This window comes from Cibotium barometz, chromosome 54 (genome assembly GCF_041138505.1).
Source record: "Cibotium barometz isolate CiBa-2024 chromosome 54, ASM4113850v1, whole genome shotgun sequence".
Lineage (NCBI taxonomy): Eukaryota > Viridiplantae > Streptophyta > Polypodiopsida > Cyatheales > Cibotiaceae > Cibotium > Cibotium barometz.
In genome coordinates, this window is record NC_141099.1 from 39,268,504 (window position 1) to 39,340,592 (window position 72,089).

The 72,089-nt window shown below is 41.1% G+C and overlaps 2 protein-coding genes across 2 annotated transcripts; both read right to left on the reverse strand.

The window, feature by feature from the left end:
• Nucleotides 1-12,925: 12,925 nt before the first annotated feature.
• LOC147608138 (coatomer subunit epsilon-1-like) lies at nucleotides 12,926-36,315 on the reverse strand. The gene is made up of 7 exons (XM_086789736.1): nucleotides 36,074-36,315; nucleotides 35,259-35,348; nucleotides 14,261-14,412; nucleotides 13,900-14,035; nucleotides 13,608-13,763; nucleotides 13,440-13,519; nucleotides 12,926-13,309 (listed from the first exon to the last, which is right to left on the reverse strand). Exons 1-7 carry the CDS (start codon nucleotides 36,236-36,238, stop codon nucleotides 13,216-13,218), a joined length of 873 nt encoding a protein of 290 aa, XP_086645862.1. The 5' UTR covers nucleotides 36,239-36,315; the 3' UTR covers nucleotides 12,926-13,215.
• LOC147608139 (uncharacterized) lies at nucleotides 27,258-29,891 on the reverse strand. The gene is made up of 4 exons (XM_086789860.1): nucleotides 29,498-29,891; nucleotides 28,440-29,448; nucleotides 27,994-28,309; nucleotides 27,258-27,886 (listed from the first exon to the last, which is right to left on the reverse strand). Exons 1-4 carry the CDS (start codon nucleotides 29,889-29,891, stop codon nucleotides 27,428-27,430), a joined length of 2,178 nt encoding a protein of 725 aa, XP_086645986.1. The 3' UTR covers nucleotides 27,258-27,427.
• Nucleotides 36,316-72,089: the final 35,774 nt, after the last annotated feature.

Consider the following 72,089-nt stretch of genomic DNA (forward strand, 5'->3'; position numbering starts at 1 on the left):
ATGATGCTGACATCGATCAGAAGGCTCTAGGACACGGAAGCGACGCCGTGATTAAGAACTCGACTGTGCTTGGGATTGAGGCGGCCTTCAATTTTGGTCCTCTTGCAGTCTTTCCATTTCTTCCCACCACAGCCTTTCTTCTCTTCCCCTCTCCGCCTGCATCTCGACTTGCCTCTCCTGGATTCCACCCATTCATCCACCTCAGCTTGCAGCCTGTCATAATCATTAAGAGGACAGCCATATGTGCTTCGAATTGTCTTTGCCACTCCTCGTCTCGCTGACGTACTCTCTCTGCAACTTCCCTTGTAAATTCGTCTGCCCTCCTGATCTCTTCTTCTGCAAGATCATGGATAGCCAAAATAATTCTTTGTGTACATCTTTGGTCCTGAACTGCTTTACATACAAGGGAGCATATTTGTTCAGAATTATTCCATGTACATAGAGAAAAGCTTTGTTAGGGACAGTATAGATTATGCAAGTCTACGTTACAAACATCACTTAACAAACATTACTTACATCAGGAATATCAAAAATTTTCTTTATTAAAAGGTAGGCGTTTAGGACCGTCCTCCATCCACAGCTGACATCTCTGGGCTGGACTGGCACCCTTATCCTACAATATGTCATGTTTTGTACAAGGTTCGGCTCCATTAAGAGATGTTCCAATGCATATACAAATTTTTGAGCGATCCTCGAATGCGGCGTATCCTTACAATTCTCCCCCTTCATCCTCGTACAAGGCCATCTGAAAGCTCCCGTGCTCCTCATGACAGGGACACCCGTTCGCAAAGTTGGTTAAGACTAGAACACCCCAGTGAATGATGCCCCTCAAGCAGAACCTCACACACAACTAGAATCGGAGGCACAACCACAACCAGAGGACCAACCACCACTGCAGCATAGCCACAACCCTTCGTCTCGCTGAAGTTGAATTTATTGCAGAAGAAGAAGATACAGGAAGGATAGAGAGAGAATTAAATCTAATTGAAGTAGAGAATATCAGAGAATTGAGAGTTTTGGAGACTGCTGTGCCGAATTAGAGCGGCATTTTCATTTCGGGGGCCAAAGACTTGTCAGGCGTTTGGATGGATACGATTTACATGTTTTGATAAATGACGCAATGGAAATCACAGATAACATTGTCAATATTTTACTATGGTATGTATAGTATATATAATACATTATGTATATATTATGATGCATGACTGAGCTGTAAGTACCAATGGACTAATTCTTTGTTCTTTTCATTGTTGCCTTTAGGTATTGTATATTACTACTACACCAGAAGAGGTCCAAAACTGTACATATACTGTGGATCCTCTCATTTTCGCGGCATTACTAAATGATAGCTCATTATTTTTGAGTCTTATGTCTTCCTGGTTTGAACCAATGAACCTCGATTTGGCAAGACTTATTTTCACGCCTTACCTTGAAGAGTGAGTCTCATGTTAAGTTTTAAATTGACATCAAATATTTGGTAATCTATATGTGTTTTCTTTAATAATACCTATGTCCTCGTTGTTTTTTTTAGCTGACAATGGAGTTTGCTTTTGTACGACATTGAGCAAAACACGTGTTATTTTGCAAACTCTGTTCAACAATATTATGGCCGCGTGTTAGAGAGTAAGTCCCTATTGACATTTCTCTCTTCCACAAGCATGTAGATTTATTTAAGTAGGATAAGTTGATGCTTGTTTTTTCGACCGCTCAGATGTGCAGGAACAAGCATCTGGTCGTATCTGTACCACAATCGACAAAGGGTATCAAAATCCCTCGGCATTATTATCAGCCTATGGGTATGAGCGGCGAGAAAGTAAGCATCTTCAAAAAACTCCATGATCTAGTCCTCAATGATTTCTTGAAGACATAATAATGCAGATGCTTGCCACTGCATGCCAATACTCCATTGCTCACAAATTTCACGCATAATCCTCTGGAAAGGGAGCCTAGATATCACAAGCTACATGTGTCGCTCAATGCGACGAAGCTCCTGCAAAACTACCCTGTGAGCTTGATACCTCCTTGTTCTACCTTGCGCCTGCACAGTGACTCGGTAGGTCTTTCAAGCCTCGGAGCAGTTGCCTTGGTATAACACAAATAGGATTCCAAAGCACATTGTATCGCTTGGTTTTGACCCCATAACCAACATTATCACAGTGGGGTCGGTACCAAGCGATATAAAGCAGACAAGATTCCGAAGGCCTTTGAATCGCTTGGTACTGACCCCATGATGAAAAACATTATGACAATGGGATCGCCACCAAGCGATATAAAACAAACAGGACTCCAGAGAGCTTCGAATCGCTTGGTACTGACCCCACGAAAAACATTATGACAATGGTGTCAGAACCAAGAGATATGAAACAAACAAGAGTCTAGAGGGCTTAGAATCACTTGGTACTGACCCCATGACCAACGTTATCATAGTGGAGTCGGTACCAAGCGAGATAAAACAGCCAGGATTCCGAAGGCCTTTGAATCGCTTGGTACAGACCCCATGAAAAACATTATGACAATGGGATCACCACCAAGCGATATAAAACAAACAGGACTCCAGAGGGCTTCGAATCGCTTGGTACTGACCCCATGAAAAACATTATGACAATGGGGTCGAAACCAAGCGATATGAAACAAACAAGAGTCCAGAGGGCTTATAAAGCAAAAAAGATTTCGGAGGCCTTTGAATCGCTTGGTACTAACCCCATGAAAAACATTATGACAATGGGGTCGCCACCAAGCGATATAAAATAAACAGGACTCCAGAGGGCTCCGAATCACTTTGTAGTACTGACCCCAAAACATTATGACAATGGGATCGGAACCAAGAGATATGCACAGACAAAAACCCACAGCAATATGCAATATCTCTCGACACTATTATCAACATTCACAAACAGACAGCAAAACGTTAATAGAGGGTCTGAAAGAACTCTGAAATACCTGCAATGAATGTAGAGGCCAATGGGGTTTGGCTCAATTTGGGGGGCATAGAGGAGGCTGATGTAGTCGAAGGATGTAGTCGAAGACTCGAAGGACAATGGATGTAGCAGCATGGCGTTTGGCTCTTTCTATTTTGTCAGAGACTCAGAGGTGAAAAAAATAAACACATGCAAGAAAGGAGAGGAGTGAGCACATAGTACATACCATATTGACGCGTCATTAATGCACCCGACCTTTTAAATATCCACACGAGTGGTATGAGTCTATAACGTCCCAAATCTCCCTTGGGAGCAATGTTTGGGAAAATTATTTTTGAGAAACGTACCCAAATTCCCATTGGACTCTTCTCAAACAGCAAATCAAGCAATTTGGAACATACATTTTTAGAACTTTACACTATTTCATAAATTTTCTTTGCAAGCTAAAATCCTTCTAGGTTTAAGTCAAATAGGAAATCCTCAAAGCTAACCGGCTCTATGATAAGCTGAGACCCCCATTTGCGTTAAGTAAGATACGTTGTCGTCCCTTTCTGCATCGCCAATGCCATCGCCCCTTCGTCTTGGAAAACTTAAGCTTTCAATTTTTCTGCAGGTATGCCCATCTCTCCCTCCCTCCCTCCCTCCCTCCCTCTTTCTCTCTCTCTCTCTCTCTCTCTCAAAAACACTCAAAAGGAACAAACGCACACACACACACACACACACACACACACACACACACACACACACACACACACACACATGATGAGGTGGGAGGGCAAGCCGGTTTGAGCCCCCCTCCACTAAAGGAAAAACCTTCATATTTTTTCTGTAAATATGAAGGCCAAGTAAGTTTATAGGCTTTCACGTTGAAGGTTAGGGCAGGCCATCAATTTTTAGGCATGGAAGACATACTATTTCAACTTACAGAATACAACTAAAATACAAAATATGCCGCTTGTATGTTTTTTATTTAATATATAAAGGCTTCATCTCAAAAAAAAACTTATTGACCCCTTTAAGTCTCTTTAACTTTAGGGGTCAATACCAAGCGGTGATGGGCTCGTGAATTCCGCGTGAGCCCTCTACCGCTTGTTGGTACTGACCCCTCTTTTTTTGGTGCTAGTACCATGTCACTTGCATGTGTATATCCAAATCTCCTTATCACCCACCACCACAGGTCCTACTGACCCCATGTATAATAAGCATGCATGTTCTAATTGACTGAAATGTTTTTTTTAGGCATGTCTTCGAAAGAGTTGGACATTGTCTAATGAATCAGATGACGAGGCTAGGGAGTCTTGTGCAAAAAAGCTGTTTATGTTCTTGTACAATGCACAATCCCACGAGCGTTTGCATGAGTTGTCTTCAATGTTCAACAAGGAACTTTCTCTTGAGAACGTCATTAATTCTTGTAGGATTATTCTCGGTGACTGTGAGCAAGAGTATGAAGACACTGTTTCTACCAATATCGTTATGTCCGATGGTGAACGATATGTTCATCCATCTAATTTTGCAACAGAAAAAGTCATGAAGAGGAGGCTTAGCCATGTCTTGAAAAGGTTCCGAGCTGTGCACAACAATAGAGTAGAGGAGAAATGCCCAATACACTCAAAGAAGTGTCGCCTGCTCCAATTTAGTTATGGTTTTCTTTGTTTTCTGCATCTTCTTACTGAGGCCCGAGACAGTGACTTTGACAAGCACTCAAGTGCCAATCGAGGATGATGGGGTTGAGAAAGAGGTGGCTATAAACCCAACAGAGGAGAGGACAGAGACCGAAAAGGAAATCTTTGAGGCTAGTGCATCCCTTATTCCCTTCGATGTAGCACCTATTTCATTGGAAGACAGTTAATCTAATGAGAATGAACAGGGGGACTTATCACTACCTTCCTTGCCCAGCTTTACTATGGCAGCCCAATCTGATTATGTATTATTAACAGACATTATGCAATATTTCAATATTCGTGAAAAGACTATTGCTTGGCTGCCTTAGCAAATTTTAGTGAAGCAGACATGGGCTGGATAGAGGAAGGAATTGACAATTATCTACTAGCTAATTCTGCAATCCAGGACTCCAAGTACCTGCCTGGCAAGGAGATATTAAAGAAGATGTTCGATGAAGCTAGGACATATAAAACCCAATTGCCTTCCGAGGAGGAGGCTGCCGACCGTCTTGATTTGGTAGATATGGGTAAATCTTTGACACCTACTGTGCATGAAGACAGTAAGTCCATGATCCCTTTGTGGACAAGATCCATGCTTGAGGGTGATGAAAATCAAGTAATAGAGTCGAATATTTTTCAAACTATAAGAATTCAATTTACGTGGACTTTGTCGATTGTGTCAATTAAACATATAACATTGGTACCAGGTTTTTGTATATGATGATTTCTTGAAGAGAGCAGGAGGCTCAAGATCATCCGGAGCTTCCGCTTTAAAGTCAACAGATCATCGAAAGAATGTTGCTCTCGCTTAATATATAAGACATTTGAATCATCAAAAGGTACGTGCAATTTACGACACTTGCTTAAAATTGACAACAGCAAGTAGTGACATGAGTCATGATGATTATAATTTTAATACGCAGATCATTATATTTCACAAGGAATTCTCAAAAGACAATGCAAAATTTCCTTTATTCGCATTCAAAGTACTATCCAGGTTTTGTGGTGGACACGAAGTGCCTTTAAATGATGAGATGGTACTTGTCGAGAAACAGTTTGCACTGCGGGTGTTTGGTCAGGGGTATGGTTGCCAAGCACTAAGATGCCCCTACTACCTGTCATATACAACGCATGCTATAGCGGGAATTACAGACCCAGACACATTGCATCCATATGGAAAAAGATATCTAAAAAAGGACAAGAAAAAGCTGATCGGAACTGTTACCTCCAACGATGCAGATGCCAAAAATAGATCTCTCAGATAAAGAGGAAGACGGAGAAGGAAGACCACTGAAGAAGATCAAGCCCACCTCATCTAGACCATCTTCTCCCAACCCTGACTCTTCAGCGACGTCACAACTGATGGTGCTCTCTCGCAGTTGACTGATTCCAAGCGCATTGTCGCTTTTCTTTATTAATCAATTGTATTGCACGTGTCAATGATGTGAGGACTTGAATGTGTCTTTTTGTTTTTCTTTGTGAATCAATTTCTTGTAAGTCCTATGATGTAACTCTAAAAGACTATTGGCTCGATTCTTGCCTCCACCATGTCTAGTGTGCTTAAAGTAACATGTTCTTGCCATGTAATGTGACTTCTCCATGCCTTGAGTTGACCATATTGACAATGAACCGTATGTCTGCGAAATATGGTGTATGATTATATAGTATATGCTGCAATCAATGACAAAATAGAAATTAGTTGGTCTCACAATATTAAGATTGCAGCAGTTTTTAAAGTTCTTACCATGTAATAAGTTACATGTTGATCACTCCATCTTGCAATGAATGCCTTCCTCCAAGTCTCTAATATGTTTTCAAATAATTTTATCTCACTATTGCTCCAGCTCTTTTTCTCCATGAATGCAAAGGTCTTGTCAAGTGAAATCCACACATCTACCTTCCGATTTTGGATTGAACCTTCATTTTCAAAATGTCCTTGATTGCATTATGTAGATCTTTCCATCGATTAAACATATTTTGGTTGTTTTTATCTCGATAGTCTTTGAGGCAGTATAACAAAAATCTTTTAGCTTTCACACCACCTATTGATGGTTTTTTTGGTACTTTGCTGCCCCCTTGTGACCACTTGTCATCCTCCTCAATTTTAACATACCCCCCATGCAAGCCAATGTCTGATAGCACTTTTTCTATTGCTTTGATTGCTTTTAAAGATTCTTTTTTAGGCTTTAACGTCCATGCAAAGCATATGTACAAACACACCAGCTTCTCTACAATTCTACATAGTGGATGCAATGTGCATATGTGCACTTTGGATAGAGGAATATCAAGCACTGCTTTGAAATCTTTATCTTTTAAATGCCTATCACGAGCTTTGTTTCATAGTACACGATCTAAAGTCTTGGCACTTAACATGCAATATAGACATGGACTCTTTGCATTTGCACCTTTGCTTATGTTATACATGCATTTTAGAGTCTTCAAATCACCTGCCATGTGCCATTCCACTATAGTCACCGAACCTAGGCACATGAAGGACCCTTCCATTTCTTTGCTCACTAATCAGTGATGGAATTGTAGTTTGATGAAATACCCACCAATGCAAAATTTCAAAGTCTTCTTTATCCACCTGTGTCATTAGGAAGAAGCTCATGTTTAATACAAGTTTCGTATTTAAATTATTTCAACGTAATACACAATCATATTCAATGATAAAGAAGATACCTCAAAAGATCCAAGTGACAATATGTTATTCTCCGATTGAATATTGAAATATCTTGCATCATCTTTTGTAATTGATGTGTCTAAGGACCTGTTCATTACAGTGATAGTAACTCTCTCTATTTTTCTGTTCTTTAAAATCTCACACTCATCCAGTTTCAAAACAAAAATTTTATAACTCCTTCACATTCTTCTTGACTAATCTCAAAGAACTGAACTCCGTACCTTTGCAAAGCTTCAAGATCAAAGAAAATATTGTTGTGCTGGTTAAAGAGTACCTCTCTGTCTTTAGCAACGAATGTTGCTTCAATATGTACTGGGTAAACCAAGCTTCTCAAACACATATGAGTTCACATGTTGGCGTGCAGAATTTACTTGCATTGGTTTTGAAAGTAACGAACCTTTATGCTTCTTACTTTGACATTTCTCTGCTAGTGTCTTAAACAGTATACTATACTTTCTGAGAGATGCTAGTCTCATCCAGCATTGCTTGCACCTGAGTTGCATTGAGCTGGTTCTTGATCACATAAAAGAAGACACATGCTTCTCATTGATTTTTTGAAACTTCTTTTGATACAGCATCTCTTCCACTATTCCTTTTGGTACCAAATGACTGTAATGCACTCTAGCTTCGGAATGTACCTTGGACTCTTAATGAAGTAAAGATCTAAAAATAGAATAACATCAAATTTGATTATTTATGTCTAGTTTCAAACAAAGAATCTAATCTAAAAAGCGAAATACATATGAAACAAGAGTTAGTTTCAGCAGGAAAACCCCCACTGTCGAGATGATGATTAAAGCTTTCCTCGAATCTATTAAATGCATAACTGCCTCAAATCTACAAAATCTTGGTTCTGACAAGTTTTACGTGCATCCAACAAAGAATGACGCCTCATGATGAAACCTCATTGAAAGAATATGTATATTTTAACATATTTAAACTTACTATTATAATAGTAAAAAAATGAGTCGAATTGTAAATTTAGATATGTTTTAAACCTTTTTTATTTTCTCTCTCTAAGAAGCCAAGTTGGCACTTCTTACAGGGCCCGAAATTGAGTCCACATTTCTCCTAATGGCATTAATTATAAGGAAACATTCAGGCTGATTGTGAGAATGACAACCGTGAGAGGGCTATCATTGTTATGGCTGCAACAACGAAGGGTTGGTCTTTACATCAGATGGATGTAAAGAATGTGTTCTTACATGATAAGAAATTTACATAATGCAGCCATGCCTAGTTATGAGCCCAATGCACATCCAGATTTTATGTGCAGGTTATGCAAAGCCTTATACGACTTGAAGTAGGAACCCAGAGCATGGTCAAACAAAATCGAGACATATTGTGTTCCCATTGAATTGTAGATATCCAATGCATATATTTCACTTTATGTGAAACCAGATAGAGAGATCATAATATTAGTCATTTATCTAGATGACTTGATTATCACTAGTAACAGTAATGCTAACATACATGATATTAGGATGCTTTTCAAGAGTAAAAGTTCGAGACAAAATATTTGGGTGAGCTGTAGTATTTTATTAGTATAGAGGTGATGAGATCGCCTAATGGCATTTTGTTATTACACAGGTAGTACGGCTTGAATATGTTGTCCAAGAATGTTATGACAAGCTATAAGCCTATTTCAGTGCCATTAGAGCATAACACTAAGCTTTCCACATGTACAAGTAAGCTTTTAGAGGAAGCGCATAGTGGGTAGCTTGATATATATAACTATTATTAGGCCAAATTTAAGCTATGTTGTTGAATTTGTGAGTCAATTTATGCAAGCCCCCAAGAAGCTACACTTGGATGTGGCTAGACAGATTATCAGATACATAAAGTCCATTGTTGAGTATGGACGTTTCTATAAGGTTGGCAAAGAGATACAACTACATAGATATATAAATTTTGATTGGGCTAGTAGTGTCTCAAACAAGAGATCTACTAGAAACTTTATGTTTTCATTTGGGAGTGTTTATGTGAGTTGAAGCAATAAGAAACAGCTCTGATAGTTGCTTTGTCGAGTAAACAGGCAAAGTACAGGGATGCTACTATGACAACTTGTGAGCAAACTTGATTTCAAAAGCTACTTGGTGATACAGGTGAGTCCATGGATAAGACCATTGTCATTTATTATAATATGAGTAGCATACAACTGGCCAATAACCCAACCTATTATGCTAGGATGAAGCACATTGAGGTGTATTATCATTTTTGTCAAAGAGAACGTTCTAGCAAGTGATATGGAGTTGGTATATGTTAACACAAAGGATCAGGTGGCTAACAACTTCACGAAGGCATTGGTGGGCACAGAGAAGCTCCGCAAGTTTGGGAGCTTACTTGAGGTGTAGTGTGTTTTATATTTGCTTCACTTTCTTTCATGGTATCACAGAAAAACGTTGACCTGTGAGAAGAAAGCTGCATTTTCTGTTTTGGAGTAGAGGCTTTGACAGTTTGCTGCGTTTTCTGAGATTTCATCATAGAAGGTGCTACGTTTTCTTTCGAGAGTAGAGGCTTCCTCAAGAGTGCTGTGTTTTCTTCATCTGACACTTGGGACTGTTGTATTTCTAAATTTTTAGCAAAGACTGTTGATTTTTCTGATTGCTAAAGCCCTCTTCTAGGTACTGAGGACACGGAACTACATCTTGGAGAGATCTTCTTCCTCTCCTTTCAGTTTCCCACCCTCCCTCCCTTTCTTCTTGTTGTGCACAGCCTAAGAGGAGGACTTGCTGATTTTTTTCTAGCCCCTTTCTTCAAAGAAGGTTTCATGTTAGAGGACATGGCTTCACGAGATTTCTCTAGTGCTGCTTCTTCTCTTGTTGATTCTCCAGCACCATCACAGCCTAGATCTCCTGCTCCACAGGTGGTTCCTATTCCAAATCTTTCCTCTCTGAGTTTCTCTCATACAGGTCTTGCTCCCACCCCTACCCACATACCATCCTACAATCCTCCCCAAGTCAGTGACTCCATGAAGCTTACCGCAACCAACTATCATAGTTAGTCTTTCTACACTCACTTGTTACTGGAAGGAGCCGGTGTGTGGATGGCTATCTTCACACCTCACTTGGTGGACCCTGCTTTAAGAAGCATATTGGATGCTCAGGCTCATCTTATCATCATCCATTGCATGACTCCATCCATATAGGCACAGTTTGTCTCCTCTCAGAGTAATGCTCATCAAATATGGACAGAGATCCAGAGGAGGTATGGGAGAGTTTCCACAGTGAAGATTGCCAAATTGGAGTCAGATCTGGAGAAGCTTACCATCACTGAGTCAGATAACCTGATTGAGAAGATTGGAGAGTTTTCCCGTATATCAAGCTGCAACTTGAGGAGTACGGGAGCACCATCAACAATCCTTTCCATAAACTTCTTGGTAAGTTGCCTGCTTCCTTTGATTCTTTCAAGGATAATATTTATTTATGTGATCTTCTCCCCCATTTTGAGGAAGTAGTGAGTTATCTCCAACGACAAGTGCATGCTTCGCGAGAAAAAGGCAAGTCGAAGTCTGCTTTTGTTCCTCTGACAAGGGCAAAGACAAAAGTGGAAAAGGGAACTCCAACAACAACAACAACAACAACAACAAAAACAAAGGCAAAGGCAAGGGTAAACAGGATTCTAAGGAATCCAAGAACAAAAGCAATGAATGTGATTAATGATAGCAGGACAGGTCATACTGAGGCTCGCTTCTTTGCTCGTTGTGATTATTCCTTGCTCGCTTCTTTGCTCGTTGTGATTATTCTCGAGCAGCAAAATCCAAGCATAAAGCCTAGGATACTTCTAAAGCATCTGACAAGGACAACACCAAAGATAAAGGCAAAGTTTCAGAGGAGGCATCTGCCAAAGTTGCATACATGGCAGTCACAGATTCATCCACTTCAAAGGATTCATTCCTCATGATCACAGATATGACATTCCTGAAGAGGTTAGTGTCACACCTGAAGCGGTGGATAAGGTTGGTGATAGTGGTGCTTCTGCCCACATGACCAATCAGGTCCATATCTTGGATGACTACCAAACTCTCTCTTCTTCAGTTCTACTTGGCGACAACTCTTCACTTTCTGTCACCGATGTTGGTAATGGTTCTTTGGTTCCTCTGCCACCTTACGTGATGTTCTGCATGTACCACGAATTTCCAAAAAGCTGTTTTCAGTATACAAAGCTTCTCAGAAGGGACTTGGTGTGTACTTTGATGATGAGGTCATCGAAGCAATCGACAGGAAGACTCTCTCGGTTGTTGCCAATGGAGTCCATGATGGGGGTCTCTACAAGATCACCAATTTTTCTTCCCAAATCCCTCACTGATTCCCATATTCATCCCATGTTGGATTTGGTTTCTAAGGCAGATGCTTCTTTGTGGCATTCTCGCTTCGGTCATGTACCCATTGCTGCCTTACAGAGGTTGTCGGCGGACTACCTCAGCTCAGGTCTCTCTCCCACATCTGCTCATCCTGCACAATGGACAAGCATCATCAAGATGCATTTCCAAAGGAGGCCACTCATCGAGCAACCCGAAGACTGGAGCTTATACATGCAGATCTTGTAGGACCTATGGAGATTAAGTCTCTTGGCGGGCTCAATATTTTCTTCTTCTTGTGGATGATTTCACTCCCAAATTTTGGGTATGCTTTCTGGCTCGCAAGTTAGATGCTTTTGCCAGTTTCAGGACTTGGCTCGCAATGGTGGAAAATCAACCTGGGGGTAGAGTTTCATTCCTCGGGGCTGATAATGGTGGCGAGTTTGTACCATTTGATGACTTCCTTGCTTCGAAGGGCATTCACCCGACAAACTACAGTTCCTTACACTCCTCAGCAGAATGGAGTTGTGGAACGAAAGAACCGAATCGTCAAAGAGATGGCTCATGCTTTGTTGCATCATGCAAGTCTCCCTCGTAAGACCCATTAGTAGCCAAAATGCAACTACACTCGTATGTGGCGGACTCGTCAACAAGCGGCCCGAATAAGACCTGCAAATGCGTGTTGCATGGCATCTTAACTTACTAGCCAAAAAGTTCAACGGGCAGTCAAAAAGAATCAGGCGCAGGGATGGCGTTTCATCTCCAGTCACTTCATTGGCCATGGAGTCCTTCACGGTGCATTGCATTAAAATTTTGCATTGTTACCGTAAAGTGGAGCACAACAGAACTTCACATGCAATGGATGCTTCATCCTGTCCTTTGTACATCTCTTCTGTAGTGGGCTTTGTTTTTCTGTCACATGCCATTTGACCTGGAGTTATGAGGTCTTTTGAAACGATGTCAAACTTCTCTCATACCACATGTGCGCACACACAGTCTCTTGCATAGGAAGCGGCATTGAACAAACCAAGCAAAGTGTGTGCACACACACTACACAGATGGCAAATGGACAGGCAGGGTTAATGAATACATACTCAGAGCACCAGGAATTTATGCACTCTAACAAAATCAAACAGCTTCTGCAAAGTGCTTGTCTACAAACTATTGCACAGCACACCAGTTGAAGCTAATGCACAGACCCCCTCCTCCTCAAACCTGCTAGATTAGGGTTGCCCCAGCATAAAAATTGTATTATGGCACTGCACTGCAGATAATAAGAACTACAGAGAAAAAGCTGATGAGAAGCAATGGAGTCTGCTTTGAAGTAGAAACAAAGTGGAAATAAGTATGAACACAAGGAGTTTATCCTCATAGTCTCCATTGATTTAGCTACTATCACACCTTAATGCATGGCCAAGGTTCATTCACCCGACATGCAAGCAAGCATCACAAATGGTGACTTCAGGTTAGCTGCTTAGTACCAGATTATTCATGTGTAATGACTAACACCACCACCAAAACCACCTGCCATAGCACATCAGAAGGCCTCTTCATGCTAAACAAAAAATTAATGGCTAAATAAGCTCATTACCACAGTCAAGCTTCAACTTTGTTTTGCAAGAAGTACAAAAGTTGTGATCGTGAAGTCAGCCGTCACATCACTGCCTGCAGAGCTCTATCAAATGCAGCCTCAGCAGTATTTGTCCACCTCACAAGCACATGATCCGGGTGAGACATCTTCAGCTGACTGCAGAGCAAATAAAGCTCCATGTTAAGGGCGGAAATATAACACTTAGCCTCTACTCAAGCATTCTGCTACCGAACTGCAAACCAGGCATTGCAAAACAAGGACAGCAAAGCAATCACAAGATGTCCACCTCAGATACCGATTTGCTGACTTGGACAAATGAAGACTACAAACAATCAGGTTTGCTAGCGTATCTGGATCCTTGGCATCCTGTTGACATCAAACATAAATGAGGACATAAGTTAGGCATCCTACCCATCAAAGAGACTGACATTAACATTGAAAACAGTCGTACCACCTTGTTTAGTGCTTCCAGCAAAGCTGTCTCAGCTTCATCAAAACGTCCCATTTGCATGCAGCACACAGCTTTCCCATTCAGAAGTAAAGCCGTTTGCACATATTTGTCACAGAAGTCTTGAAAGATATAGTAAGCTTCTTGAACTTTTGCACCACCCTGCAGCAAACCAGCAAAAATTTGCCTTCTATGTAAAACCCCCAACATGCACACCTGTTTGCCCACACGCACACGCACAGAGACTTAAGAGCATCAATGAAGAGTTTTGCATGGCCCATGGCAGCGGAACCTGTACCAGAGACAAATTGAGCCAAGCATTAGCAAGCTGAGTTAATGTATGATCCTCATCAATCTGTTGCATAGACTTCAACTGCTTCTCAGCATGATCATTCCTGAACATTTTCAGGTATATTTGCATGTTCAAAGCACATCTGCAACAACAAACATAAAGCTCCATTATTAAAAGCCACAGTAAAAACCAACACAGGAACTGCTTCCTTACCCCACCAATCGTGACCTCAGAACTCTAAAAATTTGTATTAGGAACAAAACATGCATCCACTTTTAGCAAGACAAACACCAAACGTGTACAAACGCTGACATCTCACTTTACACTATCTCTTATAATACAAAGAGATTCATACATAAAGGCTTACAATTCCAGAGTTTGTCCACCATGTGTATATTTCAGAGCTTCATTGTAATCCTGCTCATGAACATAGACTGTTCCACCAACAAGATGCAAAGTTGAGTTACTTGCCAGGGCTGGATCAGAAAGCCATTCTCTGAGATTGGATAATGTCTCTTCCTGGAGCATCCAATGTGGTAGCATTAGTAGACTATGGAATCAACCACTTGATGCAAAGTAGACATCCTCCTTGACAGCAAGTGTATGGGGCACAAAAACTGAATGGAAGGCAAGCTGTATAGGATCTTGAAGGTTTTGAGAGCCTCACTCAAGTGCCTTTAACTTCATTACAATATCTCAGGACAGAGGCTTTGGGTCCCAATTACCCATTGAAAAGCCCTCACCATGGATGGTCTGTTTGGTTTATTACTACAGATGAATGAGTGCAAATGGACAGAACTTAATCTCCTTACGAAGGCGGATCTTGACACTTAGAACATGCCATCGAGTTGGAAATCGAGGGACAAGCAGAAGCGCTGGATGTCACACGCACCTTGCACTATGGTGCTATGTGACGCTGGCTCAGCGTTATCGGAAACATCATATAGTATTAATACCTTTTTAGGATTATTTGTCATATGCTGTGGCCCCATTGTTAGCCCCGGTCTGAGACATGTCAGGCACGAGCTAAGTAGTGAAAGCAGCGAAGGGAACCAGCCTCTATAGCACCCTTTACTCTCTCACGTAAAAGGTAACAACCTTGGTAGAACACACACACACACACTCAAAGCAGGTAAAACAAGACCCCCGTAATGGTTGGATGGACTCCACTAACAAAGAGACCTCGTCTTCATCGAGATACAAATTCTCCCGCATCAAAAACACCTAAATTCTGCGGTTTATACACCCACAAAGATCATAGTGCAGCTGGGCTCCTTTCCTACAAGTTATGTCTAGCTCAATTCTCTCTCCTTCCTTGGTGAGGCACATAGTGGCTTTTATAGAGTTGTTGGGGTGAGAAACTCGAACTTTACACTCTCTTTGTTTTCTTCCTCTACTTTGCTTGCCAAAAAAGAGTAATGCGTGTATTCTTATTCTTGCCAACCGTGCTTCTTTGGGCTAAAAATGGCTCTCTTTTTGCAAAAAAGGGCAAGAAAGATCTTTTTTTAGAGGGAGGTGACAAGGAGAGACAAAGGGCCAAATCCTCCAAAAATAGGGTGTGGGCAAACCCACCTTTAGTCGTAGGCTGCCAGATAAAAAAGACCTTTATTCCCACTAAAAACCTATGCAAAAATACTAAGCTTTAATACTTATTCCAAAGCATAATAGGGAGTTGCTAATGCTTATTTTGAGAATGCCAAAATCCGTCATCTATAGCCAACAAAGTGCATGTATTTTTTCCTAGATTACGCCATTTAAACTACTCCTTCCCTTCTATAGGGTTCATTGAGAGGAAAAGAAACCCCGATCATATCAACCATCTCCCAATAAAGTAAGGCATTCATGCCTTACTTGCTCTTATCTTGGGCATGTCCACTTTTGAATCATCTTTGTATATCGTATCTGTCCGAAACAGGGAAAATAAGGCTTTAGATGCCAACCATTTACTAGGGTAGCATGCAAGCGTCCAAATAGATCTTCGACCTGATAACTCCCATTGTCATATGCCTCCTTAATGATAAATGGACCTTCCCAACACTACAAGAATTTAGCATCAAACCGGTTGTCTAGACAGCTATCATATCAAAGCACTAGCATGTCTTTCTTTAGACCCTTTAGTAAGGAATCAAACTTCCTCTTAACATCTTGAAAAGTTGCTATAAAGCAATCAACGATTGTCTCTCTGTCCAATTCCAAACGATGCTAGGCTATGAGTCTGTCTTGGAACAGATCATCAAGATCCCTATTCATCCTCTTTAGGAATTCGACACTGGGCACATCTACTTCAATGGGAGCAAGTGTTTCTTGACCATAAACAAGATGAAAGGGAGTGAATTGCGTAAAGGCTTTAAAGGTAGTCCTGTATGCCCAAAGTGCACCATCCAAATGCTGATCCCAAGTCCTTGGCTTAGCCTCCACATGTTTAGCTATGATCTTGTACAAGATACTGTCACGATTGTGACGTATTTATGTATCAGATTCTCTCTTCATTGCTGATTCCTGTTGCAGATGCAAAGAGTAACCAACCAAAGGGAACCCCTACCCTCGATTGGTTGCGACTCTTCGCCAAAGGATGTACCTCTTCATTGAATAGCCACATCCCTTCGACGAATGGTTGTATCCCTTGATGAATGGTTGTGCCTCTACATCGAATAGACACATCCCTTAGCCTAAAGTTGTATCCTTTCGTCTAAGGTCATGTCCTTTCATCAAAGGACATGCCTCTTCAAATGTCTCTTCATCTCCTATATAAGAGACCTATTGTACTCAGTTTAATACAACAAGTCAATTCAATCTTATCTCAAGTGTATGAAGGATTAACAACATAATCCTCACAGTGGTATCAGAGCTAATTTTTTTCCTGCCCGTGGGTTGTGAAGCCCTCACCCTCTCCGCGGCACTCCCTCATCCACCTCTCCTCTCGGTGTTGTATGGAAGAAGCAGAGCGATGGTGGACTTGGCGTAAATCCTTGCTCAAAGTGATGTAAACAAGAACAAGAGGTCTCACAGCCATACACACGCATTGTGTGTATAGCAGAGAGGGACCCCCTGCTGTATTTCCGGACTACCCTCCCTCCCTGCTGACCGGTGGTATTCGGCGTTCGCAACATGGCGGGAACTGCCCCTTTCGCTGCTGAATATGGAGACCCCCCCTCTCTTCGCCTTGTTCGCTGCCAGCGTGCGCCCTTGCTTGTTGGGAGTGGCTGCTGGTCGTGAGCCTCGTTGATACATGCAGCGACTGCCGACTCTTCATATTACTGGTGGCACACCGTTCGAAGCGACACACCCTTCAGTCGGCAATCCAGCCCTTCGAAACGTCACCTTCACACCTCCTAGTCGGCGACGGCCTTCGAAGCGTCAACCTTCAAAAACAATACACAACATTTAATACGTGCATTGCCACGTGGGTTTTTTTTACAAAAAAACAAAAAAAAACAAAACAACACGAAAACTCGCCGGGCGTGCGCCGAGCGTGCGATGGGAATTCGCCGGTGTGAACTGCCGCCCTGGGCGATTCGGAAACCACCACCCCCCCCCCCGGGCTGTCAGGATGCCGCCTTGTTCTTGTTCGCCTCCCTCTCCCCAGCGATTAGGCGCCTTTCTTCCTGGCTGTTCGTGGGTTTTCCTGGCTTTGCCCACACCACATACTCTGTGTGCTCTCGCTCTCTACGTGCATGCTTCATGGACAACTTTCCGGAGGAACCCGACATGCACATCTCTTACCTGAGTTACATCGACGAGATCCCCGAGGCTGTTCTTCCCGAACACAGCCCTCCTCGTGCCCTCACTCCGGAATCAGTGCCACTTCCAGCCGATGCTGGGTGGATTCCAAGTCTTCCGGCCTCCCCTATCCCAGCATCCCCGGCCTCTCAGGTGTACCGCATACATGTCAACAGCCCGCATGTGACCGAACCCGACACTTGGGCGATTTGGACTATTTTCCTCACCTGCGAGCCACTGCATCTTACTCATTTCCAGTATTTTCTGTCACGGTACCCGCAGTTGGCACACTTTCTTCCAAAGTGCAGTGTGGATGGCCTCCGCAATATCTCCTCCACGCGCCCTCCTGTGAGATTTTACTGCGAGATCTTCGTCCCCGACTATACTCCATTATCTCCGGTGCCCAGTTCTTTGGCGGAAGCCGACGCAGTAACTTCCGAGGACGATCCCGAAGAAGTGGAAGACCCCGACTTCGCGTTCGAGGATCCTGTTACTGCCTCTCCAGCAGCTGTTCCTTCCATTCTACATTTCGGGTGGACCTTTCCTGCTTCACCACAGTACTCTATCTGAGTTCTCCAGATGTCGACTTCTCACGACAACGTGCCACCCGCCGATCCTCAGATGGAGGCCTTGCAAATGACTACTCTCCAACAACAAATGGAGGACTTGCAAAAGGCCTTAGATGGTATGGCATCAATGAGATCACAAATGGAAGACATGCAACAACGGCACCAACATCAGCGCGAGGGATCCAGGAAGTCACAGTGAGCGCATCGTTCACGTTCTCCACAATCATCATCATCATCCTCGGTGGGCCAGCAGGACGATCCCTTAACTCCTCCCGATCCGACTGCCGAGGTAGACAATATTGAACTTAAACTTTTATATAAATTAATGACCACAGCACAAACACGAAAGATGGACATCAAGTTACCTGAGCCCTACAATGGCCGCCGCGATAAGCGGTTAATCGATCATTGGCTCTACAAGATGGAGGTTTATTTCTCAAATACCGAATTGCTCGAAAATAAAAAGGTGGCATTGGCAGTACCCTCTTGAAAAATACCGCATTCCTTTGGTGGCGACGCAAGATTTCAAATGGCAAGTCTACTCCAACGTGGGATAAATTCCGACGTGCTCTTCGCAAGGCTTTTGAGCCTGCAAATGCGAACTTTCATGCCAGGTCTTCTCTCCACCGCCTGAGTCAAACTGGCTCCGTGGCCGCGTACATCTCAGAGTTGCAAAAACTGGCTCTGGAGATGGAGACACTCAGCCCCTCTGCCCAGCTTCACAGCTTCATTGACGGGCTTGAACCCACGATCCAATATGAAGTCCATAAGTACAATCCTCCCACCCTAGATGAAGCAATCTCGTATGTCGAGCGCATTAGTGATTACCAGCGTCCTCCCAGGAACTTTTCCTCCGACGCCCGTTCCTACCAGCGGAATCAATCCAATGGGACTAGCCAGCCCTAGCGTCCTAATTCTGGACAACCCAACTCTCGGCGACCACATTCTGGACAACAGTCCTTCCGACCGCGCTTTTTTGGGCAAACTTCCGCGTCAAATGCAGGATCCTCTCAGACCGAATCCTCTGGCAACAGCAGAAACCGAGATCGGTCTCGACAGGACCGTCGCAACAATGATCGGCGCAACTTCAAGCGAGAAACCTCTTCAGGACAGCAAACCTCTTCATCAACTGCCACTTCATCCCAACCTAGTCGCCCAAGCCTCTGCACAATTTGTTCTGGCGATCACCGGTGGTATGAATGTTCTCAGCGTCCTAAACCCTCCAACACTCGGCGCAATTCTCAGATGGACAGTTGCCACCATGCTGATCATGACCCGCCTCCTGTGAAAGACAAGAACAAACAGATGGCTTGTTCTGTTCGCGTTTCGGAGTTTGTCAGTACCCTGATGCTTAATGGCCAAAGTACCAACTCTGTTCCAGTGAATCTTTCCAAGCAGGTCCTTAGTCTTCTTGGCTTCATTGGCGACCATCCCATCAATGTGCTGGTGGACAGTGGTTGTTCCACTAATTTTGTGGGCACTTCTTTGGTTCACAAGCTTCGCCTACAGACCCGACATTTTGTGGATGCTTTTCAAGTGGAGCTTGCTGATGGTTCCTTCCTTAATTGTAACCAAAAGGTGCAACAGTCAAGATTACCAAGATCACCTTAATTTTTCAGTGATGCCGTTGTCACATTATGACATGATATTGGGACAATCTTGGCTGTATCGATATGATCCAGTGATCAGCTTTCGTTCCCATTCAATCCAATTATATCATGATGGTCGAGAGTTGGAACTTCATGGCCTTTTCAGTGCCAAACCTATCACTGTTGTTTCTGCCCTGCAAGTCAAATGCCTCGTCCGCAAACGTGACTGTACAACATCCCTGGTCATGTTACGGGAGATTGAAGCAGAAACCAGTGAGCAATCTCAAGCCTCGTCATCAACAACTGCTTACTTGGAGCAACCCTTCTTCAGGCCTTTTCAGGATTTGTTTCCAAATGATCTTCCAACGACATTGCCGCCTCCTCGTCCTGTGGATCACCCGATTGATCTTATCCCAGGTCAACCTCCTCCAACCCGAGCTCCATACCATGTTTCTTACTCTGAATCTCAGGAGATACAAAAGCAATTGCAAGAGTTGCTGAACAAAGATCACATCCGTCCTAGCAAAAGTCCCTTCGGAGCCCCGGTTTTGCTTGTCAAAAAGAAGGATGGATCAATGCGGCTTTGCATTGATTACCGTGCTCTCAACAAGCTGACAATCAAGAACAAATTTCCTTTGCCTCGCATCGATGAGTTGTTCGACCAACTGCTTGGTGCTAAGGTGTTTTCCAAGATTGATTTAAAGTCCGGCTATCATCAAATTCGTATCCGTAATGGTGATGAATACAAGACAGCCTTTCGGACAAAACATTATGAATTCTTGGTCATACCTTTTGGGTTAACCAATGCCCCGGCCACTTTCATGACCTTGATGAATGAAATTTTTGGACCGTACTTGGACAAGTTCGTGATCGTTTATCTTGATGATATTCTGGTTTTTAGCCGATCTATGGTCGATCACAAAGAGCATTTACAGATAGTCTTTGAAGTACTACACAACAATGTGATGTACATCAACAAAAAGAAGAGCGAATTTTTCAAAAACCATGTGGAATATCTTGGTCACATCATTTCTGCTAATGGGATTGCAGTAGATCCTAAGAAGATTCAGGCGATTGTGGATTGGCCTTTGCCTCTCACCATTTCAGATGTTCGATCTTTCTTGGGACTTGCTAACTTTTATCACAACAAAGTGCATAGATTTTCGGAGATTGCTGCCCCTTTGACAGAACTGACAAAGCTGGACAAACTTCAGTGGTCTTCGAAAACTGAGCAATCCTTCAATGATCTCAAGCATGCCCTGACGACAACCCCGGTCTTGGCCATTGCAGATCCCACCCAGCTCTTTGATGTAATGACAGATGCCTCAGATCGTGCTTCTGGTGGAGTTTTGATGCAGAAAGATCGTGTCATTGCTTTTGATAGCAGAAAGTTTTCAGCCATTCAAAGCAGGTATCCTGTGTATGATAAGGAGTTTTTGGCAATCGTACATGCTTATCGAACATGGAGACATTATCTTCTTGGAGCAGATTCAGTTGTACGTACAGATCATCAATCTCTGACGTACATTTTCACTCAGCCTGTTATGAACTCTCGACAAGGCAGATGGGTTGAATTCTTGGCTAATTTCCACATGATTATTCAGTATGTTCCTGGTCTTCAGAATGTGGTTGCAGATGCCTTAAGCCGCATGCCTCGAGCCATTAATTTTGCCATCACAGATATGCAAATGGAAGTCCCTGCTTGTTTCAAAAATGAGTATTTGACTGATAGAGATTTTGGAGATGCGTTCCGTGCTCTCAAATCTTCTAATCCCAGTCCTGCAAAAATGAACATGTTTGCAGCCTACATTATCATGATGAGTTGCTGTTCTTTTCTGATCGCATTTGTGTGCCTCATAATACTTCATTGCGGAAGATTCTTATTCAAGAGCATCATGAAGTCCCTTATGCTGCTCACCCTGGTATCAACAAGACATATCGGCTTTTGTCTGCTACATACTTCTGGCCTCAGATGCAGCAAGATGTTATCAAATTTATCAAAGCTTGTCATTCATGTCAAACAATGAAAGCCTCTCGACAACTTCCTCAAGGGTTACTTCAACCGTTGCCAGTTCCCAATGAGAGATGGGAAAGTATCAGTATGGATTTTATCACCACCTTGCCTCGTTCATCCAAAGGCAATGCTCAGATTCTTGTGGTGGTTGATCGATTTTCCAAAATGGCGCATTTCATTCCTTGCAAGAAAGTTGCTTCAGCCCCAGATGTGGCGTCATTGTTCGTGCAACATGTCTTCAAATTGCATGGTTTGCCAAAGACCATCATCTCTGACAGAGATCCAAAGTTCACTGGACATTTTTGGACGTCTTTGTTCAAATCTCTTGGCACGAATTTGTTATTCAGTTCAGCCTATCATCCTCAAACAGATGGACAGACTGAAAGAGTCAATCAGATTTTGGAAGAAATGATTCGACATTACATTCAATTCCGTCTGGCATCATGGGAAGATTATTTACCACTCATGGAATTTGCTTATAATAATTCCCATCATTCAGCAATTGGATTAACTCCATTTCAAGCAGCATATGGGCATACTCCTCTTGTGCCTACAAACTTTGTTTTACAACACAAAGTGGCGTTGGCAGATCAGTTGGTTCAGGAGATGCAAGATGTGCTTGTGCAAGTTCGAGATAAATTGGTACATGTGCAACAAAAATATCAAAAACAGGCCAACAAGCATCGTCAACATGCAGATTTCCAAGAAGGAGATTTGGTCTTGTTATATGTGGCACCTCACCGCTACAAAACAGTGAAGTCAGTTTTTCCAAAGTTGCGACCTCGCTTCTATGGGCCTTTCAAGATTCTTAAGAAAAATTCAGCTGTCAGTTACAAGTTGGAACTTCCACCTTCATGGGGAAAGATTCATCCGACTTTTCACATTTCTTGGCTCAAACAGTATGTTCAAGAAGATTCACCTATTCCAGACTTATCTTCATATGTACCAGAAATTGAAGATGACCATATTATCCTTGTTCCAGAAGTAATACTTGACGTACGACAGAAGGAAACAAGAAGAAAGTTGACTACAAAATTTCTTGTGAAGTGGATGGACTTGGATGAGTCTGATTCCACTTGGCAAACAGATGAAGAAATGCAGCAATACCCTAACCTTCTTCAGGAGTTCTTTGACAAACAGATGTCTATCATTTGACACATGGGTTTTATTTTAAATGGGAGGGAATGTCACGATTGTGACGTATTTATGTATCAAATTCTCTCTTCATTGCTGATTCCTGTTGCAGATGCAAAGAGTAACCAGCCAAAGGGAACCCCTACCCTCGATTGGTTGCGACTCTTCGCCAAAGGATGTACCTCTTCATCGAATAGCCACATCCCTTCGACGAATGGTTGTATCCCTTGATGAATGGTTGTGCCTCTACATTGAATAGACACATCCCTTAGCCTAAAGTTGTATCCTTTCGTCTAAGGTCATGTCCTTTCATCAAAGGACATGCCTCTTCAAATGTGTCTCTTCATCTCCTATATAAGAGACCTATTGTACTCAATTTAATACAACAAGTCAATTCAATCTTATCTCAAGTGTTCTCCTAAAGGTTCTTGTTCTAAGTTAAATACTTAAGTAGTAATTAGTACACAATATGAAGGATTAACAACATAATCCTCACAGATACAATTTACCTTCTCCACCAAACCATTACACTGTGAGAGTAGTAAGGAGTAGAATACATGTGTTAATTATTAAGTTTATCAAGGATCAACTTTAATTTACCTTCTCAAAAACCTAGACCACGATCAGAAACCAATTCCAAAGGTGTGCCAAAACGGCAACATATGTGAAAATAGATAAATCTGGAGACTACAACTTCTGTCACCCTTGGAACACTCACTGCCTCGGCCCATCTGGTCATATAATCTACTGCAACTAAAATGTAAACCTTGCCATTCTGAGTCCTGGGCAAAGGCCCAATAGCATCAATACCCCCTTTCTCAAATGGTCCATAAGCCACAATAGGTTGTCTTGGTCCATGCATCAATCTCTTATCACCAACTAATTGACAAGCAAGACAAGTTTTACACCAATGAATCACATTGACATGTAAGCTAGGCCAAGTATATCCAACCTGTAAGATCTTCTTTAACAGTCAAATCATGTGCACTGGAAACAATCTCATGCAAAACGCAGACATGAAGAGAGAGTAGAGAGAGAGACAGATATGCTAGAAATTCAGTATATTAATATAGTACAAAAAGGTACTCCTAATAGGTGAACATCACCAAAATCTGTCCCTATCTGGGACCCTAAGGATCCACTCCATAAAGGGGTAAATGAATATATGAGCACACTTTGCTATTTATAGTCTCTTAACCTTAATGGAGAGCTGGCCGACTGCTGTCGGCCAACTGACTGGACATAAAATCATACAAATGATGCGCCTGTAGCTGCCCTTTTTCTAATTCAACCGACAGCCCTTTCTGGTCTCAGCCGACAGCTCATGTTCTATTTCTGGTACAGCCAACAAGGATCCAAGTCCATTCTCCAGTCAACACTGCACCTTGTGCTCCAAGTCCTAGCTCTATCTGGTTCATACTCTTTATCTGGCTGCCTCTTCTGGACCAGCACCTGAGAATGTCCATGGCATCTTTCATGCACATGAAAGCAAAGTACCCACCACAACCTCATCATGGCAATATTGAAGAATGTGTGAAATATCAATAGACTGTGGAACCCTCTCCTTAGAATCATCATTGTCATGTGCACGCCCGTGCCATGGCTAAACCTTAGCATGAACATCATTAATCCTTGCTTTAATTATCAGTTAAAGTCAACGCTTAGGTCATCAAAATCACCATCAATATCAACAATATTAGCAACATTAGCATCAATAGCTCATCATCATCATCCTCAACACCATCATCAGAACCCCAATCGACAACCATCAGAGACAACCAATCTACAGTCGACATTCATCACGGGGTTCCTAGGCAGCAGGCGCCGGCCAGCACTTAGGAGACCATTACCATCATCGCAACCATTTAATCCTATTTTCAAGAATATTTCATGTCCAAGCAAGCCGCCAGCATTTAGAGCTAGCCTACCAGCACCTAAGGCATATATAAAAGCATGAAGTCATTCATTCATTTAATCATTCCATCATTATTATTCAATAGAAGATATGTAGAAAGGGAACAAGGATCACCCCTATGGGATTGACCACGGCCTAAGCATATTAAATACAAAAAACCCTGATACCAATCTCTCTCCTATCTTAATCATGTCTAAATCAACATCTTGTTCTTAATCAAACTTAGGACTCTAGATCAATACAGCAAGGCTTCCACACATGCGACATTGGTATTAGAGCATTAAGCTCAGTCCACTAAGCATAGTCTCAAGGAAGGTGCACAATTCCAACAGAAGAATGCAACTGGGTAGCAGATGGAGTGGTCTGCAACAAGCGAAGCCAAAGAAAGCATTCCCTAAGGGTATGTACGCAAAACCAGTACAACATTTAGCTCTCAGATCAATTCCAAAGGCCTAGCAACAGGCATGATAAGTTTCAACAGGTGATCCACCGCTATGTTATGGATAAAGAAAAAGCAAGCATGGAAATAACAGTGGAACAAATACTCAGTTCTTCAACAAGATTTGAAAGTGGAGCTCAGGAGTGAAGGTGTTCAGACAAAAATATCAATCAGTTAAAGGCATAGTCAATAGAAGATCAAAGTCAATAGCAGTCCACGGAGCAAGGATGACAAAGTGTCCACCCCGTCATCTAGTTTAGCCGAAGGGAGTGCACGTGCACGCCCGTGCCATGGGTAAACCTTAGCATGAACATCATTAAACCCTGATTTAATTATCAATTAAAGTTAACGTTTAGGTCATCAGATCACCATCAATATATCATGTGCAAGACATGCACTCGCTGACCTCAGAGTATAGTCATGTCCTACCTATAAAAGACAGTCTTGCTCATCGTTTTAGGTATTTAGCCCTAGCTTGGGACTAGGTCCTGGAACTAGGATTAGTTTAGGTAATTTACTATCTTTTCAAGGCAACCTATGGCTATGGGATTTGTACCTCCTTTTTGTACAATGTACTATATGATATACTGAATTCTCAACTCTCTCTCTTCTACTTGCGTTTTTGCATCAACATGTTCCAAGATGTGTTTAGGACTAAAAGAAGACTCCCAGAGCTTCCGCATGTAACATTATCAACAGGATTAGTAGCATTAGCATCAGTAGCATCATCATCATCATCCTCGGCACCATCATCATCATGGAGGATCTAGGACCCCAGTCAACAGCCATCACAAGCAACCAGCCTACAATCGAAAACCATCAAGGAAGTCCTAGGCAACAGGCGCCAAACTATAAGAAGTCGTCCAACACATGGGATAGCATTACCATCAACGCAACCATTTAATGCTATTTTCAAGAATATTTCATGTCCAAGCAAGCCGACAGTATTTAGAGCTAGCCGCCGGCACCTCAAGCATATATAAAAGCATGAAGTGTCATGACCCTATGTTTTTCTCTGGACAAGATGCAGATGTGCACGGGGACATGGTGGACAGTGTGAATGGCATCAGGTTGGAGTCAAAAAGGGAGCCCATGTGTGGACAACCCCATGTGTGAAAGGGGGCAAAGAGATTTTTAACTTAAAAGGTTTTAAAAACCTTTAAAATTATTATAAAGCCCTTCATTAAAGAAAAACGTGGCCCATATGCTATTTTGGGGCCACGTGTGCTTTTTGGGAAAAAAGGAAGGCTGGCGGGCAACGCAAGGGGAAGGGGAGTTTTTCTGAAAACAGGGCGCATACAGGCTGCTGGCGTGGAGAGTTTTTTGAAAAAGAGGCGCATACAGGCAGGGGCTGCAGGGCTGCGTTTCTTGCAGGCGGCTGCAGGACTGCAGGCGCACAGAACTGGGTGTGCCCTCTCTCTTTCCCATGCCAACAGGTGGGCTGGACTGCAGATTGGCTGGCGGCTGGTCCAGGTGGTAGCTGCAGGCCTGTACGGACAGCAGGAAGGAACTGCTGGCGGGCTGCGCTACGGGGACTATAGGCGCAGCTGAGTGTCTTCTTGTGCTTGCTTTTTGGGTGGAAGCAGTGGGACTGCACATGCGCCTTGACTCTCTTTTTCCCTCCCTTGCTTGCTATGAAACGCCCAATAGCACTGGTGCTTTTTGGAGGGGGTGTGTTTTTGCAGAAGACAAGGGCTGGCTTCTCTTGACATAAAGGTGAACAAGGGCTGGTTTTCCATGAACCATAGTTTCCACGAGTTTCGGAAACGGGGGTGCGGAGCACGGCGGGAAACGGAGTTTCGGAGTTTCGGCCTTCGGGAAGAAACGGGGAAACGGAGTTTCGGTTTTAGGGTTTAATACATACATATATAATTAATAAAAACATTACAAAAGCTTGAAAAATACATCTTTGCTTAAGTTCAATGTCAAAGACTCAAATGATAGATCAAAATTCAGAAATGACAACTGTAGGCTAAAGCCTCAAAAGAGTCAATACAAAACAAGATCCATCATCCATCATCCATCATCCATAATCCATAATCCATATGTATAGACTATAGTAAATACAAAACATGATCAAAAAATATCCATGTGGCTGGCAGGCTGGCAGCAGCTGCTGGCATGACAAAATCCTAGAGCTAAGTGCTCCAAAAATCACTCATCAAGATCATCCATGGAGGAGTCATCCTCCGACTCATGAGAGTCAGGCTCAGATGAAGAAATGGTAGGATCATGGTCCTCTGCCTCTGCTGAAGTGGAAGCGATGGATCCCCCCCTCTGCCTCTGAGAATGGGTGGTGCAGCGGGTGTTGTGGCTCGGCACTGTCAGCTCCTCATAAAGCAAGGTGTACATATCACGCTCATTCCGTGGGATCTCTGGGATGAACCTCTCCCTCATGATGTCGATCTTATCCACATTCACCTGTGAAGGCTCCGGATGTCGGGCATTCCTCTCAAGGAGCTGGAGGTTGCAATGACAAAACACCAACCGCTCTAGCTGAGCGGTACTCAGCCTATTCCTCTTCTTTGTATGGAAGAGGGCCCAAGTGCTCCAATTCCTCTCACATGGACCCGAACTGCAATCCTGTGAGAGCACTCGAATGGCGATGCGTTTCTGTTATTGAAATGCACATACAATTAGAAATTAGAACTAAGTGGAAACAAGAAAGATGCACATTGTACAGTGTACTATGTAAACTGTAGTTAAGGGTAGTGAATTACCAGCGTGGGAGCACAATTTCCATACTTCTCCCACCATGAGACAGGCTGTAGCTGAGTCTCTCGAAGCTTTGCAGTCTCTCGACCAAAGCTCCCTGTCTGGTTGCGAAAGGCCAAGAGATCATCCTCTATACATTTCAGCATGTGCACATTACCAGATGTCAAGTTCCTCATGTATGTCATGAAGCCTTCTTCTAGCTCCTCGTTCTCGTATTGCTCCTCATCTCGCCACAAAGGATGCAATACATGTGCTACTGCATGAATCGGCCTGTGAAACCAATCCCATCGCCGATTCCACACAGCCTTGATTTCATCAACCCTTTAGAGATCAAACCATAAGATAAAAAAGGACAAAAAACAAGAGTCAAGAGTCGAGACCAATGTAAAGACTCAAGAGTAAAATAAAGATAAGAAGTAAAGCAAGGGTAGCCATGACTGAGGAGACTTACTGCTCTGCTCTCAAGTAGTCTTGCTTGTTGAGAGCCTCCCCAATCTTGTCCATGTACTCGTATAAAAGGCCTAGAGTACTGCCCTCCATGTCTGTAATGCGTAACACTGTGTAGATGGGGTTGAGAGTTTTGATCAACCCCTCAACCTCTACCCACCACTCCTCTCTCATGACATCACGCACAAAAGCTCTTGCCTTGGGGCTCTCTCTCTCATCCCACTCTAGCCATTCATTTGAGTAGACAGTGCGTACCAACTCTCTGCGGACTCGCAGGAGTCTCTCAAGCACAATGAACATGTATGCAAATCTGGTGGCTGCAGGCTGCAATAGCTCAAGAGTGCTGTAGGCCCGATACATGCTCAAGACTTTTGGCCTCTTCTTCACAAACTTCACCATGCTTCGTGCGGTGCAAAAGATGGCTTCAACCCATTGTATTTGACCTATGTCCTCAATCAATAAGTCGAGGCTATGTGATGCACAAGGGGTCCACACAATGGCTGGAAATTCATCCTCTAGCATAGAGCCCATAGACTTACAATTACTTCCATTATCTGTCACCACCTGCACAACATTCTCAGGCCCAACTTGCACTATAGCCTCCCTTATATGTGTCCAAATAAATGCACCTGTAACTGTGAGACCTGGGAGGGAGGCATCAATGGCTTTCAAAAACATAGTGCCTTTGCAGCATGACACCAAAACATTGTATACATTTCTCCTGCGTACATCTGACCACCCATCACACAATATAGTGCAGCCATACTTTTTCCATGTTTCCTTCAAGGGCTCTAGCTGCACTTCTATGCATGATTTTTCCCGCTTTAGCTCTCGTGTCCGCAGAGCCTCAGATGTAGGGCCATCCCACTCGCATCCAATGCGGCTGATGGGTCTTCCTCCATTGATTTGTCTTGGCCACATGAAAGGGAATGGCACACCGTATGAACAACCGGGTGAGCTCCCTAGTTGCCTCTGCAATTGCTTGCTTTTGAAATCCTGCTTGGATGCTAGCCCTTTGTACAGTATTTATTGGAGGGGTGTCTTGTGAATGTGATACATCACCTGGCAAAGGAGTCCTCCTTGCATGCACACCCGACACTGAGGTAGAGGAGAAATCTGATCCTGTGTCTCTGCCTCTGGCCCTCTTTGCTGCTGCTGCTTGACTTGAACCAGCTTCATGCTCTTGACCACCCATTGCTGTAGATACTTCCTCTTCGGGAACGGCAAAACGCTTTTGCCTCCACATTTCAAGGCTTTTCCGAACATCTAGAGGAACAGAGGGGCATGGCCCTACATCTTTGTTTGGAACATGAGCAAGATGGTCCTTCACACGGGTGACACTCCCCGTTTTGACCAACCCACAATATTTACATCTCCATTTCCTGGAGCCACCAGATCCTGCATAAGCCCCCACTTGCTCCACATGCTGCCAAAAAGGATCCGGAGTCCGAGCCATGTTACTTAACTTACTTGTGCGGTTCGAGGTCGGAAGACTCGGAGAGATTCGAGAAGTGGAGGCTGTTTTTCTGGTCCTGCAGGCTGCGAGCAAGGTGTGACTCCTTCTTGCTTGGTAGAGCTTAGATGGCAAAGGTGGAGGCCCCAAGTAGAGAGGTAGAGGGCGTGGTAGAGGGCTGATGTGGAGGTAGAGGAGTAGAGGGCAAGGTAGATGGCTAGAGCAGCTCCAAACAGGCGGCGGAAAGAAGCGAAAAATGCCGGCGAAGAGAGCACGCAGGTTTTTGAACCCTGGAAAAAAATAAAAGCTGGAAACGCCGTTTCCGTTTCTGGAAACGTTTCCGAAACGTTTCGGCGTTTCGGTGCTCCAGAAACGCCGTTTCTGGAAACTATGCCATGAACATAGACATCATGTCGATGGCGTTCAGCTGATGGAACTTTCAGTTTCTCTTTGATTTGGGTTCGGGACTGTTTTGGGACAGTTTATGGGCTGTTTTTGCTTGGCTACAAATTCAGCTATGTGCTTGGGTTTTTGGCTGCAAGTACAAGGTCATTTGGTTATGTTTCTTGGCATGGGAGTGATGCAAGCTCGCATGGCTGCGTGCTCATGGAGCAGATTGTTTTCTTCCTGCTAGAAAGGAACAGTGGGACCTACAGTTATGGGCATCTCTATGTTGCCAGATGTTTCATGAGGGAACAGGTAACTAGATGTATGGGAAACAGAACAGAAGTTTCAAAGGGAAACAGGCCTAAGGGTTTCATGTGGAAACAAGTCGTAGGTTTCTCGACGAGGAAACATGCTTTTGGGTTTCTCCAGGAGATAGGTCACATGCAGGCAGAAGGTACAGGAATGGACACATGTTTGGTACAGCCTTGCTACCGATTGGGCAGGGGACAGGGAATCCATGACAGAGATGGATAGTACCCTTGGAAGGTAGAGAGGGTTGGTACAGGTGTGTCGACTGTATGGTATGTTGTGCTGTGATACGAGTTCTCTTTTGAGAGACCTATCCTGTGAAGTTCAAGAGCTGTTCATTAATGGATACGAAGTGGATGGAGGAGGTTCACTGATGGATGCGAAGTGGATGGAGGAGGGTGACTTAGCAGATTCACCTCAGGATTTGCAGCTTCATCTTGATGCCTTTGAGTTGGAGTCCACTCTTGTTACGGCTCATTCAGGTTCAGCAGAGCATAGGTCTGGAGCATTGCCTGATGCTCAAGAGGGGGGTAGCACCTCCGCTCCCTTGTTACAGACAGGCTCAGTTGTCATCTAGGAGTCGCTTGGTGACATCTTTGTATTCACCCGAAGGTACTGAGGCTGACAGTACATCTGCTTATGGGACTTCTATGATCTTGTGTTCTAGACACATGAGATGCTGGTTGAGTATGGTTCACAGTCGGCTGCACCTTGAACTATAACTACAACTATGGATAACTCTATGGAGGGCATAAGTCTTGCGAGCAGTCCTAGAGTTGGTTTGGTTCATGGCTATGTGGATCAAACTCTATTTGTGCATGTATGCATACACTTTTTGAGGTAGAGGTATTTTTGTATTCTGGTGCCATTGGATCCTGGTACCATTGAGAATACATTGGGAAATACTCTGCATTGTGCCATGTGCTGCATGTATGTTGGTATGATACATCAAGTGCTTTATTATGTCATGGATGCACCATTGGGTGTAACTCCTGCGGGATGGCCATGAGACATATATGGGAAAGTACTTGGTAGATGTAGTGTTTGGATGCATTGAGTGCTTGCATATGCTCATGTTTTACCTTCAGTCCTGGGTCCTGCGGGATGCCCATGGGCGTAAGGCTTGCGAGCAGCCCTTAGACTGTTACTTTGGAGTAGGAAGAGCATTTTGAGGAGCATATTGTTTGCGAATGCATATATGTGTCATGCATATGTTTGTCATATGTAGAATGATGCATGGTTTTGTTTTTGGCTAACACAGGTAACGTGTTTCCATTTGGTTTTAGACTTTTGCTGTAGGTTCTGAAGAAACAAGCAAGAGGACAATGTGGCTTATTGTGCAGGATGATTGTTCTATCATCCAGATGCATTGGAAGGCCATTGTTTTTGCCAAATGGGATGTCTTTGCTCATGAGATGCTTTACTGTGCCATTGAGTGCAATCGAGGACGCTTGCCATTTTTCAAGAGGGGGGTATGTCATGACCCTGTGTTTTTCTCTGGACAAGATGCAGATGTGCACGGGGACATGGTGGACAGTGTGAATGGCATCAGGTTGGAGTCAAAAAGGGAGCCCATGTGTGGACAACCCCATGTGTGAAAGGGGGCAAAGAGATTTGTAACTTAAAAGGTGTTAAAAACCTTTAAAATTATTATAAAGCCCTTCATTAAAGAAAAACGTGGCCCATATGCTATTTTGGGGCCATGTGTGCTTTTTGGGAAAAAAGGAAGGCTGGCGGGCAGCGCAAGGGGGAGGGGAGTTTTTCTGAAAACAAGGCGCATACAAACTGCTGGCGTGGAGAGTTTTCTGAAAAAGAGGCGCATACAGGCAGGGGCTGCAGGGCTGCGTTTCTTGCAGGCGGCTGCAGGACTGCAGGCGCACAGAACTGGGTGTGCCCTCTCTCTTTCCCATGCCAACAGGTGGGCTGGACTGCAGATTGGCTGGCGGCTGGTACAGGTGGTAGCTGCAGGCCTGTACGGACAGCAGGAAGGAACTGCTGGCGGGCTGCGCTACGGGGACTATAGGCGCAGCTAAGTGTCTTCTTGTGCTTGCTTTTTGGGTGGAAGCAGTGGGACTGCACATGCGCCTTGACTCTCTTTTTCCCTCCCTTGCTTGCTATGAAACGCCCAATAGCACTGGTGCTTTTTGGAGGGGGTGTGTTTTTGCAGAAGACAAGGGCTGGCTTCTCTTGACATAAAGGTGAACAAGGGCTGGTTTTCCATGAACATAGACATCATGTCGATGGCATTCAACTAATGGAACTTTCAGTTTCTCTTTGATTTGGGTTCGGGACTGTTTTGGGACAGTTTATGGGCTGTTTTTGCTTGGCTACAAATTCAGCTATGTGCTTGGGTTTTTGGCTGCAAGTACAAGGTCATTTGGTTATGTTTCTTGGCATGGGAGTGATGCAAGCTCGCATGGCTGCGTGCTCATGGAGCAGATTGTTTTCTTCCTGCTAGAAAGGAACAGTGGGACCTACAGTTATGGGCATCTCTATGTTGCCAGATGTTTCATGAGGGAACAGGTAACTAGATGTATGGGAAACAGAACAGAAGTTTCAAAGGGAAACAGGCCTAAGGGTTTCATGTGGAAACAAGTCGTAGGTTTCTCGACGAGGAAACATGCTTTTGGGTTTCTCCAAGAGATAGGTCACATGCAGGCAGAAGGTACAGGAATGGACACATGTTTGGTACAGCCTTGCTACCGATTGGGCAGGGGACAGGGAATCCATGACAGAGATGGATAGTATCCTTGGAAGGTAGAGAGGGTTGGTACAGGTGTGTCGACTGTATGGTATGCTGTGCTGTGATACGAGTTCTCTTTTGAGAGACAGTTTGGGAGTCTGTGTTGTGATGCAGAAGCACTGGATGTGTCAAGGTGTGATGCTGTTCATAGTGTGAGAGGCTGCAGCCTTGATCATGGGAGAAAGCTTCTGTATGCAGACTCAATGTGAGAGAGTCTTTCGATGCGAACAATGGCTGGACTTGTTTGTGGATGCCGAGTGGACAAGAAGCCAGATGCAGGTTCTTTGCAGGCTTCCAGGGTTCTACTGTGACGGCTGTGTTTCCAGCCTTATATTGTAATCAAAGCTCTTATAATCAATTAAAGAAATTCCACAAGGGGCGCCACTGCGATTTGGGGCCAATCGGTGTCCGTGTACTATTTGCAGGAGCACTCTAGCTCCCCCTGTTTGTTTTCCTTTTCTAGGTCCTCAATGGTGTTGAAGTGTTTTATATGCGAGTGTTTGTTTCACCGCCCGTCAGGCCAGTTTACATGAAGTCATTCATTCATTTAATCATTCAGTAGTTCAATCATTCCATCATTAGTCATCAATAAAAGATACATAGAAAGGGACCAAGGGTCACCCCTATGGGACTGACCAAGGCCTAAGCATGTACAAGCATTTATCAACCTTTTTGTACCATATTAAATATAGAAAACGTTGACACCAATCTCTCTCTTCTTCTCTCTCCTTTGTCTTAATTATGTTTAAATCAACATCTTATTCTTAATCAAGCTTAGGACTGTGGATCAAAACAGCAAGGCTTCCGCACATGCAACAATAACCTTTCCTTGGTGATAAAGAAGGTCATCTATAAGTGAATATAAAAGCTCTTTCTTCAAAAGTCTCTGTCTTTGTATTGTTGTCAAACCAATAGGCAATTTCCTAGTATGTAACCATTGCAAGATTTCCTTCAAAGCTTCTTCTCTTTGAAATTTTGGATCTTTTAAAATCGCATTGCTTATCATAGCTGCCACCTGTTCTTTAGCTAGTTAATCTGCTTCTTGATTTCATTCCTTATGAACATGTAACAATTGCACCTCCTTAAATTGTTTGAACAACGCTCTAATTCTTAACACACACTCTTTCAATTTATCATTCTTGCAAGCCCAAATACCAAGAATCCTTTAATAATTAACCTGTGTACTCTTACTTGTTTGCACCTCATTAATCTCTCCTCAAGAATTGCATACTCAGCCTCATTGTTTGTTTGAACATCTTCCAAAACAACTTTCTCTTGAATACAATTTAACCATGCGGATCATGCATAATTACTCCACCACCAACTTTCCTCGTTTGTCTTCTATATGCACCATCAAAAAATAGTAAATAAGCATTCTCCAGAGGTTTCAAAGACTGTACCTCTTTAAGTGGTTTCTCAATCTTTACGTGCTTCTCATATAGTGTGTGAAAACAACTTTTTGTCCAGCCCTAGAAAGAAAATTTATTGGTTTTATTTAGGATTTTTGTGTCTTTGCTGCTGGCCGACCAGCAGTCCCTCACCATATACATAGGTTAGCCTCATCATTTGTCTCTTAAGGATTATTTTACAATGCTCATAAGAAAAGCACTCTCCAGCAAAGATTGGACAAGCCAATTAAACACATAACATATGTGTACAAACTTGACAAGTTTCCTCCTTGTGAATAAGCTAGAAGGCCACAGTGGTGTCATGGTTGCAATTAGTTGAATGTAATACAGATCAGCGTACTTTCCATTGCAAAAAGCACATCACACTTAGCCACAACATACCTAACAATCTATTCACCTAGAGCTCTACAACTTTAATGAGATCATTAGTAATTACCAGATTACTAAACTGTTGCACACTCATTTTTTCAAAACTAGAAACTTCTTATTCACAAGAACAAGCTAAAGCCAACATTTACTCACTTTTCTATTGCTGTCTCCCAGATACAAAGCCAAAATCTTCACTGCCTGGAGAGAAGTAGGCGCCAAATCATTGATTTCATTGATAACCAGCTGCAAAGTCATGGATAATGCATGGATTAAGCTCGGGAAGAATACCTCACAAAGAGAAAAGATAATGCAGCAGTCATTTAGTTGATAATGCCATAGTCTTCAACAAAAATAGGACTATATATATATACCTAGATGAATTCAAGAACATGCCCAAATTCACCTTATAAGAAAGTGCAATTTATAACCTCATGGTAGTCATCAACAAGATAATAAACCATCAACTCCATCATGCATGGTATGGACTAGATACTACGACATCCCCACTAACGTCATCAATGCCCAATAGTGGGTGTAGAACTTGGTATCAATATATGCTCCCACACACACACCGCGAGCGCACGCGCGCGCGCACACACAGTAAGGGCATGGTTGACAGGGAGCAATGTAACCCTTAAAACAGAAAACGTGCCAGATCTATCACGATAAAGGCAATACACATGAAAATTCCATAGATCTCTCTCTCTCTCGGGCACTGTGTGGCTGTGTGTGTGTGTGTGTGTGTGTGTGTGTGTGTGTGTGTGTGTGTGTGCAGGCGCACCTGCTTGTGTTCAATAAGGTTTCCAGATCAGTTTTTCCATCCCTCTCTCTCTATTGTTTGTGCGTTAGGATTTGCAGATCATCTCTCTCTCTCTCTCTCTCTCTCTCTCTCTCTCTGACCTGTGTGTTTGAGTTTGCAGATCAGCTTAGCCGTCTCTATATATGTTTTCTAGAGTTTGGAAGCCTACCTGATAGCTGCCGAGGGCGATGTAGGATCTGTAGACGAGGCAGTCGCGCTCCACTGCCTCTGCCACCGATAGGCCGTCGATGGAGGTGCTCTCGTTGATGGCGGCCTGGTAGGCTCCCAGGTAGAAGAAATTCCGGATCGGGAAGAGGGCATCGGGCCCGCTCATTCTCGCTCACTCACTCGTTCGCTCGCTCGCTCTCTCTCTCTCTCTCTCTCTCGACTGATGTGGTAATGCTAACAGCAATTCGATTCGTAGGCATATATATATATATAATTTTAATATATATATGTATGCTATTATAGAAAATATTATATATATAGCCAGTTACCCTTGAGTCCCGACCTCTGATGAGGAGAGACTCTGATTTGGAACCCCTCTTAAAGATGCCCAGTGATCACTTAGTGCTTAGCTTATTTTGTATTTTATTAGTATTTCTTAATCTTGAATAGTGTCTCGTGTTTAAACACTAAAAGTTCATGTGTGTGTGTGAGCAATTCTATGACGTAATTCTACAGACTTCAGAATCATGGCTATGATTCGTTCAAAATCACAGTGACAAGACTAAGCATGTGAGAAACCATAGTGGATCATGATGCATCATAGGAGTCATTTAGTTCAATTTTGGCTCATTTTTTGTGACATGAGTCTACAGACTTCAGAATCAAGGCTATGATTCATTCAAAATCACATTGATAGGACTAAGCTTATAGGCATGTGAGGGACCAGAGTGGATCATGATGCATTATAGGAGTCATTTATAGCTTCCAAAATGAATATGGGCACTGTTGAAATATACAAGTGAATAGGGTGTGTGCGGGAACAAGCCCTTGGTTAGAGGCTGTAAAAGAGAATCTGTAAATGTGAGAGAACATGTGAAAAGGTGAGAAGAATCCACTGGGAGAGAATAAAGGGTAGCATGAGAATAAAGGCATGTGAGGGACCAGAGTGGATCATGATGCATTATAGGAGTCATTTATAGCTTCCAAAATGAATATGGGCACTGTTGAAATATACAAGTGAATAGGGTGTGTGCGGGAACAAGCCCTTGGTTAGAGGCTGTAAAAGAGAATCTGTCAATGTGAGAGAACATGTGAAAAGGTGAGAAGAATCTACTGGGAGAGAATAAAGGGTAGCATGAGAAGATTTAGGAAGTGTGGAGATATTCTGGGAAAAGTGGAGAGGTAGAGAGAATCAAGCAAAAGAGGTGGAGTGAATCAAGGAGAAATCAGTGGGATTTGATGCTTGGGTGTAAACTCTATAAATTGAGGCATTGGCCTAATGAGAATTTGCTGGTTTTTTATTATCCATGCCTACATTAAGCTATTTGTTAATTGCTCACTAATTACATCTTAATTATTTGCTAATCACTTTGTTAATGATGTTGATTCTAGTATTTGATCCACCATAGCTCATCACATTGCTGTAATTTCAACATGATTTTTTTTTTAAAAAGATTTAGGAAGTGTGGAGATATTCTGGGAGATATTCTGGGAAAAGTGGAGAGGTGGAAAGAATCAAGCAAAAGAGGTGGAGTGAATCAAGGAGAAATCAGTGGGATTTGATGCTTGGATGTAAACTCTATAAATTGAGGCATTGGCCTAATGAGAATTTGTCGGTTTTTGATTATCCATGCCTACATTAAGCTATTTGTTGATTGCTCACTAATTACATCTTAATTATTTACTAATTGCTCACTAATTACATCTTAATTATTTGCTAATTATATCTTAATTATTTACTAATTACTCATTAATTATATCTTAATTATTTATTAATTGCTTATTAATTACATCTTAATTATTTGTTAATTACTCACTAATTATATCTTTATTGTTTGCTAATTGTTCACTAATTATATCTTAATTATTTGCTAATTACTCACTAATTACATCTTAATTGTTTGCTAATTGTTTGCTAATCACTTTGTTAATGATGTTGATTCTAGTATTTGATCCACCATAGCTCATCACATTGCTGTAATTTCAACATGGTATCAAAGCCATGCCTAGAATCCATCAGGTTTGTGAGCCCATTATCTTGCTAATTATTTTGCTAATTAGGATTAGTAGCTAATTATAATTTTTCCTCTTTTTTCAACTCACCTCTGTACCCCCAGCCAGTGGAGGAGCTCCCTCTCCTTGCACACATCAAATTAGCCCAAACCCTTCTAGCACAACATAGCTATCTCATTGCTCTTTAAGCTCATCAAATCAGCGTAGCAAACCGTCGACGGGTTCAGGAGAAATCACGATTTTCTTAGGCACCTTTTTCTGGGAGAAAAATTGAGATCTTCACTTCATCAAATCAAATCAGCCTAATTCCTCTTAGCCCCAAGTGTTTTGAAGCATGCTCTACAAGCTGGTGAAGTCAGAATTGAATTTGATCAAGTCTACACTGAGATCCAAACTCTTCATCAAATCTGCATAGGTGACTTTGGTAAAACAGAGATTAAGCATTCAATGTTTGGTCAAATCTTGTGTTTCTTGGCTTAATCCTCTACTAGACTAATTGCTATTGAAGGCCTTGAAGCATTTGAGCTCATTTGAAGTCTAAGGCACTAGATCTGGACTCCCCGCATACTCTGTTTTCTGCACACAAAATAGAGGATTAATTTGCTAATCAGTGATTAATCAGAGCTAATCACTGTATTTTGATACAATTGAGGGTTCAAATTAACCATTGGGTATCTGATACAGAATTTGAACCACTAGGTATCTGATACAGATCCCTATAACTTCATATTGAAATTCGGAGTTGGTTTGATACTCCAACCATTCCGTACAAATTGGTTGCCCTTGATTTAATGTAATTTCTGGTAAAATTGTGCTGATAAATTTATGATAATCATCATTTTGTATTTAACCCTTGATTAATGCCTGTAAATCTCACTCAAATTCAAGATTATTCACAGCCAGAGTTGCATTTGGGAATGTGCATAAGAATGAATGCTATACGCATTATGTATTGGGCACATTACATCAGTGTAAAAATGGGATCAGACACTGCCCTTGTCCAGAATAAGGCAAGAGGTAAGACCTCCCGCATAGATTTGGGTTTGCATTGCATAATGATACAAGATAAACATCAAAAGCCCAAAAGAACTGTCAACAAAACATTTAAACATGTTGCTCACATGGAGCAAGAAGACCTGACGGACAAGCTCATGGCCCCAGCCAATGGAAGAAGAAGAAGATCTCTTTCCAAGAAGAAGATCCACACCAAGAAGATCTAGAGAAAGCATTGAAGGAAGACATGGACACGAGAAGAGAAGCTGCCCTAAGAAGACTGAAAGCTGCCACGAGAAGAAGACTGAAGACAAGAGAAGATGTGAGGCTCCAAAGAGTGAGGAGCCATGTGAAAATCTCTGAGAGAGAGAGAGAGAGAGAGAGAGACCCCACAACCCAATGTAACCTGCCCCAACAAAGTAAAACCACCTCTGAGCCACCGATGATGTAGGCCACGTGGTAGATAGATGTATGTGTGAGCACTTTAGTCAAGGTCGCAGGCACTTGTAGTAGCCTTGGACACATAGAGAGAGAGAGAGTGTCAAGGACTATGAGATTAGGGACTTGAGGCACTGGTCGCGGGCTATCAAGTAAGAGAGAAACTTGGTACAGGGTCCAGGTGTGCTAAGTTAACTTGAGGGGAGGTATGCTAGACACTGGTCACGGGCTATCAAGGAAGAGGGAAACTTGGTATAGGGTCCAGGTGTGCTAGAGAGTATTCACTTGAGGGGAGGTGTTGAAGTATACAAGTGAATAGGGTGTGTGCGAGAACAAGCCCTTGGTTAGAGGCTGTAAAAGAGAATCTGTAAATGTGAGAGAACATGTGAAAAGGTGAGAAGAATCTACTGGGAGAGAATAAAGGGTAGCATGAGAAGATTTAGGAAGTGTGGAGATATTCTGGGAAAAGTGGAGAGGTGGAGAGAATCAAGCAAAAGAGGTGGAGTGAATCAAGGAGAAATCAGTGGGATTTGATGCTTGGATGTAAACTCTATAAATTAAGGCATTGGCCTAATGAGAATTTGCTGGTTTTTTATTATCCATGCCTACATTAAGCTATTTGTTAATTGCTCACTAATTATGTCTTAATTATTTGCTATTTATTAATTGCTCACTAATTACGTCTTAATTATTTGCTCACTAATTACGTCTTAATTATTTGTTAATTGCTCACTAATTACGTCTTAATTATTTGCTAATCACTTTGTTAATTATGTTGATTCTAGTATTTGATCCACCATAGCTCATCACATTGCTGTAATTTCAACAGGCACACGTGGTGTGATGTGATTTTGGGGGATCAAAAATCACGGCCGCACGGTGTAGAATTTGATTGGGTTGTAAGTGAAGTAATTTCCAAACGGTTTGTTAGTAATGTTAGAAACTCAGCTAGCAAGTTAGTCCTCTGGAGCGTGTTTTACAGGATCACCATTTATTTACTGGCTTGATCGTCCATTGTTTAGGCCCAAGTATATCTGGATGAAGCTCTTGATGTAGAAGGGGTGTTTTGATATAACACTTGTAGTTCTTCTGTATAACACAACAACTCTTGCTCCATCCATTGAATGAACCACTCTATAGAACCTGTAGCAGGATCTTGTGTGAACATGTCTTGTTTGGACATGTGTTCTTGTGTGTCATTGAGTTGGGAAGGTTCTTATTGCTTTTGTTCAAGTTCTTGTGGCTTTCTAGTCACATCTTCAGTCGGCACACCGATTTACATTGCCCATTCCCACCCAATCTTGACCTTACGGCCAGAATCAACGAGGTCAAGTTTTGAACTTGGTTTCTTTTTGGGCACCCACACCTTCTTTGTTACTTGGCTTGGGAGAGCGGATTTTCTAATAAGGATCCATTCTTACTTTCCTTTTTCTTTCCAAACCTTCCTAGCTAGCTTTGATGTGGTAGTTTAGGTGATTGGTGGTTAATGGTGAGGTTTTTACATAGATGGCTTTAGTTCATTGCTTCATTGTTTGGGTACCAATATCTTTATGTTCCCTTCATAATATCCATGTGCCTTTAGCAATCATTTGGGAAACCAACATTGATGAACATAAGACCTCTGGATCTTAAAGGTTCATTGTGAGGTGGAACTCTTGTTTTGTATGACACACTAGCCTCCTTTCTTTGGGGTACTTGTGGTGCTAGGGCGAGAAGACACAATAACATCATAGGTGGCTCTAGTTGTTCAGACTTCCGATTGCTACTCAAGTCTTGGGAATTCCTCCACAATGGCAATCTATATCTGGCTCCCTTGGATGACAAGTGTGTCGTCTGTTGCTCCCAATCCGCTTTGCAGTTTGCAGTCCATAGATGAGATCCAACTTTGTCCAAGCAATATTTCCTCTTCCAAGGCACTTGTAGGCATTACAAAAACCTTACATAGCCAAGGGTTATTTTTGGTGAAAATATTGACTTTTAAACTTCCCAAGGCCCCTACTATTCTTGTATGCACACTTTTAACTTTGGCATATTAATTCTAACACTAGCTTCACCCATGTTTCATATACGAGAGTAAGTTGTGACTTGCCCCTGAGTCAATCACCACAAGAAGATTTGTAGTTTTTCCGTACAGAGTCCAACCTTGAGATGGAAAAACAGTTGCGTAGAGAGGATGAGTGGAGGTCATTGTTGTTAACCCTCATTGGATAACTCTCCGGCATCGACGCCATCCATTGGCAACCATCACTTCATTTGGCCGTTGACATAAAAAATGCTAACATTGTATATTTTATGTGTGCGATCGTCTCACTTGTCTATGAAAGGCATGCCATGGGATTAACTATGGAGATTTCATTCTTAGATTAAGTGTTTGCACAAACCTAGCCGGCCCTAGATAGCCATGGACCTATATTTTAAGTATGGACGCCTAAGATGTGAAGGTTAGGGGCCAAGATAAGGGTCATTTTGTATTCTCACCATTCATTCTCTTATGCAACTAATAGAGTGCTCTTCTTCTCTACTCTCTTGCTCTCTTGTGTCTTGCTTGCTTACCTAATTTAATTAGAGCTACTTTATGCTCATTGTGTATCTGTGAGTGCATGTGTGTGTGTGTGTGTGTGTGTGTGAGAGAGAGAGAGAGAGAGAGATTAAGTGAGAGGAGGGTCGAGCTTCCATTGGAGTGCAGTGGCGGCATTGGAGTGGAGCTTGGAGTGTGGCTGTGCGGCAAAATCATCTCCTACGAGAATCCGAGCACAAGCTTTTTTCCACAGGCCAAGCTTATGGTGTTAGTTAGGAAGGGATTGTCCAGTCGATATGTGGGGCCACAATAGAGGAGGAACAATTGCAGGGTATCTGCAAATTGCATATATAGGGTCATTGAACATGAAAGGATTCAAAGACCTATGGCGCAAGTTGGGACACCCAAATCAAGAATGCCCACAATGAGAAAAATGGTAACACCTCCTATGAGCCCAGCGGATCCTACTTTTGTAGTATCACCTGGCTTTACCATGGACCACAACCCACATCTTCTAATCTCATAAGGCCATGCTGTAGGGACTCAAGAGCATACTAGCATGAGCTTCACCTTCTTAAATCCTAGAGAGCTACCCCCGCACAAGACAATACTAATGTATTGCCTCATCCAGTGGCAAGCACCACACCACCAACTATGGCACTTATGGACTGACACAGAATTGCCTTTGAGCGATATGCCCATGGTTACCATGGTAGCCAACACGACTTCACACATGGAGCCCCCCTGTGCGTGCCTAGGCATGTAAGATCCCTATCCCCACCGCACAACGAATTTGGGGGTGCTCACAGTGGAAGTAGCACTTCTTGCGCGGGGCAGGGTCCCACACGCCTCGTCCACAGATATCCAGACAAGAGACTAATCCATCGGTTCTTCCAAAACCGAACTCGAAAAAACTTCCCTTGCTCGGAAAGCACGGGCGATTCCTCCAGGATAACTTTTCTCTAACATAGTCAAAAGCTTGAACTAAAACTGATCTGACCGAACCCGTAAGTCCCATAGTCAGATCAGGGAAAAGATTGTACTTGGATCGTAGAGACCAACGCTTTTTTTCTCATTGAGAGGCACAACCGTTGATTCTTTTCCTCCATATAACAATTTATCCAGGATTTACCTTGTCTATCGTACTATACAGAAATTGAGTCTCATTTTACGAATCCATCAGTCCAGCCTAACCCCATCCAGTCCCATGGGTTAGCCAACCGACCAACCCCATCTAGTCCCATGGGTTAGCCAACCGCCCAACCACTGTAGTGATGGGATCTAATTAGAAATTTGGTTAGGTTTTATCCCGGGTACCATAGAAAAGATTTCCCAGGCCCCCTAGCCGAATATTCAGGCAAACATAAAACTAGTCACACCACTTACACACCTAATATGAACTTGCCTTTTTCACAGATTCAACACTCTTTAAATCAATCATTTAATGAAACCATAGAGTCACTGATCATAATCATTAAAATCTCTAGTTGAATCCTTATACATCTCATCACTTCACATACATTAACATCTATCTAATTTACATCACATCCATTTCACATCACATCTCATTCATTCACATCCCGATTCACATGCTAACACATTCATTCATGTCCTTTACACATCACATCCATTCACATCATATCCCGATTCACATCACATTCATTCATGTCCTTTATCGTTCATTCACATCATATCACATCCATTCACAAGATTTCTAACTTACATGAATTCTGGGAGCTTTCCTTTGGCTTGATGGTTTGAGGGATCTACTCTTGTTTGCAACAAGAGTGGCCACCAATTCTTTAGAAGAGGGAATGGTCAAAAACTAGTGAATTATTAAGAAATTCACAGTTCTTGGCTCTTGGGAGGAGTAGAGTAACAGTGCATAAAACACTATTAACCATTTACAACGAGAGAGGCTTCATTTATAGGAAAAAGTGAGTCTCTAACCAAGCAAACTGATTCTAGAATTTTCCAGATCAGTTTGGTCAATTTTTGACCATTTTTAGGTCAGTTTAGCTTACTTTTTGAATCTAGTTGAAGTAGGAGAGAGGAGAGATGAAAATATCTCATTATTTGTGAGTTTAAAACTCACTCACACATGTGAAATAGGTGCCTCCTTCATGAGGGGAATTTCCCCACACTGAGGTGTCAAAAATGCATCATTTCTCTAAATATCTCTTCTTTTTTAACTAATATCCTTGTCCTTAGTCAACTCTTCATCTTATGTAAGTATTTACTCATTTTTGGGGGGATTTTCTTTATTTCTTCAATTTATCTCCTCCCTAAATTTGGATTAATCTAATTGGCCCCTTAGAACCTTAATTTGAAAATTTCAAAAAATCTGGACCCCTAGAACAACAATATGCGAGCACAATCCACTAATCTCATAGTGATTTGCTGAAGTCATTAACGTCATTCCAGCTACGAACATCATCATAGGGACTCGTCCCATTCATCCGCATTGTGGTTTTGCTTAGCTTAATACATTTCAATCAAAATTCAAGAATCTTCATTTTTCAATCAGAATCCGAATCAACTCATCAATTCTCAATCAGAATTTAAAATCATATCAACCACATTCGAATTCATCATCTGGATAGTATTAATGCTTATAATTTCAAGTCTTAGTTTTACTCGTATATACTGCTAGTAAAGAGCTGTAGTTATACCCTCGGTATAACGGGTAGTCATGATCCTTGGAACTATAAGGTAAATACCATCATGTCTAGACCTCAAGCAAGTCAGGGATTCCATACAATTGCGGCACCCAATTACCAATTTACGAATTTTAGTTTGAATATCAATTTGTATGAATTTTATCACACAATTACAACCCTTTACTGCTTCTTCATAAACTTTTGACATTCTTGGCTTCTCGGTTGATCCTCATTAGCCAATTAGCTCTGATACCAGCTGTAAGATCCCTATTCCCACCACGTAATGAATTTGGGGGTGCTAGCAGCGGAAGTAGCACTTCTTGCGCGGGGCAGGGTCCCACGTTCGGGGCATCGCCCACCCACGGATAGCCAGACACGAGACTAATCCATCGGTTCTTCCAAAACCGATCTCGAAAAAACTTCCCTTGCCTGGAAAGCACGGGCGATTCCTCCAGGATAACTTTTCTCTAATGTAGTCAAAAGCTTGAACTAACTGAACTGATGTGACCGAACCCGTAAGTCCCACAATCAGATCAAGGGAAAGATTGTACTTGGATCATAGAGACCAACGCTTTTTTCCTCATTGAGAGGCACAACTGTTGATTCTTTTCCATAGAACAATTTATCCAGGATTTACCTCATCTATCGTACTATACAGAAATTGAGTCTCATTTTACGGATCCATCAGTCCAGCCTAACCCCATCCAGTCCCATGGGTTAGCCAACCGCCCAATCCCATCCAGTCCCATGGGTTAGCCAACCGCCCAACCACTGTAGTGATGGGATCCAATTAGGAATTTGGTTAGGTTTTATCCCGGGTACCAGGGAAAAGAGTTCCCAGGTCCCCTAGCCGGATATTCAGGTAAACATAAAACTAGTCACACCACTTACACACCCAATATGAACTTACCTTTTTCACAGATTCAAGACTCTTTAAAAATGAGACCATAGAGTCACTGATCATAATCGTCAAAATCTCTGGTTGAATCCTTATTTCCAAACATTCCTTCATCGGTGTACCTATGGCAACATTGGCAACTAGAACGCTCACCACCTGTTCCTCAGTGAGGGGGCCTTTTCAATAGTTCTTAGCTCATAGTACCCAGTAATATAATCACATAAAAATATATCCAGATGGAATCTCCGTTGAAGATCAGCAAGATCAACCAACAGATCCATATAAAAGAGCCATGGACTCATCCATTGAGGACGAGCAAGGTCAATCAACCAGATCCATACCCGAATTCAGAAAACAATTCCTTACTCCTTATTCAAGATCTTTCCCGACATACTTGTGGGTATCTTCAGCGACCCAGAGCCCGAGCACCGTATGGTCAGCACCCTCTAGGATCCTTTGCAGGTCACCTAGCGCTTCACTTATAGGCCGCTTCCTTGGTCCCTCATCCACTGTACCGGAAGCTCACCATTTAAATCAAACCGAGGCTGGTCAAGACCTCGACCGACCTTGCTACGTGACATGTCCTCCGATGACTCTCCGTGCAGTTGCAACTTTAACAGATAGGTCTCCACACGACCTCATTCACAAGACGGTCAAAATGCTTTCCCAGCATTCTTGACATAAAATAGTCATTTAAAAACAGATTTCACATACAAATACAGTTCCAACAATGTTTTCATCTTTTCTCATCACTCCACATCCTTTCACATTAGATCGCACTTGTTCTCATCTTTCCACAATTTTTATCTTCTTCATCGATCCCTATCACATCACATCATTCCCACATCAAATCACATCCAATCGCATCATCCACACATCAATCCACATCACCCATACATCCATCCACATCATCCACATCAATCCACATCATTCATACATCCATCCACATCATCCACACATCTATCCACATCAATCCACATCATCCATACATCCATCCACATCAATCCACATTATCTACACATCAATCCATATCATCCATACATCCATCCATATCAATCCACATCAATCCACATTAACCATACATCCATTCACATCTTCCATATATCTATCCACATCATCCACACATCCGTCCACATCAATCCACATCATTCATATCAATTCATAAGTATTCTCATTCTCATCTAATCACATCTTTTTCAATCTCATCACTTATTTCCTCATTTATTCTCATCAGATCCCAATCACTTGCATCTACCCATACATCTCATCACTTCACATACATTAACATCTATCCAGTTTACATCACATCTTATCACATCACATCTCATTCATTCACATCCATTTCACATCACATCTTATCACATCCATTTCACATCACATCTCATTCATTCACATCCCGATTCACATGCTAACACATTTATTCATGTCCCTTATCGTTCATTCACATCCCGATTCACATCACATCACATCCATTCACATCCCTTATCATTCATTCACATCTTGATTCACATGCTAACACATTCATTCACATCCTTTATTATTCATATCTATCTAATTTTCATCACATCTCATCGCCTCTATTCTCATTCATATGCATCACATTCACATCCATATATATTCTTTCACATACATCCACATCCATCCTTCACATGCATCCACATCCATCCCTTTCACATGCATTCACATCCATCCTTCACATGCATCCACATCCATCCACATCCATCCCTCACATACATCCCTTTCACATACATCCACATCCATCCCTCACATACATCCACCTCCTATCCACATCCATCCCTCCCTCACATACATCCACCTCCATTCTTCACATACATCCACATCCATCCCTTTCACATACATCCACATCCATCCCTCACATATATCCACCTCCATTCTCCACATACATCCACATCCATCCCTTTATGCATCTTTCGATGCATAAAATCAAAATTGATGAGAATAACTCTTTTGAAATAAAAATAAATTCTTTATGCATCTATCTATGCATAAAATCAAAATTGATGAGAATAATTCTTTTGAAATAAAAATAAATTCTTTATGCATCTTCCTATGCATAAAATCAAAATTGATGAGAATAACTCTTTTGAAATAAAAATAAATTCTTTATGCATCTTCCTATGCATAAAATCAAAATTGATGAGAATAACTCTTTTGAAATAAAAGTAAATATCTTTATGCATAAAATAAAATTGATGAGAATAACTCTTTTGAAATAAAAGTAAATATCTTTATGCATCTTTATATGCATAAAATCAAAATCTAATAGAAATAACACTTTTATAATAAAAATATTTCTACTATGCATTTTCTATGCATAGTAGAAAATAACACTTTTATAATAAAAATATTTCTACTATGCATTTTCTATGCATAGAATGAAAATAACACTTTTAGAATACACAAATGGTGGGAATTACTCTTTTTGAATAATAAAAGATAAAACTTAATTCACAATTTTTAAATTTTTTTTTTGCCATAACCTCCTTTGTATGGCTGACCATTTTTCAAATTTTCCTATCTTAAATTACTTAGAAATTAACCCCAAAAGGTTTACAGTAATCTAACTAATCAATTTTCACTTTTAAAAGAGAAACAATATGAAAAGCTTAATTCCAACAATTAGATTACTTAACTAGGATAAAGAAGGGCTGATTTTAAGAATGAGAGAGGGGGAAAGCCTTTCCAACAAGGCATAGCATCAATTTATCCTTTCAAACAAAACAAAAATTAGAAAACCATTAAAAGAATAAAGAAAAATATAAGATTTCTAACTTACATGAATTCTGGGAGCTTTCCTTTGGCTTGATGGTTTGAGGGATCTACTCTTGTTTGCAACAAGAGTGGCCACCAATTCTTTAGAAGAGGGAATGGTCAAAAACTAGTGAATTATTAAGAAATTCACAGTTCTTGGCTCTTGGGAGGAGTAAAGTAACAGTGCATAAAATACTATTAACCATTTACAAAGGCGGAGGCTTCATTTATAGGAAAAAATGAGCCTCTAACCAAGCAAACTGATTCTAGAATTTTTCAGATCAGTTTGGTCAATTTTTGACCATTTTAAAGTCAGTTTAGCTTACTTTTTGAATCTAGTTGAAGCAAGAGAGAGGAGAGATGAAAATATCTCATTATTTGTGAGTTTAAATTGAAATATGGGGGTTCCGCTGTAGTTTCTAAGACTCTAAAAACTGATGGTAAGGGTGGTAAACTCTGGATTGGGGTAGGTCCCAACACTGCTACTCTATCAGCAGGTAAGACCTGCATCACTTTGTCATACACCCAACGATCCTGAGGTATGCGAACCCCATCTATAGTCACCGAGGTGTCGGCCCTGGGGGTACCGACAAACCAAAATAAGCAGATCATCTTCAGCTTCTCAATCCAACGAATCCGCTTAAGGTCGGTGGTGAGGTTCCCAATCTGATCTGCTCGGATGATGAAGTATCTCGGCCCACGACTCCAGAAATCTCTGCCCCATCCTCTTTGAATACGAGAGAAATGAGGGAGGGATATCTTCTCTAATATCTGCACCATGGTTTCACCATGAGAGAAGAGCATTCCTCCAAATGAGGTTTTGAGAGATTGCTTTAATTTTGTAAGGGAATTATCAAATTCCTCACATGCTTTCTCAATCGCATAATTCGTGCAATTTGTCTCAAATGACTCTTCTGTAGAGAGTATGTCTTCCTCTTGAAAGGGGAAGCAGTACTCCTCTGGGCTTTGTATTTTGGATGCTTTTTTAGTATTAGCATTATGAGGCTTAATCACAACCGGTGATCCTATAAGACATTCAACCAAGCTAAGCATGCTCTCTTGAGCTTTCTTTTTACGTTCCACATATGTCATGTGATCATTATTATAAATTTCGGGTGGTCGGGTGGGTTCTAGTTTCTTGATTGGTCCATTAAGTGCATTGAGTGACAAATCAGAACTTGTTTCATCCCCACTTAGTGATGTACTAGAACTTGTTTCATTTTTTGACTTTCTTTGGATTGTCAATTTTTTATTAAGGTTGCCCATGCGATGAGATTGAATTTTCTTTTGGGCTTTTGTATCATGTGTTGCACATATGAGTTTTGAGGTTTGTGTGGTGGGCTTTGAGGTGGATGCTTCTGCATCATGTATAGCTTTTGGCTCTTTTGAGTTTATGTTCTCTTTTGGGTTTATGTCCTCCATAGGTTCCTTTTCCCTGTCCTTTACTTCAACCTTGGTTTCGATAGTTTGTTGTCCCTTGTTTTTCTCGGGTTTATAAGGTTTTGTTTTCTGTTTTAGGTTCTGCTTTAAAGCATGTTCTTCTACCCATTTTGAGGCAATGTCTTTTGCATTCTTTTTGACTGTTTCTCATGCCTTGGCTTGTAATTGTGTAAGCACATTCAAGGGTACCGTGGAAAATTGCCCATTTTGTACACTTAAGATGTTAAGAGTTATATTTTGTGAGACAAGTTGCATTGAAGTAACTCGTCTTGGGCAATCTTGGAACATGTGATCAATGCCACATCGTTCACACATGGGTCGCAAAGTGTCAGTAGTGACTATGGGCATGGAAGTATTCCAAGTTGCTACTTCAAAAATGCTAATTTTTTTGGAATAACATTAACTAGAGACTGTTGTGATACCACTATTAAAACCCTAAAGATTCTCTAGCTAATAACCATGCATGAACTAGCCATATACTCATCCACCCAACCACCCTCGACGAGCCCAAGCGTGCACACATAAATATAATGAAGTATCACATATCTTACCTTAGTGTCCCATACCACCAAGAGATATGACTTCACTCCAGAAGCACTTAGCTCTAGCTTGAAATGGCAAGAGAGTAGACACAATGCTCTACACAAGAGAACATCCCTTGAGAGTTCCCCATGCCCCTTTCATATAGGAGGGCCCTCGAGTGACTCTTGATTCTCCATTTCCATGTGTGACCCTTGGTTGCCTGACTCTAACCTTAACCCAAGGTTAGACCTAACCCTTGACCCAAGGTTAGACCTAACCCTTGACCCACTAGAGCATGTTCCCATCCTCCCATGTTCACATGCCTAGGGTGGGTTAGCCTCTTATTATATGCACATAACACCATGTTTCCTTGCAGACCTTCCCCAAGACCTCTGACATTTCATGCATCCAGCAACAACAACCTTGACCAATCTTCATTGACATGTTTCGAGGACAGAATCTGCATCAGGAAGAGGGTCATGTTAACCCTCATTGGACACCTCTCCAGTGTTGACACCATCTATTGGCAAAACCGTCACTTCATTTGGCCATTGATATTAAAAATGCTAACATTGTATATTTTACGTGTGCGATTACCACTTGTCTATGAAAGGCACACCATGGGATTCATTATGGATATTGCATTCTTAGATTAAGTGTTTGCACAAGCCTAGGCGACCCTGGATAGCCATGGACCTATACCAAGATAAAGGTCATTTTATATTCTCACCATTCATTCTCTTATGCAACTAATAGAGTGCTATTCTTCTCTACTCTCTTGCTCTCTTGTGTGTCTTGCTTATTTGCCTAATTCAATTAGAGCTACTACATGCTCATTGTGTATGTGAGTGCATGTGTGAGAGAGGGAGATTGAGTGAGAGGAGGGTCGAGCTTCATTGGAGTGTGATGGGTGGCGTTGGAGTAGAGCTTAAAGTATAGCTGCACGACAACATCGTCTCCGACGATAAGCATTTATGAGGTGAGTGACACACCTTGCCTATGCAATTGTGAGCTATGTTACGGAAGATTAGCTTCTCGGTTTGAGCTATGATAAGTGTTCACATGGTGAGTGACACACCTTGCCTATGCAATTGTGAGCAAGGTTATGGAATATTAGCTTCTTGGTTTGAGCTATTTTATGCTCTTGAGTGTTGTTAGGCAAAGCCCCATGACCTTAGCTAGTTCCTGCACTCTTTCTATGGTGCAAGGGCTTCCCAGTCACATTGTTGGTGTGAATAGATATGAGGATGGGAAAACGGTAGTGTGGATGGGAAAATTTGGATAATCATTGCTAGACATGAAGACTTTACCTTCCCTCTCACACATTAGGTTCTCCTTGTTTTCCTCCCCCAACCCTTTTTTGATGTCTAGTATCTTCCCTTGTAATCAATCTCTCTTCAGAAATATAAAGACCTTGTTTCTAACTGTTTTAGCCTAGAGAGAGAAAATTATTCTAGAGAGAGAATATTCAGATTATGAATATTTTTGGATAGAAAAATAACTCATCTTATTAAAATAAGTTCCCCTGAAACAGAAATTCAAAAAGGATTTTCCAATGTGCAATTGGAATTAATTGGAAATAGGTATAAAGAACCTTAGTCTAAGGGTCTAGATTTTCAGAAATTTTTGGATTATGGTCCAATTAAGGTTCCTATGGACCAATAGCATCAATCCATGTGTAGGGAGGAGATAAATCCAAATTATAAAAGAAGATACCCAAAAATGAGTAAATGCTCACATAAGATGAAGAGTTGAAAATGTACAAGGTTTATTAGTAAAAAACTATGAACAATAAAATTTTGACACATATGTAAGGAAGGAGAGTTCTTTAAAGAAGGTGCATATTTCACATAAGATGAAGAGTTGAAAATGTACAAGGTTTATTAGAAAAAAACTATGAGCAATAAAATTTTGACACATATGTAAGGAAGGAGAGTTCTTTAACGAAGGTGCATATTTCACATAAGATGAAGAGTTGAAAATGTACAAGGTTTATTAGAAAAAAACTATGAGCAATAAAATTTTGACACATATGTAAGGAAGGAGAGTTCTTTAAAGAAGGTGCATATTTCACATAAGATGAAGAGTTGAAAATGTACAAGGTTGATTAGAAAAAAACTATGAGCAATAAAATTTTGACACATATGTAAGGAAGGAGAGTTCTTTAAAGAAGGTGCATATTTCACATAAGATGAAGAGTTGAAAATGTACAAGGTTTATTAGAAAAAAAACTATGAGCAATAAAATTTTGACACATATGTAAGGAAGGGGAGTTCTTTAAAGAAGGTGCATATTTCACATAAGATGAAGAGTTGAAAATGTACATGGTTTATTAGTAAAAAAAACTATGAGCAATAAAATTTTGACACCTATGTAAGGAAGGGGAGTTCTTTAAAGGAGGTGCATATTTCACATGCTTGAATGAGTTTTAAACTCAAAAATAATGTGATATTTTTATCTCTCATCTCTCTTGAACCAAACCAAATCAAAATGAAACCAAATCGAATAAAAAAAGTAACCAAACTAGGTCCAAATCTAGTCCAAATTCAACCAAACTGACTTGGAAAATTCTAGAATCAGTTTGTTTGGTTAGGAGCTCAATTTTTCCTATAAATAGAAGCCTTCCCTTGTTGAAAAAAATATAGTGTCTTATGCATTGTTACTCTACTCCACCTAAGCCAAGAACTATGAATTCTTTAATAATTCACTAGTTTTTGACACTTCTCTCTTTCTTAAATACCCATTGGTGGCTCCATCAACATACTAAACCAATTGATTGGTTGGGGGCCTCTACCGTGATCAAAGAATCAAGCAAATTATAAGATAAGTATAGTGAATTTTGATCTTTTCTATAATTTCTCAATGATTCTCTCTTCTCAACCCCTCTCAAGCTTGAGAAGCTTAATTGATATGGTTTTTGAAATGCTATTGAAGTTAATTAATTAATGATAGTAAAGAATTACATAAGATTCTATTTATATTTAATTCTAATGGTTTTTCTCTCTCTCACTTAAGAAATGGTCATACTCATGACCCTTTTCAATCCAAATGAAGCTTTTCATAAGGCTTTTCCTTAATCCAAGATTAAGCTATGCTTGAGGTCAAATTAATGGCTTTTTTCTATACTTTTAGTTTATGTTTATCGATGATTCAATCCATTATGGATTGATGATCCAATTAGAGACCATTCTAATTATTTCCTTAATGATAAACCTTATCCCTTAGAAAAAATTGAGACTTATCAGTCATAGTAGCGGAGCTATGGCAAAATTCTTATAGAAATTACGCATAAAATAATTTCATTCAAAGCATAAAAAGAGGACTTCCTACCATATTCTAGGAACTATCATCCTAGATTAATTAAAAGAATATTATTATGCATGGAGACATGGATGTTTGCATGTAGATGTAGAGGTATGGATGTGAGTGTGAATGTGGAGGTAGATGTATGCATGGAGATGTGGATGTATGCATGTAGAAATAGATGTGTAGATGAGGATGTAAATGGAGATGTGGATGGATGCATGTAGATGTAGATGTATAGGTGTAGATGTGAATGTAGATGTGGATGTATACATGTAGATGTAGATGTATAGATGTGGATGTGGATGTGGAGGTGGATGGATGCATGTAGATGTAGATGTATAGATGTAGATGGGAATGGAGATATGGATGTATGCATGTAGATGTAGATGTATAGATGTAGATGTGAATGGAGATGTGGATGTATACATGTAGATGTAGATGTATAGATGTAGATGTGGATGTGGAGGTGGATGGATGCATGTAGATGTAGATGTATAGATGTAGATGTATAGGTGGATGGATGCATGTAGATGTAGATGTATAGATGTAGATGGGAATGGAGATATGGATGTATGCATGTAGATGTAGATGTGGATGTGGAGGTGGATGGATGCATGTAGATGTAGATGTATAGATGTAGATATATGGATGGATGTATGTATGTAGGTGGATGTATAGATGTATGCATGTAGATGTAGATGTATAGATGTAGATGTGAATGGAGATGTGGATGTATGCATGTAGATATAGGTGTATAGATGTAGATGTGGATGTAGAGGTGGATGTATGCATGTAGATGTAGATGTATAGATGTGGATGTGAATGTGGAGGTGGATGTATGCATATAGATGTAGATGTATGGAGGTGAATGTGAATGTGGATGTGGATGTATGCATAGAGATGTAGATGTATGCATGTAGATGTGAATGTACGTATATAGATGTGGATGTATGGATGTGAATATATGATATGTGATGTGAGGGAATCTGAAGTGATGAGATGGAAATGATGTGATGGGATGAGTATACATATAAATGGAATATGGAATAAGTAATGTAGATTGATGAGGGATAATGTGGAAAAATGAAAGTTAAAATAGAAATTGTATTGTAAACTGTTTGTAAATGCTGTTTGTAAATGATTGTTTTATGTCAAGAATGCTGGAGGGAGCATTTTGACCGTCTTGTGATTAAGGTCGTGATGGTAAAGTTGCAACTGCTGACGGGGAGTCAATGAAGGACGTCTCGCGTAGCAAGGTCGGCCGAGGTCTTGACCAGCCTCGGTGCGATTAAAATGGTGAGCTTCCGGTACGGTGGATGAGGGGCCAAGGAAGCAGCCTATGAGTGAAGCGCTAGGTCACCTGCGAAGGATCCTAGAGGGTGTTGACCATACGGTGGATGAGGGGCCAAGGAAGCAGCCTATGAGTGAAGCGCTAGGTCACCTGCGAAGGATCCTAGAGGGTGCTGACCATACGGTGCTCGGGCTCTGGGTCGCCTAGGATACCCACGCGTGCGTCGAGGAAGATATTGGAACAGAGTTGGAGTTGTTTTCTGAAATCGGGCATGGATCTGGTTGATTGACCTTGCTGGTCTTCAATGGATGAGTCCATGGCTCTTTATATGGATCTGTTGGTTGATCTTCCTGATCTTCAACGAGAGTCCATCTTGATAAGTGATTATATTGCCGAGTATTAAGGGCTAGGAACTATCGAAACGGCCCCTGAGCGTTCTAGTTGCCAATGATGCCATAGATACTCTGATGAAGGAATAATGGGAAATTAAGAATTAATTGGATAAATTGGAAGATTGTGATCAGTGATACTATGGTTTTATTAAAGGATTGTTTTAAACTGGTTGAATCTGTGAAAAAGGCAATTTCATATTGGGTGTGTGAGTGGTGTGACTAGTTTTATTTTGCATGAACATCCGGCTAGGGGGCCTTGGAACTCTTTTTCTTGGTACTCGAGACAAAACCTAACCAAATTCTTAATTGGATCCCATCACTATAGTGGTTGGGCGGTTGGCTAACCCATGGGATTGGATGCGGTTAGGCTGGACTGATGGATCCGTAAATCGAGACTCAAACTTTTTTTGTTTTTACGATAGATAAAATAAATCCCAGACAGTAACTGTTCTATGGATAGGAATCAACGGCTGTGCCTCTTGAATGGGGAAAAAAGCGTTGATCCCAATGATCCAAGTGCAAGTTTCTTCCTTAATCTGACCATGTATCTTATAGATGCAATTGGATCAGCTCGATCAGAAATGTTCTTGACTACGTTAGAGTAAAAAGTTATCCAGGTGGAATCGCCCGTGCTTTCCGGTAAAGAAAGTTTTTCCGGGTTCGGCTTTGGAACAACCGACGGATTAGTCTCTTATCCGGATATCCGTGGGTGAGGCCCCGAATGTGGGACCCCTGTCCCGCGCGAGAAGTGCTACTTCCGCTGCCAGTATCCTGAATCCGTTGCTCGGTGGGAACAGGGATCTTACAGTTGGTATCAGAGCATTTGGTTAATAAAGATCAACTGAGAAGACAAATATATCAAAAATTTATCAAGAAACACAAAAAGGTTATAATTGTGTGAGATAATTCATACAATTTGATATTCAAACTGAAACTCGTAATTTGGTAATTGGGTCTTCAGATGGAAGTACCGCAATTATATAGAATCCCTGACTTACTTGAGGCCTAAACATGATAGTATTTATCTTATAATTCCAAGGGCCGTGACTACCCGTATATACCGAGAGTATACTGCAGCTCTTTACTGACAGTATATACGAGTAAATCTAAGACTTGAAATTATAAGCGTTAATGCTATCTAGATGATGATTTCGAATGTGATTGATATGATTTTAATTCTGTTTGAGAATTGATGAATTGATTTGGATTCTGATTGAAAATGCTGATTGGAAAATGTTGATTTCTAAAAATTAGTTGAAATATAATGAAACCTCAATGAGGGGGAATGGGACGAGTCCCTGTGATGATATTCATAACTAGAATGATGATAATGAATTCAGCAAATCACTATGAGGTTAGTGGGTTGTGCTGTTAGATTGCTACTGTTAATACTTGATCGGTAGATCAAGTTAAGGGATGCCAAATTGAGAACTTGCTTGACTGAAATTTCCATGGAGGAATGTTCCGAAGGAAACTTTTCGGTCTAATGGACCATTATCATGTTAAAGATATGAATGACATGATCTGAATGAATTGTTATTTAATGATGAGTTCTATATAAGGGATATTTATCCTGGTGTTCTGTTGGGTTGACCAGAATATAAGGAACCCCAGAATAAAATTGGATCTTAAGAAAAAGAGCTGTCCTCTACCTTGCGAGATGAGGACATCTCGCACTTTTTAAGTGGGGTAGAATGTAAGATTCCTCCCCAGCCTTCGAGGTATACAGGAGTAAGAATCTCCCTTCTGATCTCATAATTATTCCCTCTCTAAAATAAAAGAAAGTTTCTGTTTAAAAAAAGGAAGACCCTTTCCCTAGAATACTTCTCAGGAGTCCCACCTGTTTTAAGGATTTAGAACAATGAGTTCGGAAGCGAGAATCGGTGTTTTGGATACCAAGGTTTTGGCTTTCATTCGAGTACGGCCCAAATGAAGTTCTTTATCTCTTGGGGAGTATAAGAAGTTATCCCCCAGATATTGTGACCCTTATATCTGAATTCAATGAAAGTAGGTGACTTAGCCTACAAGCTTCTTTTATCTCCTCATCTCAAAATTCTTAATGCCTTCTATACAAAAATGTGGCAAACACAAATCATGGAAAGATGGTAAAACTTCAGTGGCAAGTTACCGTTGGCTTCTAGGTTACGCTAGCTCCTTCCTTTATATAAGTCGTAACTTTTACTTGTCGCTCACAGTAATCTTACGCCCATCAATCTCCTTCTTTCTTAATCTCCTTCATGGCTTGGCAACAAGAACTAGTTTTATCCATGATGATTTCTCACCTTTAAGACGCAAGAGAGTCTGTGAAGAAAGACTTTATAGAACAGTATGAGCGCTCACTTTTTCCTCACCTAGGAACTTCTGTAGCGCAGACCAAATGGCGGACCTATCAAAACATAACTAGGGTAACACCCTAGGGTCAGCAGCACTTTCGTAACAATATCCACTTGGCCATGGTTATTGAAGCTTTGGGTTTGGGTCCCCGATACTACTGCATCATGAGATCAAGACATCTTGGGTTTTCTGAGCGGGTCTTCTTACTGGCGTGTTTTCTTCCTCATGAGAAGATATGCCTTTATCCCGTTTTTGGCTTGCCTCTCAGAGGTCCTTTTGTTAGATCACCTCATACCACTGAGATAGGTGCGACAATAACCAGCAGAATCTTTCCCTTAGATGAGTTACCCTATACTTGTGCAGCTTGTGAGTGCTGCTTTTGTGACCATATGATGGACGGGCTTATGGAAGTGTAAAGAGTTCTTCTATCTTTACTGTATAAGTTCCGAGAATGAATAAAGTTTAAATCTTGTTCTTATCTTGCTTTCTTTAAGACTTTTCTTGGTGGTTAATCTTGATTAAAATTTTTCTCTAAGTCTCATATTCGTGCATCTTGCGAAATTATCCCAGTTTGCGAGATGAGGACATCTCGCATTTTTTAAGTGGGGTAGAATGTAAGATTCCTCCCCCAACCCTTTTTTAATGTCTAGTATCTTCCCTTGTAATCAATCTCTCTTCAGAAATATAAAGACCTTGTTTCTAACTGTTTTAGCCTAGAGAGAGAAAATTATTCTAGAGAGAGAATATTCAGATTATGAATATTTTTGGATAGAAAAATAACTCATCTTATTAAAATAAGTTCCCCTGAAACAGAAATTCAAAAAGGATTTTCCAATGTGCAATTGGAATTAATTGGAAATAGGTATAAAGAACCTTAGTCTAAGGGTCTAGATTTTCAGAATTTTTTGGATTATGGTCCAATTAAGGTTCCTATGGGCCAATAGCATCAATCCATGTGTAGGGAGGAGATAAATCCAAATTGTAAAAGAAGATACCCAAAAATGAGTAAATGCTCACATAAGATGAAGAGTTGAAAATGTACAAGGTTTATTAGTAAAAAACTATGAACAATAAAATTTTGACACATATGTAAGGAAGGAGAGTTCTTTAAAGAAGGTGCATATTTCACATAAGATGAAGAGTTGAAAATGTACAAGGTTTATTAGAAAAAAACTATGAGCAATAAAATTTTGACACATATGTAAGGAAGGAGAGTTCTTTAAAGAAGGTGCATATTTCACATAAGATGAAGAGTTGAAAATGTAAACTATGAGCAATAAAATTTTGACAGATATGTAAGGAAGGAGAGTTCTTTAAAGAAGGTGCATATTTCACATAAGATGAAGAGTTGAAAATGTACAAGGTTGATTAGAAAAAAACTATGAGCAATAAAATTTTGACACATATGTAAGGAAGGAGAGTTCTTTAAAGAAGGTGCATATTTCACATAAGATGAAGAGTTGAAAATGTACAAGGTTTATTAGAAAAAAAACTATGAGCAATAAAATTTTGACACATATGTAAGGAAGGGGAGTTCTTTAAAGAAGGTGCATATTTCACATAAGATGAAGAGTTGAAAATGTACATGGTTTATTAGTAAAAAAAACTATGAGCAATAAAATTTTGACACCTATGTAAGGAAGGGGAGTTCTTTAAAGGAGGTGCATATTTCACATGCTTGAATGAGTTTTAAACTCAAAAATAATGTGATATTTTTATCTCTCATCTCTCTTGAACCAAACCAAATCAAAATGAAACCAAATCGAATAAAAAAAGTAACCAAACTAGGTCCAAATCTAGTCCAAATTCAACCAAACTGACTTGGAAAATTCTAGAATCAGTTTGTTTGGTTAGGAGCTCAATTTTTCCTATAAATAGAAGCCTTCCCTTGTTGAAAAAAATATAGTGTCTTATGCATTGTTACTCTACTCCACCTAAGCCAAGAACTATGAATTCTTTAATAATTCACTAGTTTTTGACACTTCTCTCTTTCTTAAATACCCATTGGTGGCTCCATCAACATACTAAACCAATTGATTGGTTGGGGGCCTCTACCGTGATCAAAGAATCAATCAAATTATAAGATAAGTATAGTGAATTTTGATCTTTTCTATAATTTCTCAATGATTCTCTCTTCTCAACCCCTCTCAAGCTTGAGAAGCTTAATTGATATGGTTTTTGAAATGCTATTGAAGTTAATTAATTAATGATAGTAAAGAATTACATAAGATTCTATTTATATTTAATTCTAATGGTTTTTCTCTCTCTCTCTGGAGATGTGGATGTATGCATGTAGAAATAGATGTGTAGATGAGGATGTAAATGGAGATGTGGATGGATGCATGTAGATGTAGATGTATAGATATAGATGTGAATGTAGATGTGGATGTATACATGTAGATGTAGATGTATAGATGTGGATGTGGATGTGGAGGTGGATGGATGCATGTAGATGTAGATGTATAGATGTAGATGGGAATGGAGATATGGATGTATGCATGTAGATGTAGATGTATAGATGTAGATGTGAATGGAGATGTGGATGTATACATGTAGATGTAGATGTATAGATGTAGATGTGGATGTGGAGGTGGATGGATGCATGTAGATGTAGATGTATAGATGTAGATGGGAATGGAGATATGGATGTATGCATGTAGATGTAGATGTGGATGTGGAGGTGGATGGATGCATGTAGATGTAGATGTATAGATGTAGATGTGAATGGAGATGTGGATGTATGCATGTAGATGTAGGTGTATAGATGTAGATGTGGATGTAGAGGTGGATGTATGCATGTAGATGTAGATGTATAGATGTGGATGTGAATGTGGAGGTGGATGTATGCATATAGATGTAGATGTATGGAGGTGAATGTGAATGTGGATGTGGATGTATGCATAGAGATGTAGATGTATGCATGTAGATGTGAATGTACGCATATAGATGTGGATGTATGGATGTGAATATATGATATGTGATGTGAGGGAATCTGAAGTGATGAGATGGAAATGATGTGATGGGATGAGTATACATATAAATGGAATATGGAATAAGTAATGTAGATTGATGAGGGATAATGTGGAAAAATGAAAGTTAAAATAGAAATTGTATTGTAAACTGTTTGTAAATGCTGTTTGTAAATGATTGTTTTATGTCAAGAATGCTGGAGGGAGCATTTTGACCGTCTTGTGATTAAGGTCGTGATGGTAAAGTTGCAACTGCTGACGGGGAGTCAATGAAGGACGTCTCGCGTAGCAAGGTCGGCCGAGGTCTTGACCAGCCTCGGTGCGATTAAAATGGTGAGCTTCCGGTACGGTGGATGAGGGGCCAAGGAAGCAGCCTATGAGTGAAGCGCTAGGTCACCTGCGAAGGATCCTAGAGGGTGCTGACCATACGGTGCTCGGGCTCTGGGTCGCCTAGGATACCCACGCGTGCGTCGAGAAAGATATTGGAACAGAGTTGGAGTTGTTTTCTGAAATCGGGCATGGATCTGGTTGATTGACCTTGCTGGTCTTCAATGGATGAGTCCATGGCTCTTTATATGGATCTGTTGGTTGATCTTCCTGATCTTCAACGAGAGTCCATCTTGATAAGTGACTATATTGCCGAGTATTAAGGGCTAGGAACTATCGAAACGGCCCCTGAGCGTTCTAGTTGCCAATGATGCCATAGATACTCTGATGAAGGAATAATGGGAAATTAAGAATCAATTGGATAAATTGGAAGATTGTGATCAGTGATACTATGGTTTTATTAAAGGATTGTTTTAAACTGGTTGAATCTGTGAAAAAGGCAATTTCATATTGGGTGTGTGAGTGGTGTGACTAGTTTTATTTTGCATGAACATCCGGCTAGGGAGCCTTGGAACTCTTTTTCTTGGTACCCGAAACAAAACCTAACCAAATTCTTAATTGGATCCCATCACTACAGTGGTTGGGCGGTTGGCTAACCCATGGGATTGGATGGGGTTAGGCTGGACTGATGGATCCGTAAATCGAGACTCAAACTTTTTTTGTTTTTACGATAGATAAAATAAATCCCGGACAGTAACTGTTCTATGGATAGGAATCAACGGCTGTGCCTCTTGAATGGGGAAAAAAGCGTTGATCCCAATGATCCAAGTGCAAGTTTCTTCCTTAATCTGACCATGTATCTTATAGATGCAATTGGATCAGCTCGATCAGAAATGTTCTTGACTACGTTAGAGTAAAACGTTATCCAGGTGGAATCGCCCGTGCTTTCCGGTAAAGAAAGTTTTTCCGGGTTCGGCTTTGGAACAACCGATGGATTAGTCTCTTATCCGGATATCCGTGGGTGAGGCCCCGAATGTGGGACCCCTGTCCTGCGCGAGAAGTGCTACTTCCGTTGCCAGTATCCTGAATCCGTTGCTCGGTGGGAACAGGGATCTTACAGTTGGTATCAGAGCATTTGGTTAATAAAGATCAACTGAGAAGACAAATATATCAAAAATTTATCAAGAAACACAAAAAGGTTATAATTGTGTGAGATAATTCATACAATTTGATATTCAAATTGAAACTCGTAATTTGGTAATTGGGTCTTCAGATGGAAGTACCGCAATTATATAGAATCCCTGACTTGCTTGAGGCCTAAACATGATAGTATTTATCTTATAATTCCAAGGGCCGTGACTACCCATATATACCGAGAGTATACTGCAGCTCTTTACTGACAGTATATACGAGTAAATCTAAGACTTGAAATTATAAGCGTTAATGCTATCTAGATGATGATTTCGAATGTGATTGATATGATTTTAATTCTGTTTGAGAATTGATGAATTGATTTGGATTCTGATTGAAAATGCTGATTGGAAAATGTTGATTTCTAAAAATTAGTTGAAATATAATGAAACCTCAATGAGGGGGAATGGGACGAGTCCCTGTGATGATATTCATAACTAGAATGATGATAATGAATTCAGCAAATCACTATGAGGTTAGTGTTACCATATTATAGTAGTGATGTGTGTGAACACACTTAGGACCGCCGGGGCACTTTTTCCCTCACTAGGAGGTTTTTTCCCCCGTGCATTGTATATACGCCCATTATCTTCTAGGGCTTGTAATCTTTCATTTTTGGCACTCATAATACACTACTGTGTTGTGCTCAAACTTCCTCATCTTCTTGAAGTTGTGTGTGCATTCCTGCAACCCTAATTCCAACAATTGGTATCAGAGCAGGCTTCCTCCTCCCGGGCAGCATCACCGGCACCTGCCGCTTCATCTCCTCCGATTGCGACGAGGTTTCACGAGCGTCTGCAGGTTAGTATATGCCGTGGGAGAACCCATAGGGCTCGTTCGTTTCAGAATTTTGATCTGAAGTCATTTCGCCCTCCGTTTTTGCATTCCAAGTACTGCGCAGGCAAAATCGTCCTACTGTGCAGATTTTCTGTCAAGATTAAAATCTACAGGACAGGTGCCCATTCGTCTGTTTTGGGCTGTGCTACATAGCACAGGTCGATTTTATACACGTTTACCTCTTACAGACAGCATTTACATCTAGTAGTACAGTCATTGGCCATGGCTGACAACAATGATGTATTCCGCATGTTGGCTGCTGAGGATAAGTTGGATGGCACCAACTATCCATTGTGGGCATATATGATGCGACATGTATTGGTAGCAAAGGGGTTATGGAACATTGTGCAGGGTATTGATGCACGTCCTATTGTGGCTGGGAATGCTGCAAACACATCAGAAACAGGTACTGTTGATGATGGTGCAGGCACAAGTGCTGTAGCAGCTGTTCGAGAACCACCACTTTCAGCAGAGCAGATTCGTTGGGATGGTAGAGATGCGCAGGCTCATGCCTTGATTGCGCTGTCTGTCAAACGTACCATTATTCCACATATTCGCTCCTGCAGGACTTCTAAGGATGCTTGGGATGTACTTGCCACATTGTATCAGGCAAGAAATGAGGCTCGTGTTGCTTACCTCCGAAAACAGTTGGAGAGTGAGCATATGAACGAAGGTGATTCTATGGATAGCTTTTTGACAAAGATCAAGGATTTCAAAGAGCAGCTCATTTCTGCAGATGAAATCCTGTCAGACAGTTCACTTGTGCAGACTGTTTTGAATGGTCTACCAGATTCTTATCAGGGTTTTGCTTCCACTCTTCGCTTGATGATGAAAGGCAATCCCAATGCCTTATCATTTGAGGAGTTAGTTTCTGTTTTGCTGCAAGAAGACCAGTCAAGGCAAAACAGGAATATTATGCGTGTCGCAGATCAAGCTTTCGTTGCTAGTCAGAGAAGCGGGAAAGGTAAAGCTGGCTTTTCTTCTAGTAAGCAGAAATCTGCAAATGCTGCGCAACCAAAGAAGGAAGACAAAGATGAGAAGAAGGGTGACAAACAGAAGACATTTTGCAAGTACTGTAAGGGAAATGATCATGTCATCAAAGCGTGTCCTAAGCTGGCTGCGAAAGAGGCTAAGAAGAAAGAGGCTGGTATGGCTGTTGTTGCAGATGCCTCTCCTTCTAACAATGAATGTGCTAATGTTGTTCAAGATACAGAATGGGCATTCAATGCGCAGTGCAGTTATGACCCATCTTTGCATGACACATGTATGTCTGCAGTAGATTCAGATGTATGGTACTTTGACAGTGGTGCCACTAAGCATATCACCTCGCAGCGCAGTTTATTCACTTTCCTTGAGTCTGCCCCCACAGGGAATACTGTCACTTGTGCCAATAACTCCTCTTATCCCGTTAAAGGAGTTGGACAGATTGTGCTGAATGTTGCAAATTGCAACACCTTTACACTTTTTGATGCATTGTATGTGCCAGGGATCAAAAAGAATCTGCTGTCAGTCTCCGCATTTGCCAAAACAGGTTTGGTTGTAAAATTTGTGGATGACAGATGTACTGTTCATGATCTCTCTTGTGGTGACATCATTGTAGCATCTGGTTCACTATGTCGAGGGCTGTATAAGCTCAATATGGATGGCAAATGTGTAGAGGATTCAGCATGTGCTATTATGGATACGCAGGCTATTTCAAATGCAAAACTGTGGCATGCACGTTTTGGTCATCTGAATTTTGCAAGTTTGCTGCGCCTGCAGAAATCTGAAATGGTGTCTTCTTTGCCTAAGCTTGAGGCACCTGTCAAGCATGTTTGTGAGGGCTGCATATTGGGTAAAATGCAGCGTGCTTCCTTTCCCAAAGATGGATCAGTGAGAGCTGAACGCAGATTGCAGCTTGTTCACAGTGATGTTTGTGGTCCCATGCAAACTCCATCATTTGGAAACTACCTTTACTTCGTGACTTTCATTGATGATTTTACCAGGCATGCATGGGTATATCCTTTGAAGGCAAAGTCCGAAGTGTTTTTGTGCTTCAAACAGTTTTTGGTTATGGCTGAAAATGTGTCAGAAAGTAAGATGGGCACCCTCCGTTCAGATCGAGGGGGGGAGTATATGTCTTCAGAATTTAATGCATTTCTGGCTGAGCGTGGGATAAAACACCAATGTAGAGTGCCGTATACACCACAGCAAAATGGTGTGGCTGAGAGAAAAAACAGGTCTCTCATGGAAATGGCAAGATGTATGGTTAAGAGTCAAAGTCTACCACATGGTTTTTGGCTTGAGGCTGTCATGTGTGCCACTTATGTACTAAACAGGTGTCCCACCAAAGCATTACAGGTTGTCACTCCATATGAGGCTTGGCATAGCCGCAAGCCATCTGTTGGCCATTTACGTGTTTTTGGTTGCCTGGCATATGCATTAGTGCCTGTGCAACATCGCAAAAAATTGGATGACAAAGCTGTCAAATGTATTTTTGTTGGATATAGTGCTGAGAGCAAAGGCTATCGTTTGTATCATCCACAGACAAAGCGCATTTTGGTTAGCCGTGATGTTGTATTTGTGGAAGATGCAGTTCAGCCCTTCGTTTCATGTACTAAGGAGACAGATATCAGCTCACGTGATGTCTATGATACATTGTTGCCTCTTTTCAGTGGTGCACAGTCAAGTGCAATACCTCATGAGGCAGTTTTTCAGCCTATGCAGGTTTTAAATGATGGCACAGATCAGCCTATATCTGATGCAGATGTGCATGATGCACTTGAGGATGAGAGACAAGAGATTGAGGGCTCTAGAAACATGCCTAGATGGCTGGTGCAGACTTTGCGTGACAGCAAGTTGGATGCCCCTTTGTCTAGTCGCACTCGTTCTGGCTCTCATGGTGCCTCTTATGCGTCAGATTGTTATGCATTGGCTGTTTCTAGTATGTGCGATGAAAGTGAGCCTGTTTCATTTGATGAGGCACAAAGTTCAGAAAATTGGATGGCTGCTATGCAAGCAGAATACGATGCTATTATGAAGAATAGTACATGGTCTTTATGTGACTTGCCCCCTGGCAAGAAGGCCATTGGCACTAAGTGGGTATACAAATTGAAGCGTAAGCCTGATGGCACAGTGGATCGCCATAAGGCTAGGCTTGTTGCAAAAGGTTATGCTCAAGAGAAGGGCATTGATTTTGATGAGACTTTTGCTCCCACATGTCGTATGACCACTGTTTGTAGCATCTGTGCATTAGCAGCTCATAATGGTTGGAATGTACATCAGCTGGACATAAAGACTGCGTTCTTAAATGGAGATTTGCATGAGGAGGTGTATGTATCGCAGCCTCGTGGTTTTGTTCAAAAAGGGCAGGAAAACAAAGTGTGCAGGTTAAAAAAGGCTTTATATGGTTTAAAGCAAGCTCCACGAGCTTGGTATGAAAAAATACATGCATATTTGACTGCACATGGGTTTCAGAATAGTCCAACAGAAAGCACTTTGTATGTTAAACGTGTGGATGGTGTACATCTAATCATTGCTCTCTATGTCGATGACATACTGCTCACAGGACCAAATGAGAGTTATATTGCTGATTTTAAGGCTGATTTGAATGCCTCTTTTGAGATGTCAGATTTGGGGCATTTGCATCATTATTTGGGGATACAATTTAAGCAGTGTGATGGAGGTATTGCTTTGTGTCAGACAAAGTATATTGAAACATTGTTGCGGAGATTTGGCCTTGAAGACTGCAAGCCTATTGCTACTCCAATGGAGACAGGTTTGAAGTTGAGTCTTCATGATGCTGGAGATCACTTTGATGTCACACTCTATCAGACAGCTGTTGGTTGCCTCATTTATGTATGCATTACGAGGCCAGACATTCAGTTTGCAGTCTCACAGGTGAGCAGATTTATGCATAGCCCAGGCATTAAGCATTGGCAGGCAGTGAAGCGTATCTTTCGCTATTTGAGTGGTACTCGGCATCTTGGGTTGTTTTATCCCAAGGGGGGATCATTGCCGCCAGATTTACATGTTTTTTCAGATTCTGACTGGGCTGGTTGTTATGACACACGCGTGTCCACGAGTGGTTTTTGCTTCATGCTTGGAAGCTCATGCATATCATGGTTGAGCAAGAAGCAGCCTACTGTGGCCACTTCTAGTTGTGAAGCTGAGTACAGGGCAGCTTTCACAGCTACGGTTGAGTGTGTGTGGCTCAGACGCCTTATGGCTGATTTGGGTGTTGGGCAGCCATCTGCCACCACCATCTTCACTGACAGTCAGAGCGCATTGGCAGTTGCGCGGAACCCAGTGTTCCATGCTCGTACGAAGCACATTGAGGTGCACTACCATTATGTCAGGGAGAGACTCTCTGCAGGAGAGATCAGTTTGGCTTATGTGCCAACACAGGATATCCTTGCAGACCTTTTCACAAAGGCTCTGCCTCGTGAGAAGTTCGAAGCTTTTCGCAAAGCTTTGGGCTTACTCCCTTTTGTGGATTCGTCCACATAGCTAGACACTTCCCTATACATAAGTGCTAGCTCTTGTTCACCGCATCACTCCAGGGGGGATTTGTTACCATATTATAGTAGTGATGTGTGTGAACACACTTAGGACCGCCGGGGCACTTTTTCCCTCACTAGGAGGTTTTTTCCCCCGTGCATTGTATATACGCCCATTATCTTCTAGGGCTTGTAATCTTTCATTTTTGGCACTCATAATACACTACTGTGTTGTGCTCAAGCTTCCTCATCTTCTTGAAGTTGTGTGTGCATTCCTGCAACCCTAATTCCAACAGTTAGTGGGTTGTGCTGTTAGATTGCTACTGTTAATACTTGACCGGTAGATCAAGTTAAGGGATGTCAAATTGAGAACTTGCTTGACTGAAATTTCCATGGAGGAATGTTCCGAAGGAAACTTTTCGGTCTAATGGATCATTATCATGTTAAAGATATGAATGATATGATCTGAATGAATTGTTATTTAATGATGAGTTCTATATAAGGGATATTTATCCCGGTGTTCTGTTGGGTTGACCAGAATATAAGGAACCCCAGAATAAAATTGGATCTTAAGAAAAAGAGCTGTCCTCTACCTTGCAAGATGAGGACATCTCGCACTTTTTAAGTGGGGTAGAATGTAAGATTCCTCCCCAGCCTTCGAGGTATACAGGAGTAAGAATCTCCCTTCTGATCTCATAATTATTCCCTCTCTAAAATAAAAGAAAGTTTCTGTTTAAAAAAAAGAAGACCCTTTCCCTAGAATACTTCTCAGGAGTCCCACCTGAGAAGTCTCATAATTATTCCCTCTCTAAAATAAAAGAAAGTTTCTGTTTAAAAAAAGGAAGACCCTTTCCCTAGAATACTTCTCAGGAGTCCCACCTGTTTTAAGGATTTAGAACAATGAGTTCGGAAGCGAGAATCGGTGTTTTGGATACCAAGGTTTTGGCTTTCATTCGAGTACGGCCCAAATGAAGTTCTTTATCTCTTAGGGAGTATAAGAAGTTATCCCCCAGATATTGTGACCCTTATATCTGAATTCAATGAAAGTAGGTGACTTAGCCTACAAGCTTCTTTTATCTCCTCATCTCAAAATTCTTAATGCCTTCTATACAAAAATGTGGTAAACACAAATCATGGAAAGACGGTAAAACTTCAGTGGCAAGTTACCGTTGGCTTCTAGGTTACGCTAGCTCCTTCCTTTATATAAGTCGTAACTTTTACTTGTCGCTCACAGTAATCTTACGCCCATCAATCTCCTTTCTTTCTTAATCTCCTTCATGGCTTGGCAACAAGAACTAGTTTTATCCATGATGATTTCTCACCTTTAAGACGCAAGAGAGTCTGTGAAGAAAGACTTTATAGAACAGTATGAGCGCTCACTTTTTCCTCACCTAGGAACTTCTGTAGTGCATACCAAATGGCGGACCTATCAAAACATAACTAGGGTAACACCCTAGGGTCAGCAGCACTTTCGTAACAATATCCGCTTGGCCATGGTTATTGAAGCTTTGGGTTTGGGTCCCCGATACTACTGCGTCATGAGATCAAGACATCTTGGGTTTTCTGAGCGGGTCTTCTTACTGGCGTGTTTTCTTCCTCATGAGAAGATATGCCTTTATCCCGTTTTTGGCTTGCCTCTCAGAGGTCCTTTTGTTAGATCACCTCATACCACTGAGATAGGTGCGGCAATAACCAGCAGAATCTTTCCCATAGATGAGTTACCCTATACTTGTGCAGCTTGTGAGTGCTGCTTTTGTGACCATATGATGGACGGGCTTATGGAAGTGTAAAGAGTTCTTCTATCTTTACTGTATAAGTTTCGAGAATGAATAAAGTTTAAATCTTGTTCTTATCTTGCTTTCTTTAAGACTTTTCTTGGTGGTTAATCTTGATTAAAATTTTTCTCTAAGTCTCATATTCGTGCATCTTGTGAAATTATCCCAGTTTGCGAGATGAGGACATCTCGCATTTTTTAAGTGGGGTAGAATGTAAGATTCCTTCCCCAACCCTTTTTTAATGTCTAGTATCTTCCCTTGTAATCAATCTCTCTTCAGAAATATAAAGACCTTGTTTCTTACTGTTTTAGCCTAGAGAGAGAAAATTATTCTAGAGAGAGAATATTCAGATTATGAATATTTTTGGATAGAAAAATAACTCATCTTATTAAAATAAGTTCCCCTGAAACAGAAATTCAAAAAGGATTTTCCAATGTGCAATTGGAATTAATTGGAAATAGGTATAAAGAACCTTAGTCTAAGGGTCTAGATTTTCAGAAATTTTTGGATTATGGTCCAATTAAGGTTCCTATGGGCCAATAGCATCAATCCATGTGTAGGGAGGAGATAAATCCAAATTGTAAAAGAAGATACCCAAAAATGAGTAAATGCTCACATAAGATGAAGAGTTGAAAATGTACAAGGTTTATTAGTAAAAAACTATGAACAATAAAATTTTGACACATATGTAAGGAAGGAGAGTTCTTTAAAGAAGGTGCATATTTCACATAAGATGAAGAGTTGAAAATGTACAAGGTTTATTAGAAAAAAACTATGAGCAATAAAATTTTGACACATATGTAAGGAAGGAGAGTTCTTTAAAGAAGGTGCATATTTCACATAAGATGAAGAGTTGAAAATGTACAAGGTTTATTAGAAAAAAACTATGAGCAATAAAATTTTGACACATATGTAAGGAAGGAGAGTTCTTTAAAGAAGGGCATATTTCACATAAGATGAAGAGTTGAAAATGTACAAGGTTGATTAGAAAAAAACTATGAGCAATAAAATTTTGACACATATGTAAGGAAGGAGAGTTCTTTAAAGAAGGTGCATATTTCACATAAGATGAAGAGTTGAAAATGTACAAGGTTTATTAGAAAAAAAACTATGAGCAATAAAATTTTGACACATATGTAAGGAAGGGGAGTTCTTTAAAGAAAGGAAGGGGAGTTCTTTAAAGAAGGTGCATATTTCACATAAGATGAAGAGTTGAAAATGTACATGGTTTATTAGTAAAAAAAACTATGAGCAATAAAATTTTGACACCTATGTAAGGAAGGGGAGTTCTTTAAAGGAGGTGCATATTTCACATGCTTGAATGAGTTTTAAACTCAAAAATAATGTGATATTTTTATCTCTCATCTCTCTTGAACCAAACCAAATCAAAATGAAACCAAATCGAATCAAAAAAGTAACCAAACTAGGTCCAAATCTAGTCCAAATTCAACCAAACTGACTTGGAAAATTCTAGAATCAGTTTGTTTGGTTAGGAGCTCAATTTTTCCTATAAATAGAAGCCTTCCCTTGTTGAAAAAAATATAGTGTCTTATGCATTGTTACTCTACTCCACCTAAGCCAAGAACTATGAATTCTTTAATAATTCACTAGTTTTTGACACTTCTCTCTTTCTTAAATACCCATTGGTGGCTCCATCAACATACTAAACCAATTGATTGGTTGGGGGCCTCTACCGTGATCAAAGAATCAAGCAAATTATAAGATAAGTATAGTGAATTTTGATCTTTTCTATAATTTCTCAATGATTCTCTCTTCTCAACCCCTCTCAAGCTTGAGAAGCTTAATTGATATGGTTTTTGAAATGCTATTGAAGTTAATTAATTAATGATAGTAAAGAATTACATAAGATTCTATTTATATTTAATTCTAATGATTTTTCTCTCTCTCACTTAAGAAATGGTCATATTCATGACCCTTTTCAATGCAAATGAAGCTTTTCATAAGGCTTTTCCTTAATCCAAGATTAAGCTATGCTTGAGGTCAAATTAATGGCCTTTTTCTATACTTTAAGTTTATGTTTATCGATGATTCAATCCATTATGGATTGATGATCCAATTAGAGACCATTCTAATTATTTCCTTAATGATAAACCTTATCCCTTAGAAAAAATTGAGACTTATCAGTCATAGTAGCGGAGCTATGGCAAAATTTTTATAGAAATTACGCATAAAATAATTTCATTCAAAGCATAAAAAGAGGACTTCCTACCATATTCTAGGAACTATCATCCTAGATTAATTAAAAGAATATTATTATGCATGGAGATATGGATGTTTGCATGTAGATGTAGAGGTATGGATGTGAGTGTGAATGTGGAGGTAGATGTATGCATGGAGATGTGGATGTATGCATGTAGAAATAGATTTGTAGATGAGGATGTAAATGGAGATGTGGATGGATGCATGTAGATGTAGATGTATAGATGTAGATGTGAATGTAGATGTGGATGTATACATGTAGATGTAGATGTATAGATGTGGATGTGGATGTGGAGGTGGATGGATGCATGTAGATGTAGATGTATAGATGTAGATGGGAATGGAGATATGGATGTATGCATGTAGATGTAGATGTATAGATGTAGATGTGAATGGAGATGTGGATGTATACATGTAGATGTAGATGTATAAATGTAGATGTGGATGTGGAGGTGGATGGATGCATGTAGATGTAGATGTATAGATGTAGATGGGAATGGAGATATGGATGTATGCATGTAGATGTAGATGTGGATGTGGAGGTGGATGGATGCATGTAGATGTAGATGTATAGATGTAGATGTGAATGGAGATGTGGATGTATGCATGTAGATGTAGGTGTATAGATGTAGATGTGGATGTA

Bases quoted from the DNA above. Each gene is read 5' to 3' on its own strand.
- LOC147608139 (XM_086789860.1), bottom strand. From the start codon at position 29,891: ATGGCTCGGACTCCGGATCCTTTTTGGCAGCATGTGGAGCAAGTGGGG. The intron at 29,449-29,497 runs GTGATGTATCAC...TACTGTACAAAG, and splicing joins AAGGAGGACTCCTTTGCCAG to GGCTAGCATCCAAGCAGGAT. The intron at 28,310-28,439 runs GTAAGTCTCCTC...TGATCTCTAAAG, and splicing joins GACTACTTGAGAGCAGAGCA to GGTTGATGAAATCAAGGCTG.
- LOC147608138 (XM_086789736.1), bottom strand. From the start codon at position 36,238: ATGAGCGGGCCCGATGCCCTCTTCCCGATCCGGAATTTCTTCTACCTG. The intron at 14,413-35,258 runs GTGAGTAAATGT...TGGATGCTCCAG, and splicing joins TGGGAGACAGCAATAGAAAA to GAAGAGACATTATCCAATCT. The intron at 13,764-13,899 runs GTACAGGTTCCG...GGTTTGCTGCAG, and splicing joins CTTGGCTCAATTTGTCTCTG to GGTGGTGCAAAAGTTCAAGA.